At 41.3% G+C, this 72,089-nt stretch overlaps 1 protein-coding gene across 1 annotated transcript; it reads right to left on the bottom strand.

Moving 5' to 3' along the window:
- Positions 1-16,385: 16,385 nt before the first annotated feature.
- Positions 16,386-67,322, bottom strand: CXCL12 (C-X-C motif chemokine ligand 12). The gene is made up of 4 exons (XM_033943710.1): positions 67,201-67,322; positions 49,916-50,039; positions 33,224-33,310; positions 16,386-18,158 (listed from the first exon to the last, which is right to left on the bottom strand). The coding sequence occupies exons 1-4, from the start codon at positions 67,259-67,261 to the stop codon at positions 18,143-18,145; spliced, it is 288 nt and encodes a 95-aa protein (XP_033799601.1). The 5' UTR covers positions 67,262-67,322; the 3' UTR covers positions 16,386-18,142.
- Between the last annotated feature and the right edge of the window lie 4,767 nt (positions 67,323-72,089).

The raw sequence follows: 72,089 nt of genomic DNA, 5'->3' as shown, positions 1-72,089 counted from the left end.
TTGAACGCATGGTATTCCGCATGTTAACCGCCTACCGCATCTTGATAAAAGGAGCCCTATGAGTGGAGCGCATTAAACATCAGCTTTGGCACATATATTCAGTATTACTATCTATATATGCAGAAGTACCAAATGTTGTTGTGAGACTAAGCCACTTTCTTAGAAATGAAACTAAAGTACTAGAGATACATCATCTAGATAATTCTTGATTTCCATCTGGAAAAAAAGCTGCAGGTATTGACCAGAAAAGCAGTGGCCAAGGCCTACTACCAGAATTTAGCAATTCAGAGACAGACCTTGTTAAGCAACAGATTTCCTATCAGTAGTCCATATTTCCCAGCACTATTGACATCAGGGTGAAATCCCAAACATTCACCCTTTCCAGTAGAAGTTCACTATTTCTTGGAGGCTTTCCAAGAACTTCCACCAGTTCATTTGTTTCTTTGTTCTTACTCTCACAACAATAGAACAGGGTTAAATGGACAGTCCTGTTAGAGTTCTAACCATATGTAAATTAGCTTCCTGACCTCTCTCAGGCTCCTGTAATGTGGCTCTAACAAGGACTATTGGGATTTTCTTTTAATTATTGATAGCCTCCTAACACTCATTTAACCTTTATCCATTACCATCCTCCATCCCTGGTGTACCCAGGATTCCTTTCTATGGGCTTTCCAGGGCTACTAGGACCCTTTGTCTCTCCCCTCCTAATGGAATTGCAGCTCGGAGCTTTCTCTCTACCTTCCTAAATCCATGGAAGAAACCAGCCTGGATCTAAGTCTGATTCAAGTTATATTCCAACCCTAAGCAAAAAATAACCTAGTTTTCCATGATCATACTTAGGGTTACCATAAGGCTCGAGAAAAATGAGGATGGATTGAAACATCTGAGGTTTACTTTCATTTAAAGCAATGGATGTAAAACCTAGATATCTCAATCTGTTCTTGTTTTTCTGGAACCATATGGTGACCCTAGCTTCTACTCCTAATCAGAAACCCAGACCTCCCCTTTGTGGCTTCTTTCAAACATGACAGGTCCCTGCATCTGTCACCATATACAGATAGTGCAGTGATCTCAAACTCAAACCATTTGCAGGGCCACATTTTAGATTTGTAGGTACTTGGAGAGCCTCAGAAAAAATAGTTCATGTCTTATTAAAGAAATGATAATTTTACATGAGGTAAAACTTTTTTATCTATATATATAAAATCGGAGGTATGTATGTGTGTATGTATGTGTGTGTGTATGTGCCGCGATCACGCAAAAACGGCTTGACCGATTTGAACGAAACTTGGTATGCAGATCCCTCACTACCTGGGATGATATGTTCTGGGGGTCTCACGGCCCACCTGCACACGTGGGCGGAGCTACAAACAGAAAATCAGATTTCACCCATTCATGTCAATGGAAAAAATGTAAAAAGCTGCCATTCTCACAGTAATTAAAAAACGGCTTGACCGATTTGAACAAAACTTGGTATGCAGATCCCTCACTACCTGGGGTGATATGTTCTGGGGGTCTCGCGGCCCACAACTCTATGTTGCTTGCTCAAGGGTGGGTTCACCCAAGAATTTATATGTTCTTGCTCCAGGAGGTGAAACTAAAATTGTTGTTTATAATCACGTTTATAATCACGTTGTTTATAATCACGTAGTTGTATTGTATTCATTTTGTCAAATATTTCATATTTTATTTTGAATATTGTACTTTTTATTAAGCTGTAAAAAAATAATTTCATTCACCACTATAAAGTATCTTTATTTGAATCCATTTACAGTGTTATTGCTATAATTAAATACCCGTGCAACGCCGGGGCATCAGCTAGTATTTTATAAATCTTTCCTTTTGGCTAAGTCTTAATAATATTGTAATTTATAGCTAAAGAGACATATGATCAAGAAACTGTTTTATTTTACTTTTGTGATTATGGTAAACATACTGAGGGCCTCAAAATAGTACCTGGCGGGCCATATGTGGTCCCCGGGCCGCAAGTTTGAGACCACTGAGATAATGGATTATCATAGGGGTACTATCCATTTAGAGGTAGATATTCAGCCAACAGAGGTGAGCATTTTTTTTTTTTTAAGCCACCAGTGGTAGGCTGTGTCCAGGCATCGGCACTGACTATCCAGCTTTATGCAGATGTATAAAGATAGGACTATGTTTTATGCATATGAGTTGGACACTTTACTTACACTGGCTTTTATTAAACCATGGTAGAGCTTCTTACTGTGGGTAAATGCTCTGAAACTCATAGGGATTGAATGAGTGTCGGAGCATTGACCTTGCCAGCCCGCAATAAAAAAAACTCTACTATGGTTTAGTAAAAGGAGTCCTTAGGCAGTTAAGTGCTGAATATCCTTCTTCCATTTCTAACCCTGGACTGCACACAAAATAGCTAGTTTTCAGTTTAGTGGGCAGTGCAGATATTCAGTAGTTAGCCCTGCATAGATGATTTAAGCAGCCTGGAACCTCTCCTGGCCAATTAAACCATTATCAGCCCCTTAATTTATAAACTAATATATATCTAATTTATTCAGATAGCTACTGATAATAAATATTTTTATAAGGATTGTATTAGTTTGTTTACTAATTTTTTAAAAAAACCAATGCTATTCATTTTTATAAGTACAAAAGCAAGCAAATTAAATATTCATTGGCCACCAATGAACACATAATTAGTTTTGAATATTGGTCTGATAATAGGCACTCAATCGTGTAGAAACTATGGGTGAAATTCTATAAATTGCACTGAAAAATCATCACTGGAAAAAGTCAGCACTAAACAATTTTCCATAAAGGATGTGCCAGGTTGAGGAACCTTTATAAAATTGCGCTTAGAGTCAACTCCTGTGCCCAACATTGAATGCTAGTATTTACGCCAACTGAAAAGTGCTGTAAATGCCAGCACCCAGTTCATGCCATTTGGGTATGGAAATGGCACTATTCTGCAAAATCAAGGAACAAACACAAAGACGAAAACTTGCAGTGTTGATATGCAGGATGCCAAGTCTTTATTGGTTAACCATAAAAAATAAAATAAGGCCGGACCTGACACAGTCTGTGTTTTGAAGATTTGGCATCCTGTACATCATCACTGCAGTTTTCATCTTTGTTTTTGTTCCTTGACTTTGTTCACTGTAGTCCCGTTGGATTTCTCATTTTGCTACTATTCTACAAAATTGCATGTAAGTTTTTAGAATGTCCTGACCCCTCCACTGGCCATACCCCCTTTTGAGTTACATGTATAGCTCTGTTTTTCCACCACTCGGCTTGCTCTGCGGGTCCCACAAAAAGATGATACACTTTGCAATGTGATGATGGTTTTAGTCAATCACAGATCATACTCTCGAGCTTAGATGTAGGCTGGGGCAGGACAGACCTGATCGGCCAGAGGATGGGCAACTCTGGGGTTTCACCCACCCCACTCGAACTCCTCACTCTCCTTCTGATGAAAAAGATAGCTCAGTCTGAGGTATGAGTGAACCAAACTGAAACTTTATTTGAAGTTAATTCTGGAACAGTCTCCAAACTACTGTATTTAAACTCTCTCCATGAAAGGCAGACATTCTGGTTCCATTAATAATTGTCTTCCTGTCACCTCCAGCTCACTTTAGAGTCCAGTATTTACAGCTTACTCAACATGGGAGGCAGACACTTTGGTTCCATCAGATTTCCCCGTCACTTCCAGTCCCATTTTTGTTTATGCTATTTATACTGTCTTGTCAATTCCCTCACAAATAGCTTTGAGAGTCTCCCTCGGTCTTGGCTTTGGCGGGAAAAAGGAACCGAAAGCCAGGATCATACACCCGCCTTCTTTTTAATAACTGTCCCTCTTTGGAAAAAAGGCCTCCAGTTCCTCCCACAAAGCTCCTCAAGCCACGGTCAAGATTCAGTGACCACCTGAAAAATCCTCCAGCATTGCTTATACAGCAGAGTCATTTTAAGGGGGGGGGGGCTCTACATGCTATAGGATTTACACAGGTGCCTGGTCTTATAGAATAGCGCTCAGACAGATGCATGACCGAATCCCAATTATTTCCAATTAACTGAAATAATTGTTAAAATTAATTAAATGCTAGTTAATGAATCATTGGACAATTTATTTAGGCACGCATCTTCCATCCGTGCTGAACTTCAGCACCCAAATCTGGAAGTATGTGTTCATGGCACTATCCATCCTAAGATACAGTATGAGAGAATTGAAACAAGACATAAATGCTCCAGTTGATCCTGGCAAAGAGGACACTGTTGGTATGGAAAAGTGTTTTATTACAGAACCGCAGCCCAGAGTGCTAAATGCTCTGGCACTGCTCCGATGCTCATAGAATTCCCATCACGCAGCAGCGTCGGAGAAAGCTTAGTAAAAGAAGGCCTATGTAGAAAGATGAAATGCAGCAAGAATAGAATAGAATAGAATACCACAAAAGAATAGAATACCACACAAAGGCAAAACAAAGATACAACTTTATTTGGTGAATTATTTTTATTAAGAAACATATAAGTGTATAGATGTACAAAAAATGTATTCTGATAAACAAGTGCCAAATTTTGAAATATTACAAAAGCACAATGAATATGATACTTTAATATAAAGCTGCCTTTCAGATACTAGTTTTCACATTGTGTGGGAAATATTTTGCAGGAAAAACAAGGTACAAAAAACACCAGACTCAACGCATGTTTGTAAGACAACATGGAGGCAACTCTATAATTTGACGCCTTATTGTAGGTGTTCCAATGCCATGCACTGAGTGCTAAATCTATAACGGCATATCTGTGCCCCTAAACCTACAACAAGTTGGCACTGGCATGTCTTATCTTAGACACTAACGCTTATGCCAATGTCAATAGCTGATGTAAATGGTCGCCCTTAGTTGTTTCAAGTGACGCATATAACTGATAGTATTCTAGAACTTACTTGCATTACTTGGCGCCATGTCCATGGCCCATCCATGCTCGGCCCACATAAATGCTCACCTCGGAGCTATGTTCTATAGCACTTAGATCCGGATTCTCTATTGGGTGTCGATATCAGCAACCACCTAAAAAGTGGCCACCGATCACATGTCAATCATACAATGGCACCATATAGAAAATTGCACCATCATGAAAGATAGGCGCTGGAAATGTAGGCCAAGGTTTTCTGGTCCTAAATTTCTGGCACCTATCTTTGTCATGAATTGCACCTCTGTAAGTGCTTTAGGCCACCTAATGCCACCTCTGACACTAGCTACGCCCATAGTGGAGTTAGGCGGCCTAAAGCACCAAAGTAGGCGTGATTCTGGCACCAATTTTTTTTAGGCACCTTGAAATACAGTTAAATACATTGCTTGAATGGCATTTTTAACTGAATTTGGGCACCTACCAGTGGCTAAAAAATCAGTGTGCATAGAGAATCCGGGCCTTATTAAATAGCACCTAGTGTACTTATATGTGAAACTTGCAATTGACGGTGTAGAAATTGTGCGTAACTCAAGGCGCAAGCTTATAGAATTGTCCCCCACAAACTTAGTTAGAAAATACTCAGACCTGCATGACAATTCATTGTCTTTAAATCTGTCAGTAAGGTTACATTTTCCAAAAGAGAATTTGTATTATAAAATACCTGAATTGTGCTCATACTGTTGTAAATTCTTTGAAGATGTAGCCAGGTTTCTTATTTTAACTTTCCAAAACAAGTTTGGTTAAAAGTATGTATTATTATATGGCCCCATACAGTGGGGTAGTGAGGGTGGGAGGCGCCCAGGGTCGTGGCACTATCCATGCACCCTCCTCTCGCCCCATGCCACACTCGCGCCATACCTTCCCATCCTCGTACCTCTAAATCTTCGCCAGCGCCAGCAGATTCTCCTCCTGATGCTCGTGCTGACTTTCCCTCTGACATCACTTCCTGGACCTGCGACCTGGAAGTGATTTCAGAGACAGCCAGACCTGCACAAGCAACAGGCTAGAGTAGTTGCTTGTGCTGGCAAAGATTTTAAAGAGGTAAAGGGGGTGGGGAAGTGCCGGTGAATGTGACATGGGGGGTGGGGAGGTGCCGGTGCCCCCACCAAGATGGTACCCAGTGCGCCCCCTCTTACTCTGCCACTGGCCCTATAGTTCTTATCTTTCTATACCATGGAATTGACATGATTTAACCTGCCAGAAATAGCTCCTAGCTGGTTAAATTGCCTGTCTGGGGCTAGCCACTCATTTTCAGCAACACTTAACCAGTTAATGCCATTGAAAATAACCAGTTAGCACTGAACTCTAAACCAGCTATTTTGGGGGCATTCCGGGGGCGAGAGACTGGTTAAGAGCTGATATTCAGAACTTAACCGACCAGATTAACCTTTTAAACAGGACTGCATAAAAGTCAGCTAGGATACCACACAAACGCAAAACAAAGATGCAGCTTTATTTGGTAAGCTGTTTGTATTAAGAAACATAAGTGTATACACTTAGGGGGAAATTCTGTAAATGGAGTCTAAAAAAGATATACACCTATCTCTTGTCAATCACACTTAGGCGCCTATTACAGAATCACGTCTAACTTAAAACTTAGATGCCTTTAATGTAGGCCAGGGCTTTAAAGGCCTACATTATAGATATCTACATTCTTTAGAGAACTGCACCTAATGGTGCCCAAATCCTTCTCCACCCCTAAACATACCTGCCTTGGAGTTAGATGCCATTCAATAGGTGCCTATCTTTTGTAGGATTGTGCCTTAGAAGACAGATGCCTATCTCCCAATTAATTTTTTTTCCCAATTATAAGAATATAAGAATTGCTGCTTTTGGGTCAGATCAGTGGTCCATCGTGCCCAGCAGTCCGCTCACGCGGCGGCCCTTAGGTCAAAGACCAGTGCCCTATTTGAGTCTAGCCTTACTTGCGTAAGGTCTGTTCCAGTAGGAACTTATCCAACCTTGTCTTGAATCCCTGAAGAGTGCTTTCCCCTATAACAGCCTCTGGAAGAGCGTTCCAGATTTCTACCACTCTCTGGATGAAGAACTTCCTTACGTTTGTACAGAATCTTTTCCCTTCTAACTTTAGCGAGTGCCAAATTGCTAATTACCTCCCTCCCCCCATTTTACTAAGCTGCAGTAGAGGTTTCTACCACAGCCCAGAACGCTAAATGCTCCAACACGGCTTAGTAAAAGGGGGGTAAGTTAGGTGCCTCTTATAGAATTTGTCCCTTATATCACATTTAATCGGGTATGTGCTAGCTGACTCTGCAAATCTGGAATTTCAGTACTGGTGCCTGGATGTGGCCCAGGACTGAATTTCTGGGTTTACAACTGACCGGGGTTAGCAAAATGCTGACCACTGCTGGCTGAATACCAGGGCTTCTAAGTTTATGATTTATGAAAGATTTAAGCCCAAATTCTGCAACCAGACAGCTATTTCGGAGCCGCTCAACTAGATAGGCGCCTATCTAAATTGAATAATAAGCTCAATGAAGCTTTTTAATCAGCACTGATTGAAACATAGGCGCCTATCAAGAAAGCACAATTCTGTAACAAGGCACCTCTAAAAATTTAGGCGGCCTTCAAAAAAGGAGGCGCTATGCATGTTAGGCGTGGGCGTGGCTACATGTTAGGCGCCTTGTTGCAGAATCGCTGCTCTTAAGCGTGCTTAAGCGCTCAGCTAGGCGCCTAACTTTTAGTTGTGCCTAGAGCTGGCCTAGTTCTTGGGCGCCTCCAAAATAGGTTCCGCTCAGCGTGATTCATTAAACAGAACCCAATTTTACTTGAATCGCGCTGAACAGTGCCTAATTAGGCACCTAACTTTTAGGCGCTTCTTATAGAATTTGCCCTTTAATACTTACTAGTGACACATTGAGAGAGATTTAATGAATTGTAAAGTTCAACCTAAATGCACAGGAAAATTCCCAGAATATGGTTTTCCCTCTGTTTCACATATAAACAGTTAACATTTTGGAATCTGATTAAAAAACTTACAAAAGATGTATATATTCCCCCTAATGTCAAAAGTTATACATATTCTGAAATATACAGTACATATGTTTTGAAAAGAGATCGTCAGCTATATTAAAGAGACATCTGCTATACATATGCCTGCAACACATACATTTATATATGCATATGGGAAAATAGAATGAGTTGGTAATCTGTAACATCTCAGCACAACCGACATGAGTAATTACAGTTAAGGAAACACCGCTCGGGCTCACTGTTACCCTCTCATGTTTGAGTGTCCCTACTTATATGAGACTGCGCCTTAAGATTTGGGCTGACTCACAGTCTCCCTAACTTTTGAAATGTTTTTCCTCTCTTCGTTTTTCAATCTTTGGCTTCTATTTTTTGCACGTGGGATGCACGTGTGCAGTGAAACGGTGTTGATCACTGTTGCTTTATGTCTATCCATTCTTCTTTCTTTCCTTCCTTCCTATTCATTCGTCAGCTCACTTTCATTTATTTCTTTTATTTTAAAATATTTATATAGCGCTGACCTTCAGTTCTCAGCAGTTTGCGACCACAGAGGAAACAATGTCACATGTTTTGACATATATGCACTCTATGAGGTTAATTTTATAAGGGGGTGCCTAGTGTAAACACATTTTCAGGCATCTGTTTTAGATCAGTTTTATAAAGACAAGTAGGCATCCACTTGTCTTTACAAAATACCAGTGTTAAGTGGTAAAAATCATTCCTGTAGTGTAAGTGTAGACGCTGACATCTGCCCTGGATTGGATGTCAATGTCTGCCCCTATAATTTTAAGTGCATGAGTAGATTAGCATATTATATAATCGATATGCATTCATGCACACTCCACCCAAACTCCAAACCATACACAACTTAGCCAAATTTAAGGGAAATTTAAAGACCTACCTTTTCCAGGATGCATATGACTCCTAAATAGATCTCGATCATAGCCAGAGTTGCTCGATAATCCTGACTGCTTCTCCTCCCTATTGTGGTTTACCTTTTTTGTATTCTTTACTTTCAATGTGTAGTTCTCCCAACTTTCCTAATCTTTTTGTCAGTCAAGTGTTGTTAAGTGGACATTTGTCAATTCTGTTTCCCTCTTTTTAACATAATTTGTAAAACACTTAGAAATCTTGATTTGCGTTTAATCCAAAATGTTAACCAACTTCAAACTTGAACTACTGGTAAAATATGCACCATTAGGTCAAAGTATGTGCTTTTACACCACTCAGTATTTTATGAGAGGCAACAAGCACATGAAAATGACTTCCTACAATTGATAATAATGATAACAGTTTATATACCCCAGGACCGTGAAGTTCTATGCGGTTTACAATGATTAAAAGATGCTACAAATTGAGTAGAATTAACAAAGTTAAAAGCTAGTGATTAACAGCTCTAGAGATCAGTTTTTGTGGAATATTTCAGGAACAGCACAGAGAACTTGTCTCCCCACCCTCCAAAGAGTGCAGCTCTCAAATGGTAGAAGTTTAGAGGGAAAGCATCTGCCTAAGGATGAGAGGCTTTCATACTGCTGGAAGAATTACTCTATCTGTACTCTAACTAATAGTGATGCATTCATTTTTCCAGTGATCCTCCCCCACTAATTTCTTTCAGTACAAACAAATTTGGATTAGATGATTTGGACTGCAATTAATTGAAACTACTTGGTTTTGTAAAAGAGGTATGGGGGGAGGGGTGGTTCGCCCTGGGCGTGGTCTTCCTAAGGGTGCAGCACCCCTCCTCCTCGCCGTCCCTCCCTCTCCTCTCCGTACCATGCACACGCGCCCTTTGCTTTCTCTGTGCCTCTTTTATTTCCCCGGCATGCGGGCTGCAGAGGGCAAACCGACACCAACGTGAGTATGCTGCTCACACTAGAGAAGTTAAAAAGGCACGGGGAAAGGGAAGGAGGCGGGATGGGTGGGGAAGAGGGCGGAGGAGGGGCGCCACCGCTCACCCTTACCAAGCCACTGGTACAATCCGCTTACAGGAAACCAGCATTTTAAGGATTTTAGTATTTTGCTAAAACATTTTGGGCTGGATTCTGCAAACGGCGCCTACAAGGGCGGTCGCCTACAAAAATGCCATCAATCGCACGTCGGTCACACTATGGCACCAGTTGCAGAACCGCACCTACTGTTAAACATAGGCACTGGTAATATAGAGCAGGGTTTTGGCATGCATTGCATCTACAGAGTCGCCTGGCAGCGCCTAAGGTCATTTCCGGATAAAAACAACACCTTCTTTGACCTTGGGTGGTGGTAGGCACCTCTGTAGACACGATTGTGGGGCTCTTTTTGGACATGCCTGTGGGCGCCTACTTTTTTTTTTTCTTTACAACATTTTAATTGGTTTTGAATCATGTGGTCAATTACCATGCCGATTAAAGCCAATTAAACTAATCAAGGGTTCCTTTTACTAAACAGTAGTAGAGGTTTCTACCGTGGGCCACTGAGCTAAATGCTCCGACGTACATAGGGAATTCTATGAGCATCGGAACATTTAACTCACCAGCCCGCGTAGAAACATTGACTGCTATTTAGTAAAACCCAGCATAAGTTAGATAGCAGTAGGGCGTGCCAACCACCACTTAACTTATGGCACCGTTTATAGATTATGACCCTTTGTGCAGGCAAATGCCTTTTTAGAGTATGTAAAATCAAATGAATGCACACTAAATGAAACAAATCATAATAAACATGAAATTAAAAACAAAACATCAAAAACAATCTTTTTTTTTTCCCTGAACAGCCCAGGTCTAGGAACAAATGCTATGGAAAATCTATCCATAAATAACTGTTTTCATTTCTGGTTTGTACCCCCACTAGCAATAATAGTAAAATAGTCATCAGACATTTCACATTAGAGTCATACACGCTTCCATATAGCAGGTCCCTTCCATATAGAATGCTGGCAATTATTTCTATATGGGGGTCAATATTCAAAGTGATATAAATGGCAAGAACAGAGTCTTTTCCATTGAAATCACTTGTGTAGGGTTATCAACTGATATTCATTGCCATTTAACTACAGACCACAAAATTGAAAGTTGGCTATGCTAAGCAGTCAAGTGCTGAAAATCACACATAAGAGACAGCTGGCTGCATAAGCACAAAAAGATGTTTGATAACCTTCTGGCGACGCAAGCAGCAAAACTTAACCACTCCATCTCCAACCTGTTGACGGCAACGGGCGACTTCAAAACTTTTCGAAAAGAAATCAAAACCCTACTTTTCAAAAAATTTATCCAGATATCTTAACCCAACCCTTCCCCCTCCTCCTAGATAAATTCTCCCCCAAAACCTCCACTTAAATAATCTCTTCCTCCCCAAAACACCAACCAAGTATTCAGATCCCTGAAATGTAACGTAATCTTATTTGTACTCTAACTGTAATCTATTTGTCATATCACACAGTAACGTACAGTCAATTTAATATCCAATTTGCAAGTTCTTCCGGAATTAATCCAGGTACCTCTCCTCCCTTGTAACCAAAAAACAAACAAACCCAAAACTGTTGTAACTTCACTGGAAATGTCCAGTTAGCTCTTTTGTAATCCGCCTTGAACTGCAAGGTATAGGCAGAATAGAAGTCCCTAATGTAATGTAATAAACCTGGATTTTCAATTCCACTGCCCGGACATGGCTTGGCACGGAATATCCAGGAATAATGCTGGTGGCGGCTATAAAAACTCACTACCCTCAGTTGGATATCTATCCCATGATTTCTATGTTGATAGTTTTGTTTTCATGGATCTCATTCTGACTCATATATGTACAAACATTAGAAATTAGTCAGCAAAATCTAAAAAGAACCCCTTTAAATGTAATTGTAATTCTGGAAAATTTGAGAACAGTTCTAGATAACTCATATATGCCATTCATTTTAATTCCAATTTATATTGTTGCTTTAGTCAAAAGTAGATGTTAATATTAAGGTAAAAACAGGTATTCTCAATCCAATCCTCGAGACACATCCAGCCAGTCAAGTTTTCAGAATACCCACAATGAATATATGAGGGTATATAAAAAAGTAAAGGCAATATACATTTAACAGTTGTAATAGAAGTAACTGTGAGCAATTGAACATATCATTTTTCCAAATAGTCCCCATGCAAGACAACACATTTGTTGTATCGTTCAGCTAGCTTTTGCATTCCTGCAAAGAAGAAGTTTTTGGGCTGCTCCCAAAGCCAGGCAAGTACCACTTCCTTTACTTCATCATGCTTTGTCTTTTGCTCTCCGGTTGCAGTGACGCACTCATATCTCGCCATGTCTCGCCATGACAATTCTCTCCAGAATGCTTAGATCTTCTTCAAACCATCTTAGGAACTAGGCCACAACTTCCAAAAACTATTGCTTGTGCAGATCAGTAAGCTGTTTGGGAACCCATCGTGCACAGACTTTCCTGTATCCCAAGTCATCATGCATTATGGCAAACGCAGATCCATAGCTGATATCCAAATCTGAAGCCCATTGAGATACCGCTATCTGTTGGTCTTCTCTAATCAAGGCATCTGCCCTGTCAATGCGCTCTTGTGTGCACAGTGTTGATGAACCATCATAATGGCCTTTGTCTGTTATACATGTTCTAAATCTTTTTCCCACTCATAAACCTTTTGTTGAGTCATGGTACTATGTCCATACTGAGTCAATATCCAACGGTGAATTTCCACAGGTTTCACTCTCTCTGCATGTTGTTTTTCAATGGTGCAATCTTGCAATGGAGCATCTATGTTTCTGACCTCGTGGCTGCCACATGACTAAAGGCCAAGTGTTGCACTGTGCATGGATGAACTATCCAATAGAAAATGTTTGAGTACATATGTTGCATTTTGCTAGCTTTGTTCTGGTTATCGCATAATTTAATAATTGCCTTTAATTTTTTATTCACCCTCATATATGATAGAGATTTGCTTACAAATGAAACAGTGCATACAGATTTATTGCATGCACCATTCATTATTACAATTCTTGATATACTGCAACATATCCACTATTTAGTGTCTATGTGGTTTACAACCAAGTAATTTATTGGGTACTCTAAGGGGGGAATTATAGTAACAGCATCTAAACAGGTGCCGGAAGGTGTTCTACCACTGCCTAAGTTAATGGACAAACACCATTTAAAATGGCAAAAAAGCCCTGCAAAGTTAAAGCACCTACTGGCACCAGAATTTCACCTACATAGGAGCTTTATGGCACTTAATGCCACTATGGCCATGGCTAACACCAGAAGTGATGTTAGTCACCATAAAGCAGCTACTTAGGAGTGATTCATGACAAAGATAGGCACTGGAAATGTAGGCTTGGAAAACCCTATCTTTCCCGGAGGTTCAATTCACTATACAGCGCCATCACGTGATTGACACACGATTGTGGCCACTTTCTAGGCAGCCACCGATATCGGTGTCATATAGAGAATCCGAGCCTAAGTGTCTTTCCCTATCCTGGTGGGCTTACAATCTAGCACAACAGAGGAATCGTGAGGACAAGATGTCAATAATTCAGCCATGGATGTAAAATTCAAGATGCACTTTATTGATTGTAGCACTGTGAAGACTCAAAGACTCGACACTGATGTGTTTCGGCTTCTATACCTTTGTCAAGAGTCTCAGAGGTATATTACTCTATCACATGAATAGAGCATTCAACGCAGGTCAATGTAAGGGGCAAACAGATCAGTAACTGGTGTCCAAAGCAAAGCTGAGTTCTTACTCATGACCCTCAACCTTGCTTTGGACACCAGTTACTGCTCTGTTCACTCCTTAAATTGACCTGTGTTGAATGCCCTATTCATGTGACAGAGTAATAAGCCTTTGAGACTCTTGACAAAGGCATAGACGCCGGAACCTTGTCAGTATTGAGTCTTCGCAGTGCTACAATCAATAAAGTGTATCTTGAATTTTATACTAGTGGCTGAATTATTGACATCTTATCTTCACAACTCCTCTGTTGTGCTGTGCTCTTCTCATCGGTGAAGCCGCCTTGGGCTTTTTTTCTTCAGAAGCTTAAAATCTAGCAAGGAGGATTAAGTGATTTGCCCAGGGTTACAAGGAGCAGCAATGGGATTGAAGTTGTAACCTCAGGGTGCCGAGGCAGTAGCTTAAACACTAACTCTTCCACTCTATTATGGGAATCTTGAAAACCCAACTGGCAAAGTGAGTCCCGAGGACTAAGTTCAGAACACCTGTGGTAAGAGAAACACATGCAATTCAAAATTATATGTATTCACTAAAGGAATGTTAAGATAGTAAACATAAAACTGAATATCCATACTTTGGGGATTTTACTACATCTAATTTACAAAGCTTATATACAATGTGCAATGCAAGAAGTCAGGAGTTAGAACTTGGCAATGTTTCTAATGTTCCACAATTGTGCTTACAGTATCAAAAAACATACAAAGGTCATATTTGATTTACGTTTCAAATATTTTACAAGCATGTCTTTAAAAAGCAAATTTATTTCAAAGGTTAGTTCAAAAGTTTGGGCTCTACAGGAAATGGTTTCAGGAGTTATTTGAAAGATGAAAACGTTTATGTTTATGATGAATTCAGTATATAGCAAAATCTCATTTGTACTATGGAGAAAATCAGTTCAGTCACTGCCCTGCAGAAACCTTTATATGGGATTTAAACAAACATTGGAAAATGATTAAAGGGACTAATTGTGAGACGCTTCTCTTTTATTTGCCAGTAATTGAGTATGAACTCTCTCTCTCTAATGAAAATATACTGTAGAGCAGTGGTTCCCAAACCTGTCCTGGGGGACCCCCAGCCAGTCAGGTTTTCAAGATATCCCTAATGAATATGCATGAGAGAGATTTGCATACCTGTCACTTCCATTATATGCAAGTCTCTCTCATGCATATTCATTAGGGATATCTTGAAAACCTGACTGGCTGGGGGGTCCCCCAGGACAGGTTTGGGAACCACTGCTGTAGAGCAAGGCTGCCCAATTCCGGTCCTCGAGATCTACTGGCAGGCCAGGTTTTCAGGATACCCGCAATGAATATGCATGAGAGAGATTTGCATACCAAGAGGGCAGTGCAAGCAAATCTCTCTCATGCATATTCATTGTGGATATCCTGAAAACCTGACCTGCTAGTAGATCTCGAGAACTGGAATTGGGCAGCCCTACCCTAGAGTTTGCTTAAGTGTGTGTGTTTAAGTTCCAGAGATACTATAGATGTATATAAGACAGATATAGAAGAGAGAATCCTGCTGACTCCACCTATGTCAGTGGTCTCAAACTCAAACCCTTTGCAGGGCCACATTTTGGATATGTAGGTACTTGGAGGGCCGCAAAAAATAGTTAATGTCTTATTAGAGAAATGACAATTTTGCATGAGGTAAAACTCTTTATAGTTTATAAATCTTTCCTTTTGGCTGTCTTAATAATAATATAATTTATAGCTAAAGAGACATATGATCAAGAAACTGTTTTATTTTACTTTTATGATTATGATAAACATACCGAGGGCCTCAAAATAGTACCTGGCGGGCCGCATGTGGCCCCCGGGCCGCAAGTTTGAGACCACTGACCTATGTGTACACCTACCTATAAAATAAAGCTACATAAGATATGTGCTTAGGTGGAATTTTGGCATTTACTGTACATACATCCAAGCATATATGCTATTTTTCTAAAGAATTATGGGCCGGATTCTCTAAATGGCACTGTTAGCAGTGGTTGCTTAGAAAAGTGGTGCTGATTACATGTCAAGCAGGCGACGGTGCCATATAGAGAATCGTAGCCATGTCAAAAGAAGGTGACAGAAATGTACGTCAAGGTTTTACAGGTCTAGATTTCCAACACCTACTTTTAATGAGAATTGCATCATTGAGGCACCTATGTCAACCACACCTATTTAGATATAGGCACCAGTAGGCATCTCTATGGATGAGAGTTGACTGCCATCATTTCTTTTTATTTAGATTTTAAATGGTTTTAAACAATTACTGCATCATCACCAATTAAACTACTTAAGTTAGGTGGCAGGAAGGCACCTACCACCCCCTAACTTACTTTGAGAATTTGGGCCTATGTGTATAATCAGGGTGAACACATTAGTGTGTATTTTATAGACTTGCCCTTCACCTGACTATGGCTTCCCACATTTCTAGCAAGCAAACTGAAAATTTAATTTAATTTGAGAATCCCCTCATTCATCTTGCATTTAACAAACATCCAACAATCACTTCTTCAGCAAAATGATTTAGCTCAGTGCACAGGTAAAACTTTCTGTGCTTTTCATACTTGCGAGCAATAAAAAAATTGAGCAAGCATACATGAATATGTGATATAGTTACATCTGAATGGAAAGTGGTCTCAAATATAAAATTTCAACTTTCAATAGTTCTTCAAAAAGAATGTGGATATACAGTATTTTTGTTTCTCAACTAAAATGGATAAAAAGCAGCTGAGTGATTGGAGGTTTTTCAGCTTTGAGGGACTTTTTTTTATAGCTGTTTTACAATTCAATTAAGTCAGTATTGCTTTTTTTTTTTTTAAATAGAAAACACTTGACAAGTACTTAGTGTTTACAAATAGAAAAGTACATTTTCTCAAATGTATATGGAAGGTTCTCATATTACTCTTGGTGACTAAACAATCATACATATTTTCTATTTGCCAGCAACCAAGATCCTTACTCTCTTTAAGATGTCAAGATGGCTGTGTCCTTATTAAGCATGTGTGATTGTCTTGATGAGGTTCACAGCCTAATTTTTAAAGCCTACAAAACTTTGCAAGCTTGTTAATTTGACCTATGAATGTTGAGGGCGTTAGATAAAAGAAAAGGGACTCTTACTAGCAAAATCCATGGTGAATTTACAAGAATCTGTTGTCAGACCTCCCCCCCCTCCCCCATAATATCTGCCATGGATCTCATTGTGTTGCTCAAGACCAACAGAAAAAATAATCTGCAATATTTTTTTCCCACGGATCATGAAAAATCCTCAGACTTTCTCAGACTTGAAGTAGGATGATGGTTGCTAGGATTGAGTCTATACCCAGCTGCCAACAGAAGGCATGAACGCCATTAGCACTGGGACTAGCCATGAAAACATGACATGCGCTGTGATTGGATTTTGTACTTCAGAAACACATGAAGTAACAAATTTCTAGTAAAATAAATTTATTCAGAAACAACAATATCCTTTGTGTAAGCTTTAGAAGGATGTTATTGCTTGTAACATCACCAAGAAGTCCTTCATGTAACAAATCTTGCATTCTACATGCTTCCTATGGCTGCCTTTAATAGCCAGCCTGAGGTTTCTCCAGCAGTAAGTATCAGCAGGTTCACTTAGGGGTCCTTTTATCAAGCCACGCTAGCGGGGTTAGTTAGCGCGTCGGACATTTCATCACGCGCTAACCCCTGCAGCCGGCTAAACAACTAACGCCTGCCGCAGCTTGATAAAAGGACCCCTTAGTGCTTCAACGGAACCTCATTCTATTGTACTATTGGAGTATTTTCCACCATTTTTAGCAAGGCTATATGTACTACAATAGCACTGCTTTATTCTCTGTGCTTTTTCTTATCAAATCAAGTGATTTGTGAAGCTAACAGGAGTGATTTTCTGTGCTATTTTCATTTACACAATTCATAGGAGTATCATTCATTGAATATCTGATTTTTGTAAGTCTCTATACTCACTGGAAATCAAGTAATTTACAATGCCATGGGTATAAAGCAGGCACACATGTGTAATTTGCCTTGGTGCTCCACTTTCCAAAATAATGTTTAGTCTTGTTGGAATATTTTATCTGTACATGATGAGACATTACTGCAGCTCATGTAGGATTTTAGAACACAAACTATAAGTCAAGGCCCTAGCACTTCATGGCTCATACCTTCCTATCAAATGCTTCCTGGCACCAACAGTAGATGTCACTGTGCACCAGAAAGAGGGGTCATCATGGAAGACATTACAACGCATCAAAAAAAAAAAAAAAAAAAAAACCCTCACGGGTCTAAATTTACATTGACAACCAGTGCTATTTGGATAAACATCTTAGAAAAGGATTTTTAGAAAACTTCTCTTACTCTATAAAATAGTCCTGTGAAAGCAAGCCATTTTGTGCAATAAAAGAAAGCTTTTGAAAATGCATACACAGGTGTCTCGCGCTGCATGAAAACAGCGGAATGCATGCCCTAATACTCAATCTCTGCTTTCTGCTCCTTCAGCCAGCTTAGCACGCTTGTCTCTTAATTCTTGAACTTCCTGTTAATGAAGAACAAAGTGAAATTCCGTTAGGTTCCTTGTCTGGAGTTGTTAAAGCAGGTGCCTCCGTCGTCGCGGTTCTGGCACCATTTGCGGAGGCGCCGTCTCTTTTTTTTTATAATGAGATTTTAATTGCTTTTAAATGATGCAGTCAATTATATTGATTAAAGGCAATTGAACCAATTAAAAATGGCACTGTTAGGGTGCCCAACAAGAACCAACTAGCAGCGCCATTTATAGTATTTATTTATTTAATTTGTTTTCTACATAGAGCTCAGAACGGGCGACAGGTTAAACATACATAATATACAGTTAACAGGTTACGATTTGCACTGGACTTGCCAAAATTTAAGTACAATTTACCCCCTCTTTTACTAAGGTGCGCTAATCGAATTAGCGCATACTAAATGCTAATGCATCCATAGACTAACATGCACACGTTAGTATTTAGCATGCACTAAATCGATTAGCGCACGCTTATCGGTTAGCGCACCTTAGTAAAATAAGGCCTTAGTTTTTTATCCTAATTTGACACATACTAGGGTGTCTAATACTAAAATACAGTTTTATCAATTACAATTTTCCATATTTATCCGTACAGTGCAAGTTTTATTAATAACCAAGAACAGGCAAGATATCACATGATGGCAGAAGAATAGCTCGGTGTATACTGCTTCCCACTTTCAAAAAATTACAGTATTCCTCATTGTACACTTGATACTAAAATATTTTAAATCGTTAATTTATCATCTGAATCAAATGAATCCCAAGGATTCCCCTTTATTTCTGAACGTGAGATTCCTCTTTAAGAAGCAAGGGCTTGAACATTTGCCCTACATGTTATTTGCAAACGAAGAAATTAAATATGATGACAGCCTATGTCACTAACCCCCCTCCCCCCACCTTTTACAAAACCGTAGCGTGGTTTATAGCGCCAGCTGAGGCGGTAGCAGCTCCGACGCTCATAGAATTCCTATGAGCGTCAGAGCTGTTACCACCGTTGCTGTTACGGTTTTGTAAAAGGGTGGGGGAGGGGTAAAATATGAACAGAACTTATCAACAGTAGCACAAGACTAACTCAAATTTTCCCAAAGGCATAATAGTATTGTATTTGCAATTGTACAGTACATCTTCCATAAATAGATCTACATTTTAACTTTGTGTCTATTCAATACCAAAATACAAGTGCAGAAGGCAAATGTGTCCTTGAAATAAAATAAAGAGTGAGAAATAGCTATAGGAGTGTGTGGCACAGGGATTAGAACTACAGCCTCAGCATCATGAGGTTGTGAGTTCAAATCCTTTGCTGCTCCTGTGACCCTGGGCAAGTCAATTAATCTTCTCATTGGCCAAGGTACACTAGAAAGAGTTTGAGCCCACCGGGACAGATAGGGAAATATGATAAAGTACCTGAATGTGAACATAAGAATTGCCGCGAAACATGTTGGCCGACGCACAAAAACAGCCTTTAAGATAAGTTTGGATTAAATTGCTTACACGTCTAAGTAAAGTGGGATTGATTTGAATAAGGGCTCATGAGGAGGTGGGTATTTAAATCTCAATGCTATCAAAGTATTTGAGCATTGAGTATCACCGCCGTATGCTTATTTTGCGTTATGAATGAAAAGTTATCTATATATTGAATATTTTGTGGGGTAAAGTATTGTATGCCAAGACGTTTGAACTCAATTAATTTATGCAAACTTACTACTACTATTACTACTAATAATAATATCTAAAGCACTACTAGACATATATAGGGCTCCTTTTACTAAGCTGCGATAGCGTTTTTAGCGCACGCAAAATTTTAGCGCGCGCTAAACCAGCGCTACACGGCTAGAACTAATGCCAGTTCAATGCTGGCGTTAAGGTCTAGCACGTTAAGGTCTAGCTAAGCGCGCGCTAAAACTGCTATCGCAGCTTGGTAAAAGAAGCCCATAGTGCTGTACATCAAAACATAGAAGAGGCAACCCCTGCTCAAAAGAGCTTAAAGGGAACATGCCCAAAGTTGTGCAAGCTATTCTGGGTACCATATATAGAATCCAGGAGTAAGCCCATTTTTAGTATGGGCTTAAATTCAGGCATTTTCTATAATAAAAAAATTAATAAATAATATTTTTTTGGGGGGGGGCTGTGTGCCAATGTTTGGTTGTTTGTTCCTTTGCAATTGTTAATAAAGATAATTAAAAAAAAAAAAAAAAAAACAATTACCACAGGAGACTTTACCACCTAATCAGTTAGCTTGATGTAATGTCAGTGCACTAGCCCATGCCCATTCTCTGCCTCTCCAAAAAGTGCAAAAAAATAAATAGCGTATACTTAGCATGCACAGATGGCAAAAATGATGCAGAACGCTTTAGTGTGTCCTGAATTAGGCTATTTTTCCTGCATTCGGCACTTAACACAGCTTAGGAAATGGGCCTTTTAAAGAACAGTGCAGTCTAACACCAATTTGCAATAATTTTGTCACTAAGAAAATCAGATCCATCAAATTTTGCAGGGGCATAATTTTGGTCTGGTTCCCATCTCTTGATTTTTCCCCAGTTCTTAAATAGTATATTTTATATTTATAATAACTTGATGAAGTCAAACATTTCAGGGTTAAGAATGATTTGGAATGTCATTGTCACTGAAATTACAGGAAGAGAGTGAAACAAAGCAACTCTTTCTCCTCTCCCATGTCCCTGTTTATTCTAGGCCTGTCTCCCCTGTTTAGATGTTTAGAGAACTGATACGATGGTTAGTAAGCTTAGGCAGAGCAAGAACCTGCCAAATTTCTGTTTCCCATTTGGTACAACAGCTGCAATCCACATAAAGTTGCTATGAATGATTATGCACTAAAATCTTTTCCTGTATCTTATTCCATTTCCTAATGACTTTATTTACTAATAACTACGCATTTCCCAGTAAGAAACAGAAAAATAAGCATGCGGATCTAAAAGGCAAGATGGGGTTTTGAGGTGCGGGTTGTTTATTTGTGTGTGTCTGTGGGTTGTGGGTTTGTTTTTGTTTTTTTGCTTAAAACATATAGGGCTCCTTTAACTAAGCTGCAATAGCGGTTTTTAGCGCGCACAGAATTGCCGCACACAATAGACGCTAATGCCAGCATGGGAGCTGGCATTAGTTCTAGACGCATAGCGCGGGTTTAGTGCGCGCTAAAAACGCTATCGCAGCTTAATAAAAGGAGCCCATAAAGTAGCACATGTGGGCATAGACCAAAGATTCATTTAGCCCAGCATCCTATGCCTGACAGTGGTTAAGTGGTGAGGGCTGAAAAGACATATAGAACATGCATCCATTTCTCACACACTCTTCCAGGCTCAAGCAGTCCTGAATTAGGGGTGCACATTAAACCCAGGGTGAAATGTAAGAGACTCATCCAGAACCTGCTGACATCTGGGATAAATTTACTCTCATCTGGTAAACTTGAGCTAGATTTGTGTCGCTATAACTTGACCTGCACCAAGATCATCCCGGCTGTGATTTATCAATGGATTCCCCCAAAGGCAAAAAAAGTGGATGGAAAACTTAGATAAGCAATACCACCCGCTATTTTTCCTGTTTATCATGGTCTAGGATGGCGTTCTTTCTGTCCGTGTCATGATGTGTTTATTTCTGAATAATAAAATACAGTATTCAAAAAGGCCAGCTTGCCTTCTTATGAAAGCTGGGGGTGGGAGGGGGGGGCATTCACTAACGTGCTATGCAGGCAGTACGTGAATTTGGGCGGATGGTTACTACACACATGTGGTGTCCATTACCACGCTGGCATGACAGTGCATGCCAATTCATGCACTAACTATGGTAACTTGTAACCTGTATATCGGTATTAGACCCCTAGTATGTGTGTCAAGTTAGGATAAAAACTTATATCGTAAACTTGTACTGAAATTATGGCAAATCCAGTGAAAATCGTAACCTGTTAACTGTATACTATGTATGTTTAACCTGCAAACTGTTCGGAGCTCTTTTGGGACAGCGGAATAGAAAACAAATTAAATAAATAAATAATTATATAGCTTGTAATCAATGTTTCTTTGGCTACGGTTGGCTGCCTGTTGCGGCAAGAGAGCACCTTAAGGTCTGCAAAATTTTAGCAGGGGAGGATTCTTTATACAAGATGAGTCTAGTCACACTGTTACATGGAGCCAAGTATAGGACAATCAAGCCATTGTGACATCACTGATGAGGATGGCTATTAGGCATTGGTGGAATGAGGCATTATGATGTCACAATCTCAGCTCTGGAATGGAACTATTTGGGTTTCTGCCTGGATTGACCACTGTTGGAAGCAAGATTCTGAGCTAGATAGACCACTAGTTTCACCCAGTATGGCTATTCTTATACTCTTAATCCATAATCCGTTTTTACCATGCTTCCCAGGCATTACCATTTCAAGCACCCCTTTGACAAAAGTGCGGAAGAGCAGTGGTGTACCGAGGGTGAGAGGCCCCCAGGGGCAGTGGCGCCCCTCCCCCACCCTCTTATCTGCCCCCATCCCATCTGCTCCTTCCCCACCCCCTCCTACCGCACGCGCGCGTCCCTTCCCGCTCCCCATACCTCTTTAACGTTTCCCGACGCGAGCAGCAACCCCAACCTGCTGCTCGCGCCGGTGTCGGCTCTTACTCTGACGCCACTTCCTGGGCACGGGTCCAGGAATTGATGTCAGAGAAAGAGCCGGCCAGTGCGCTGAATGCGCTGCTCCGACGCTCATAGGAACTCTGACTGTCAGAGCAGTGCAAAGCATTCAACATGCTGGCTGGCACTAAAAATCTCTTCCGCGCTTTTATAAAAGGGGAGGGGGGGTTAAAATCGGTAAAAATGTATTTTCTTATCTATACAGTATCAGATGGTAGACATATGGAACATGCCTCTTTCACTGAGATCTTGCAGTTATTTACAGTTTAGAAAAAAAATACTTAAAATCATTTTTCCTTCAAAAATTTAATTTATCTGATTATGATTTTAATTGAAAATTTGGTTATGACTTGCTAGTTTCACTTGCTTCTTTCTAATTCCCAGATACATTAATCTGTTTTTTTGTCTATGGAAACCACCCTGTTAAGGTGGTGGCAGAATAGAAGACCTGGTATAACATAACAAAACATAATTCGGAATCTGAACGCCCCAGAACACATGAATATCTTGGAATCCGAACTATTTTTTAAAATTAAATTTTGCCCAGGAATCCGAACGCTGTTTTGGAATCTGAACGTACGGGAACTGCAAGCGTTGCTCAGTCCAAAGCTTCCCCTCTGACGCAGCTTCCTGTTTCCGCCTGAGGCTGTTCGCGTCAGAGGGAAGTTTTGGGCTGAGCACCGCTTGCAGTTGCCGTTACCGATCTTGCTGTTTATGCCAGTGGGGTCCTGATCTTGCTGTCTCTGCCGGTTGAGGTGTTAAATTTATTTGAAAATCTGAGTTTGTGGGACCAAGGAACGGATTAATCCAGTTTCTATTATTTTCAGTGGGAAAAATTGTCTTGGAACTCGAACGTTTTGGAACTCGAACGGGGTTCTGGAATGGATTAAGTTCAAATTCCGAGGTACCCCGGAGCTTATGAGAGTGGGGGTGGTGTAATGATATTGCACCTTGAATTTATTTAAAAAAATTTATAAACTGCTTTAATTCAAAGCAGTGTACAAACAACATACAAAATAACCAAATAAAATTACACATCAAACATGAATTTCAAACAAAATTCAAGGTATAAAACCTCTCTCCTAGAAACATTTAAATCAGTGGTCTCAAACTCAAATCCTTTGCAGGGCCACATTTTGGATTTGTAGGTTCTTGGAGGGCCGCAGGAAAAAAAGTTAGTGTCTTATTAAAGAAATGACAATTTTGCATGAGGTAAAACTCTTTATAGTTTATAAATCCCCCCCCCCCCAAAGGCCTGCATGTTCTCCCTTTCTTTGCAGCATCCTCCAGCTTCTCCCCTGGCCTCCCGGTCTTAGTTTCAGCTAATTACTATGCCTGCAGAGAGGATCGCCGGTGCTGTAACATTCCTTGCAGGCTGCCATCAGCCTCCGCATGTTCCCTCTGCCACGGTCCTGCTCCTCCTTTAACGTCAGGGGCAGGATCGCAGCAGAGGAACATGATGCTGAGGATCGCTATAGCACGGTGCAAAGAGCGGGCAGCACTAGTACAGATTGCGGGCCGCAAAATAGTACCTGGAGGGCTGCATGTGGCCCCCGGGCCACAAGTTTGAGACCACTGATATAAATGCAAGGCACAGGCAGATTGCTTGAGAGCTGCCTATCCCTCACAATTGAAAGTGTGATATCTTTGCACCCAGGGCTGATTCGAGGCCTTGAGTCACTAGCTCAAGGCCACGAAGGTCATGAGCACCGAAAGACTTCCTAACTTGCTCATCCTTCACAGTGGAAAGAGGGTGCTTTGATCTCACCGCTGTGCACTCCTCCTTTTTGCACTTAAACCTTGGGTAGTGCTGTGGTGAAGGATGAAGAACAACATGAAAGTGAGAGAACATGCTCTTGCCGCTGTCGGGAAGGGAGGTAGGGGAGAGGGGCAGGGAGGCACCGATGCAGATGGGAGGTTATAACATAAGCAGTTAGCTTAGTATGCCACAACTCTGTGAACCAGAACTAGTTGCCTCTCCCCTGACTGGCAGGAAGACTGACAGAGGACTCATGCATAGCTCAAGGCTGGAAATGTTTAATGGAAATGCTGCCTATTAGAAACATAGAAACATGAGTGCAGATAAAGGCCAAGTGACCATCCTATCTGTCCATCCGCAGCATCCACTATCTCCTCCTCTCCCTAAGAGATCCCATATGTGTCTGCCCCATGCTTTATTGAATTCAGACATAGTCCTCGGCCTGGAGACTATTCCATGCATCTACCACCCTTTCTGTAAAAAAAAAGTTCTTATTAGGGGCAAGAAGGTCAGTTAAAATGAAAATAGGCTACAACATGTCAGTCTTCGGTCCCATATTTATCTTTAAATGCAAGTAAAATGTCGTAAAGGTTGTTTTTGTTCGCATTTTAAATATTACCCCCCCCCCCTCTTTTTTATGAAGCCATGTTAAGGTTTTTTATCACCGGCCGTGGTGGTAAAAGCTCCAATGCTCATAGAATTCCTATGAGCGTTGGAGATTTTACCGCTGTGGCTGGCGCTAAAAAACCCTAACATGGCTTCATAAAAGGGGGAGGGGTAAGTAAATTATGGGAACTCATCATGTTGAAGACGGGTTTCATTCTGAAGTGAGTATTCTGAAGGTTCCTTTATATTTACACTTCCTCCTAGTTAGTGGTAAATATTACTGCAATTAGAATTTTTATATTTTCCCACCAGGAAGGCCATCTAATCTGCCCAGTAAGGTGGCTAAGATTGTACCTGCAGCTCCCCTATTCTGTGTTACTTGTTTTGAATTTTCTTCTCTTGTTGTGACAGTTTATTAGCAAAGTTAAACAACAACAGCAACAACCAAAGGCCCAAAGGACTTGAGAATCTTTCTAGCTTGCTTCATAAAATGAAGTAATATAATGGAAAACATGCATTGCCATGATTAACTACAAATAAACATATTCCCATTCTCTGTTATGAATGTTCCCGAGCAATCACGTCCTTCACTTGCAAGGACATGCTATTTGCCTCTCTTTGTTAAAAAACATGTGGTTCCGTTTGTGACCTCAGGAACTGATACTACTTTTGATGAGCTCACTGTGACCCAGATTATTGAATGTGAAAATTGAGAATTAACTTTGTTTATTTTGTTCCTGATAGAGATTGGATACTGACATCTTTTTATATAACAGAAGTGTTACATTTTTAAACTGTAAAATTTACTCATATATTGCTGGAGTGATACAGAAGAAGACAGCCATTTTGTGGGTTGACTTCTAGAGTTCAACAATTAGATGGCCTTTTCTGGTTGAATTTTCCTCTTGTATACGTGTGCTACAATTTGATTCCCAAAGGACCATCTTTTATGAGCCAGGTCATTTGAATACGTTCCTGACCTCTAGATTCACAGGTCCTTGCTTTTCCAATGATCTCTACCCCATGAAATATACAATATACGAATTAGACAGTAGTAGACTGTATGGGACAGATTCTGTAATTAGGTACCTAAAAAGATAGGCATCTAAAGTTAGACACCCATTACAGAATGCTGCCTAACTAACCCATCGCTAGCATTTTTAGCGCCGGCCACCATGGTAACAGCTCGGGCACTCATGTGGGAGTGTGTGGCGCAGTGGTTGGAGATACAACCTTAGCACCCTGAGGTTGTGGGTTCAAACCCCTCACTGCTCCTTGTGACCCTGTGCAAGTCATTTAATCCCCTCATTGCCCAGGTACATTAGATAAGAGTTTGAGCCTGCCAGTACAGATAAGGAAATATGAAAAAGTATCTGAATGTAAACCACTTAGGATATAAGTGGTATATAATAAATACATTAAAGGCCCCTAAGTACTTTAGAGAATCATGCCTAAGTCCTCCACCCCTAAGAAGATAGGCACCTATCACCCAATAAATATTTATTTTTTTCAATTATGAGCTTATGGTGGAATTCAGTGTGTCATATTTATAAAATGGAAAGAACATTAGCTATTCAGAAAGGGAATTTTAATAACTTTCAAGATGTGTGAGGGCCATTAACAAATTATTGCAATGAATAATTATCATTTTCCTGGTTTGTATAAATGAAGTAATGGGGGAGGGGTAATTTTTTGAATTTTCATTGTTTGATATGAAAGGAAAGGATAATCTTTATTATATGATTTATATATTATGATATATTGAAGGGTAGGGAGGGAATGGGATAAATTATATTGAATATGAATAATTATAGAATTTCAAGTGATGTTTTTATGTTAAAATGATGTTACTTTTTATTCCACTTGATATAAGTTATAAAAATGAATAAAGAATTAAATTTAAAAAAAAATTATGAGCTTATTAAAGCTCATAATTTAAGCCAATATAGTAATTAAGTTAGGTGCCTAACTTACCCCTCTTTTACAAACGCATAGTGCAAGTTTTAGCGCAGGCAACGGCGGTAACTGCTCTGATGCTCATAGAATTCTTATGAGCGTCGGAGCAGTTACCACTGCTGCCGGTGCAAAAACCCACACTATCCATTCATAAAAGAGGAGGTTAGGCCTATTTATTTAGGTACCTATTTGGCACCTATCTGTAGGTACCTTTTATAGAATTTCCCTCCATGTCAATCTAGCTTGTTTTTTCACTTGTAATAGAATTTCTTAGAATTGTGCCTTGGATCCCTTCTTTTGTGGATCGGGTGGATATGGGATTTTGATATTACGTACATTGATGTTCTTTTCACCTTCCTCCTTGTTGATTTTGTTTTTTTTATCTGCTCAATATGCATTTTGAGAAAATAAATAAACACATTTGCCTTTTGGTGTAGAATTATTGAAGCATGAGGGAAGTAGACTTTTTATTGCTAATTTGTAAGCACCGTAGAATATCACAATCACTACAAATCCATAAGAAGTAGAAAAATATAGTGTGATATATAAATGACTATTTTCAATTACTAAAGCTACATAAACAAGTGAATTTCTTTACAAGTGGACAGCAGTTTCGAATGAAAAACGCCGCTCAAGTAGTTAACATTCTTAAGATTTTGACACCGTTTTTATTTTTTATATACAATGGAAACATAGCAAGCAATGAATTGATTAAAAATAAAATACAAATTTACATGCTAGCATTTTAAGAGCAAACAATATAAAACATGTTAGACAAAGACCAAGCAACCTAAGGATAACAGACAGTAAGAATTTCATTATTTCCAGCACAGTGAACGAAAGCAGTTAAACATAAGCAGCACATGAGTTAGTGGGTGACGGGACTAAATCGCGCGAGACAACGGCGCGCCGACTACTGAGCGCAGACAACTGAGCGCAAGGTTGACGGCGTGCCGAAGAAAAGCACTATTTTAAAGGGCTCCGACGAGGGGTGTGGGGGGGAAACCCCACCCCCCACTTTACTTAACAGACATTGCACTGGTGTTGTGGGGGGGTTTGGGGGGTTGTAACCCCCCACATTATACTTAAAACTGAACTTTTTCCCTAAAAAACAGGCAAAAAGTTTGATTTCAAGTATAATGAGGGGGGTTACAACCCCCCCAAGCCCCCCACAACGCCAGCGCGATGTCTGTTAAGTAAAATAAGGGGGTTCCCCACCAACACCCCCCTGTCGGAACCCTTTAAAATAGTGCTTTTCTTCGGCGCGCCGTCAACCTTGCACTCAGTTGTCTGCGCTCAGTTGTCGGCGCGCCGTTGTCTCGCGCGATTTTGTCTATGAACCGAGTTAGTGGGCTCAGTCAGTATACAGAGAAAGGTTTTCTGCAAAACCTGAACTTCAAACGCCTCTTTAATATGAGTAAACAGTCCAGAGGTTTGCAAAATGACCCCAATAAAAAGGCTGACATGCACAGTTTGTTCACAAAAGCGGTTGCACGGGTTAAAACATGCAAACCTGTATACAAGTCACCCAAATTTGTGCAACCAAACTCGAGCAAGGATCCCAGATTGGACCTTGAAATAATTAATGGGCTGCAACGATCTCATTATTGAAGCTGAAAAGCATTTCATTGGCCCTAATTATAATTTGGTGCTGATTTGGATAGGTGTTATTTTGTAACAACGGATGCCTAAATTAGATCAAGTGCAACTCAAAAAAGATTTGAAGCCATGGGAGGCGTTCACAATAGATACACTGTAATCTATTTGTTATATCACACAGTAACGAACAGTCAATTTAATATCCAATTTGCAAGTTCTTCCGGAATCAATCCAGCTACCTCTCCTCCCTTGTAACCAAAAAAACAAACAAAAACAACAACCAAAACTGTTGAAACTTCACTGGAAATGTCCAGTTAGCTCTTTTGTAATCCCCCTTGAACTGCAAGGTATAGGCGGAATAGAAGTCCCTAATGTAATGTAATGTAATGTAATACACACAGTATTATAGAATAGCAGGGATCTGCACCCAGTTTGCATGCCAGGATATGCACCAGGTTTCAGCAGGCATAAGTTGTCACCCCCAAAGTTGAGTGCCGAATTTGATGCTCAGTGCTAAGAATACTCATCCCAAAAGAGCCCTTTACAGAATAGCAATGAGCGCTGAATTTTCAGTGTCATTTATAGAATCTGGCCCTATGTATGTAAATACCTAGAATACTAGCATTTGGCATGCATGTGTTCACATTCCTGCATAAATTCTAGCAGGGTACCTATACCACTATTCTGAAAATAGTCATTTAGGGCTCCTTTTATGAAGGTGCGCTTGGGCCTTAACACGCAGAATAGCGTGTGCTAAATTGCCGTGCGTGCTAGCCGCTACCGCCTCCTTTTGAGCAGGCGGTAGCTTTTCGGCTAGCGTGCTAATTATCATAGGGGGGCATACACAGGGGAGGAGAATGAATGCAACATGCGTGCCTCCCACTTACACAGGTAACAAAGAGTACTATAAGTTATGTGTCCCTGCTGTCTTTAGGCATGCTGTTTATGCAAGCGCTGTTGAACAGGGATGTGCCGATATTGGATTACACTAGTATTCTATAATGGAACCTAGGTGCCTAAGCTCAGACTGGAAGAATCTCTGGACAAATTTAAGACCAAACTAAAAACTTTCCTATTTAGTGATACATTTCTAACATGAGAACGGACAATACCGTATTTTCATGCATATAACGTGCGCGTTATACACAATTTTACAAACCGTGCATAACCTTGCGTGTTATACGCGTGAGCGCGTTGTACAAATTTTTTTTTTACATAGTTTCCCCCCGATGTCCGATTCACCCCCACCCCGAAGGACCACTCGCACGCACTCCCACCTGCACCCGCACCCCCACCCTGAAGGACCGCTCGCTCCCCCACAGCCCCCCGACCCCCCCCCCCATCATGTAGAAGCTCCTACCGGTGTCCTGCTGCTTCCTCTTGGCGGTCCCGGCCCTTCTGTGAGCCCTGCACCTACGCTGCTTCCTCTTCCGGCGGTCCCGCCCTTTCTCTGACATCAGAGAAAGGGCAGAACCGCCGGAAGAGGAAGCAGCGCAGGCGCAGGGCTCACAGAAGGGCTGTGACCGCCAAAAAGAAGCAGCAGGACACCGGTAGGAGCTTCTACATGATGGGGGGGGGGTCGGGAGGCTGTGGGGGTGCGAGCGGTCCTTCAGGGTGCGGGTGCGGATGGGAGTGTGTGCGTGCGGTCCTTCGGGGTGGGGGTGCGGGTGCGGGTTGGAGTGCGTGCGTTTGGTCCTTCGGGGTGGGGGTGCGGGTGCATGCGAGCGGTCCTTCGGGGTTGTGGTGCGAGCGGTCCTGTGGGGGGGTGAATCGGACGTCGGGGGGGGCATCAGGTTTTCAGGATGGGGACAGGACTTCAAGGGGGAGAGGAGAGTTGGGGCAGGCGAAAGGAGAGTCGGGGTGGCCTTAGGAGAGTCGGGGCGGGCAAAAGGAGAGTCGGGCGGTGACGGGAGAGTAGGGGCAGCATGCGCGGTATACGGGTGTGCGCGGTTTACAAAAATTTTTTTACATATATTTCGGTTTCCCGCGCGCTATACCTGTGTGCGCGTTTTACACGGGTGCGCGTAATCTACGTGAAAATACGGTATACAATATGCGCAGTAATGAACAAGAACCGCTTTTAAGAAGCGTCATCCCCCTCCTTTGTTTTCTCCCTGCCCTCTCACCTCCCTTTTTTATTCATTTTATCTCGATGTATTTTACACTTTCTTAACCCCTGATCCTTCTGTTTCTGTATGTTTCTGTATATTTTTTCTGTTTCTGTATATTTTTTTTAAGAATTGTTCCCCTTTTTCCTTTATTTTTTATTCTCTTTTAAATTTTTTGTATTGTAAACCGTCTAGGTACATGTTGATAGACGATATATCATATACAGAATAAACTTGGAAACTTGTTTCGGAATAGGCATCTATCATATGGCTGCAAAGCGCTTAAATGGGGATATCCGATTATAGAATTATTACCCGTTTTACTAAGCCGTGTTAAATGCCCCGACACTGCTCTGACACTCTTAGACTTTCTAGGAGCGTCAGAGCAACGTTTCAGCATTTAGTGCTCCAGGCGATGGCAGAAACCTCTACCGCAGCTTAGGGCTTCTATTACTAAGGTGCGCTATGCTTTTTAGCGCAGGCTAAATATTAGTGCGCACTAACCACGCGCTAAACGCTAACACATGCATATTAGTCTGTGGAAGCATTAGCAGCTAGCGCGCATAGATTTAGCATGCGCTAAACACGAGCTAAAACGCTTATTGCACCTTAGTAAAAGAGGGCCTAGGTGTGTCATACAAATGGTCAAGGCACTGAAGTGGCATCACTGGGCTCTGCAAACAGACACTTCGAAAAATGGCAAAGCAGAAGCACATGAAAATCAGGCCCCTCCTTTTATGAAGCCACGTATTAGCTCCGTCACCCATAGGAATTCTATGAGTGTTGGAGCTTTTGTCGCGGCGGCCAGCGATAAAAAAGCCTAACGCAGCTTTATAAAAGGGGGGTGTTAGATTTCACGGAAAGAACTGATTGTTGAAATTCAGATGCCCGTCACCAGACTCTTCCACCCTCTTTCAGCTTCATTGCTGCCCAATGCCTAGAGCAGAAGCAGAATAAAGCATTGCTAAGTGTTGATGTTATATATTTAAAAACTGAACAAAAAGGTCATATGTGAACAAAATTGCAGGCACAAACTGTATTGTTTTTAGTGTCCTAGTTGGAACTTATCCATTTTAATTAATTCCAGCTAGCGAGCAATTGAGTTAAAACCCCCCTGCATGGTTCTGATCTGAAAGCTATGTTTCCAATTTACTGACATTCTCTGCTCTTCTCCCATTAGCAATGACATGTCACATACCCTGTCTAAATAGAAACAGTAAGCGACTCATATTGACTGAAGTGAAACCCTGTGTCAGTGTCAATGAGAGGCATCTTCAAGACACAATGAGGCTGCTGTGTTTGGGGACTCCTTCTAAGATATTAACACAGCAGATGGAAACACAGAATGCTTACGTTATTACCATAGCGTATTCCTGATTATTTTTGTGGGTCTGATTTATCGGCTGCTGCCTACTGAACTTCAGCTGCCTGCAGTTCAGGGCTGTTACAGCGTGCGTCAGATGATGCAAAGGCATTTCCATCTGACTTTCAACAGTGTCCTGCACAATGATGCAGATTTGCCATTCTGTCTCATTGTACATTTCACTTCAAATCGTTTCGAAACACAAATAGAAAGCATTTCAGACATTGGGGGAGGGGGGTGCTGGTGGATTAAATGAGTACTGAGCTGAATGATTATAGCACTTAAGAGTGCAAATACCTCTAGGCCAGGGATCTCAAAGTCCCTCCTTGAGGGCCGCAATCCAGTCGGGTTTTCAGGATTTCCCCAATGAATATGCACTGAAAGCAGTGCATGCACATAGATCTCATGCATATTCATTGGGGAAATCCTGAAAAAACCCGACTGGATTGCGGCCCTCAAGGGTGGACTTTGAGACCCCTGCTCTAAGGACTGGCATGGGTAGATGCAAAATAAGTGGTAATACACTAACCCCCTCTTTTACTAAGGTGCGCTATGCTTTTTTAGCGCGTGATAAATATTATCGCACGCTAAACACGCGCTAAACGCTAGCACGTGCATGTTATCCTATGGACACATTAGAAGTTAGTGCACGCGTTGATTTAGCGCATGCTAAACACGCACTATAATGCTTAGCGCACCTTTGTAAAAGGAGCCCTAAGATTTTTTTCAAAAGGCTACATGAATAAGAAACTACATAATTTCACTGAAATACTATGACAGAAAGTTTTGAAGGGGTGTGGTTTCCTTCAACTAATAATATGCCTTTTTTACAACAAACCTTATTGCATTATGCTTATTGTATGATCAATAAGGCTCGGGGCTTTTTTTGCCCGTACAACGGGATCTGGAATCACAGTTTAACTTTCATCTCTTACATCACTGAGCACTTTGTCCATAAGGTGAAGGACACCCTTTAAACAAAAGCCCACTCATTTGCAGTGTGCTTTTTAGCTGTGCGTCCTGTGTTCTTTCTTACTTGTTCAAAGCCTTCTCCAGGTATTCCTGAATCCATTTTAACCTGGGATCAAGGCAAACTTGCTTATTGTTCTGCTTCAGTCTTGCACTGCCGGATGAAACACAAAACAGATCAAGTGTGAGTAATGATGCTTTCTTACCCAGGACAACCATGTTCACCTTCTATGCAGCATTTTACCATTCTGTGGATATTGTGAGGCTTAAATTTTTTCTTAGCAATAAATTCAAACAGAACATTTGCAATGACTTGTCTTGCACTTCCATTATACTACAGTACATATAATAAAAGAGGAAAGAATTTATGAGTTCACTTTAGAAAAGGCAAAACAAGTTCTAAACATTGTATAACACTATTTAACAAAATGTTTAACATACTGCAAATCACTTTTGATATTTTACTGTACTGCAGAGTGCAGATAAATCATTCCATAATGAGGGTAATTCTATAACTGGGCGCTTCTAATTAGGCACCCAGGCCCCGATTCTATAAATGGCGTCTAATTTCTAGGTGCCATTTGGCATGGATGTCAATCATCTGTTAGGCACCGTTAATAGAATCACACCTAGCACTGCCTAAGCACTCTTATACTCCGATAAGCAGTAAATTCTTAGGTGCTCTGCCATCTAGACCAGGATTTTCTTGGCCTAAATACTACTACTACTATTTATTACTTCTATAGCACTGAAAGGTATATGCAGCGCTGTACATTTGACATTTAATAGAGGGTCCCTGCTCAGAAGAGCTTACAATCTAACTTGGACAGACAGATATAACATACACGTAGAACCCAAGGTGAGAGGAGGTAGGAGTTGAAAGCAGTCTCGAAGAAGGGGGCTTTTAACTTGGACTTGAAGTCCAAATGAGATAAATGAGTGCACCTAAGGTAGGCACCTAGTGGCGCCTGTCATTCCATACCAAAACTCCGCTCCCGAATCTACCCCTAACCATGCCTACTTGCCAGAAGGTGCATCAGTGTAGACGCCTACCTCGAAGTGGCAGGTGCTTACCGAATTATGAGCCTACCAGGTAATTAAATTTTTTAAATCATTTTTAATTGTTTTTAATGATACTTTCATTTCTGAGGACTAAGACAATTAAAATACATTAAGGAGTCCTTTTACTAAGGTGCGCTAGCCGTTTTAGCATGCGCTAAATATTAGTGCGTGCTAAACGCTCACACGTCCACAGAATATAATGGACGCATTAGCGTTTAGCGCGTGCTAAAATAGCTAACACGCCTTAGTAAAAGGACCCCTAAGTTAGGTGCCTAGATCGGCAACTTTAGGTGTCTTTTATAGAATGGGGCCCCAGAGGTAGGAGCCTATTCTATACAGAAACATAGGTGCTCTCCCCTTTCCCTTATAGAATATTCTTGTAACTGCCTAAATTTGCATTTAAAAGATAGGCGCTAGCACTTATGCAAGCTTTATAGTTGGTGTAGATGTTATTGCTTAAATGCGAGATATATGCATAAGCCCTCCAGATTCTATATATAGCGCTAAAACTAGTGTGCAGAAATTCGGGTGCATGCCCAATTTGGGTGTTTATTTAATTGAGTAATGAGCCAATTAGCACCAATAACTGGCTGCTATCAGTTAATGGTGTTAATTTGCAACAATTTGTGTCTAAATTCTGTATTGATTTTCAAATTTTGACAGTGCAATACAAATATAGTAAACATGAGCATTATACATAATAACGCACTTAAAATACACAAAATTAATACATTACCAATCCTTTTCTCCCTCCCTTCCTCACATAACTATTACACTGTACATACATATATTATTACAATATTATAGATCTTTAGCAAACTCAAATATCTTCCCCTCCCCCTCCCCCACCCCCCTGGATGTGTAAAGAATCTATAAAAAGGGAGATACCTGACATTCATTGCAATTCAACATATGCAGTCAATGGGCTCCACACCTTATTGAATGTCATACTAGACCCCCAAACATTTGCAACAATTTGGATTTGCATGTGCATCTTGCTACCCACTATTCTATGACTATATGGACGCAAATCTTCTAGCACATAACTGAAAATGGGGTGTTGCCGCTGGAGGAGTATAGGCAGGTCAGGGGCAATCAGACTATTTATAGAATTCAGGGGAGCCATGCTTAATTAACATGTGAGGATTTACACTAGGTTTTAGTGGGTGTATATCTTTGTGCCCAAAAGTCAAGCCTAGGTCCCGGCCCCATGTGCTAGTCTATAAACAGTTCAAAGTGCTGTTTATAGAGTAGTACTCAAACAGACTACCAGCCTAAGAATATAATTCAGGACACACAGTCTCAAACAATCAAACCAAAAACTCTGAATTTATGCTCTTCAGACCTCACCCGGTGCCGCTGCATAAATCCAACTTGTATATGCAGTCTCACACACCCAACTCGTCATTGGTCACTCGTTCTTCAGTTATTCTTAACGTATTAATATTCTCCTCACACTTAAATTCAATTCATTGGATAGTAAAGATTCAAAATTCAATAATGAGCCATTTTTAAATTGGATAATGGCCAGGGGATATTTCTGCGACATAGTGCTCCTTTTACTAAGGTGCGCTAGCGTTTTTAGCGCACGCAGGAAATTACCCTGCGCTACGCTTCTAGAACTAACGCCAGCTCAATGCTGGCGTTAAGGTCTAGCGCGCGGGGCAATATAGCACACGCTATTCTGCGTGTTAAAGCCCCCTAGTAAAAGGAGCCCATATAGTCTCTTTTTTTTGCCGTAGCTTTATCAAGGCCTTCCCCTTAACCACCATTGCTCCATCACCATTGCTCCTGCGCATTACTCTGCTTATAGAGTTTACAGAAACGAGTCCCTAACAGTTTTCTATAAATTACACGCACGAGCCTCGCTCAAGCTCCACCCAAGTGTACAATCCCCTTGCAAATATGTGCTGTGCAAATTAAGCCAGAGTGGGGGAGGTGGCCCAGTGGTTAGAGCTGCAGCCTCAGCTGAGGTTGAGAGCTCAATCCCAGCCTTCTCCTTGTGACTCTGGGCAAGTCACTTAACAATCCATTGCTCCAGGTAGCAGAGTTAGGTTATGACCCTCCTGAGACAGTACCTGACTGTTTAATTGTTTTTTCATGAAGAGATTCACAAAAAGCAATCTACAGTTCATAGGTACTATTAAGTATTTTTCTTATCCACTACTACCACTAATCATTTTATAGCGCTATTAGACATATACAGTACTGATCTACTGGTCAATGAATTGTAAACAGCTTTGGTGGAATCTCTTCATAAAAAGGCAGTTAATAAATCTAAAATTAATAACGATTTTCCAAGTAATGATTAATCTCAATTTGGTTGTTATACACAGACGCACACATAAATGCCATTCTTCTAAACATTTATGCACATAATTAGCATATAAACGTTTGCGCCTATGTTATAAAATTACCCCCAACGGAAGCAATTCTATAAAGGGTGCCCAAAGCTAGGCGCCAAGTTGCATAGCATCTGGGTGCCCAGCTTCTTTTACTAAATCCTACATGTCAGGTATGCCCGCTTACACCATGTCAAAAGCAAATATGAATGCACATGCCTAAATGCTGCCCTTTTGGCATATTAATGCACAGTATTCTGTAAGTTACATGTGTAAATGTGGGACCCATCTGTGCCCACGTGTACCCCCCTTTTTCTAAGCCGTGGTAAGGTTTTTACCATGGCTCAGAGTGCTGAATGCTCCGACACTCATAGGCTAGTGGCCAGCCACCAAAAGAAGTTTCCTTCTGCATCAAAGGTGGCTCTTATGTCATAGACCATTCATTATATGTTGAGTGCACAAGGATTACAGTATACTGTTAAGCTTAGCAATAGTTTAAGTAAAATGTGTGTTTTTCATTTTTATATAAAGGAATAGCCTTGTGGTCAAACAAAATGTGTTAATTAATTTTTTTTTTTAAACCACCCTAATGCACAGGATGGCAATGCTGGGCACCTCTGCCCTGAATGCAAATGTCCTTCACTCCACCACCTCTCCCCCATCGAATTAAAAAGAAATGATGACTGTGGCTTCTGTGTCTAATTAACCTCCGCGTTTACTTAGCTGCGGTAGAGGTTTCTACTGCGGCCCGGAGAGCTAAATGCTCCAACGCTCACAGAATTCCTATGAGCATCAGAGCAGCATCGGAGAATTTACCACCCCAGGTCCCAGTAGAAACCTCTACTGTGGTTTAGTAAGAGAGGAGCTAACTGCAGTCAAAATGGCTGACATGACATGTGAGCTGCAGCATTTCCAGTGTTGACGTTTTTTTTCATGTTTATACTTGTAAAATGAATGTTTTCACTTTCATCCATGAGCACGTTGCTATATTTTAGGGTTTATAGACAACCCCGCGAAAGACAAAGGCGCGCGCCGACAACTGAGCGCAAGAAGGAGGCACGCGCCGAAGAAAATTACAGTTTTTAGGGGCTCTGATGGGGGGTTTTGTTGGGGAGCCCCCCCAGTTTACTTAATAGAGATCGCGCCGGCGTTGTGGGGGGTTTGGGGGGTTGTAACCCTCCACATTTTACTGTAAACTTAACTTTTTCCCTAAAAACAGGGAAAAAGTGAAGTTTTCAGTAAAATGTGGGGGGTTACAACCCCCCAAACCCCCCACAACACCCCCACAACGCGGCACAATCTCTATTAAGTAAAGTGGGGGGGTTCCCCCATGCCCCCCCCGTCGGAGTCCTAAAAACAGTAATTTTCTGTGGCGCACACCTCCATACTGCGCTCAATTGTCTGCGCGCGCCTTTGTCCCGGCGTGCTTTTGACCTGACACCATATTTTAGAAAAGGCTGTGTCAGAAAATCTTTTTCTAAAGTCCTATTTGAATGGAGCATATTCTGACCTGGATGTCTCAGTTTGGATGTCAAACTCTATATAGCAAACGCATTGAAAATACTGTTTATCGATAGCAATAGGATCATTCATACCACACTAACACAAAACACAAAACACTCACTGACATAAGAAATTATAAAACAACGGAGAAAAATAAACCTCAAGTGTGAGAGACCGGGACTACACAAGTACCCGAGTCTACTCACATCATCACTGGTTTATAAAAAAACTCCGTGTACACTTAAATCAATACTTTTTCAATCATACTCAATAATTTCTTAGGAGTTTTCAAAGAATTTTTTCAACGGTAATTCAGAGTAATGTGTAAAGACAGTTTCATGGCATGAACAAGATCCTAAACTAATCGTGAACAGCACGAGGGCTACAGCTCAGCTAGACAGGTGTGTGCAATTGTTAGGGCATGGAATTAGGAACAAAAAATGAGAACAAACAACAACTCATCTGAAAAATGGAGTGTATCCAACGATTCTCAGTCCTTTATCCCTGAGAATCGTTGGATACACTCCATTTTTCAGATGAGTTGTTGTTTGTTCTCATTTTTTGTTCCTAATTCCATGCCCTAACAATTGCACACACCTGTCTAGCTGAGCTGTAGCCCTCGTGCTGTTCACGATTAGTTTAGGATCTTGTTCATGCCATGAAACTGTCTTTACACATTACTCTGAATTACCGTTGAAAAAATTCTTTGAAAACTCCTAAGAAATTATTGAGTATGATTGAAAAAGTATTGATTTAAGTGTACACGGAGTTTTTTTATAAACCAGTGATGATGTGAGTAGACTCGGGTACTTGTGTAGTCCCGGTCTCTCACACTTGAGGTTTATTTTTCTCCGTTGTTTTATAATTTCTTATGTCAGTGAGTGTTTTGTGTTTTGTGTTAGTGTGGTATGAATGATCCTATTGCTATCGATAAACAGTATTTTCAATGCGTTTGCTATATAGAGTTTGATTTATACGATTGAATTCCCACATATATTTGGTTATATCAGTTTGGATGTCTACATTCTACATAAAATGGGGCTCTTCACATTAATACTAGATTGGTAAATAATGCCCAAATTTGGGCGTTGAAAAATTTACATGCTAAGGGCCATATTCTGTAAACAGCGCTGAAAGTTAATCGGTGCGGTAATTGACTGCACCATTTAAAACCAATTTTTTAAAAAACATTAAAAAAGAAAAGTAGGCGCTACTAAATGCCTCTGCGCTAGGTGCCATAATCGTGCCTAAGGTCAAAGTAGGAGTGTTTAGGGATGAAGATGACCTTAGGCGCGTCTCTCTGAAAAACCTAGACACCAGAAATGTCGGCCTTTAAAACCCTGACTTACATTTCTGGTGCCTATATTTTTCACAGCTGCGATTCTGTTAACGGCGCCTAAGCGTGATTGACTTGTGGCCGGCACCTTTATTGAGGCGCCAGCCGATGTGGGCGCCATTTGCAGAATCCAGGCCTGAGTGCTACTCTGGAAACAAACACTTTGGGCTCCTTTTACTAAGCTGCGCTAGCCGCTACCGCCTCCTCTTGAGCAGGCGGTAGTTTTTGGCCAGCGCAGGGGTTAGAATGTGATGAAAAGTCGTTCGTGTTAACCCCGCTAGCGCGGCTTAGTAAAAGAAGCCCTTTGAGTTGGATACTGTTTATAGAATACCATGTAGTGCCAGGATCCCTGCCCGATTTTGGGTTTGAGGATTTATACCAACTGAAACCTAGTGTAAATCCTACGCATAAGTTAGGTGTGGATCCCCCAAATTCTATAATACCATCTGCCTCTTTAGGGAATGCCCCTGACTGAACCATGCCCTTGGGAACACATCTTTATAGAATAATGCTTAATAAGATGCTCAGGTACATCTAAGTTGTTGCCGTTAAAGCCAAAAATTGATTGTCAGTGTCCACTTATTGGCACTAAGGGACAGATTCTATAAACGGGGCCTAAATTGTCAGGCGCCTTGAAAATAATAATAATAACTTTGTTCTTTTATACCGCCATAACCAAAAGTTCTAGGCGGTTTACACTAAAAAGAGCTGAACAATCAGCGAAATACAATAATACAGTAGAAAATACAAATATTTGTAAAATAGAATTTCAATAATAAAACTCACTGAGTAATAAACTTATCGAACAAAGTGGTCTTAATTAATTTCCGAAAACTGCAATAGGATAACAATCAATTGTGCCTAGTTGCCGTTTACAGAATCACAAAACATAGGCGCCGGTAATGTAGGCCAGAGTTTTACTGGCCTACATTGCAGGCTCCTTAGTTCTTTTCAGAATCATGCCTAATGGCGCCTATCTCTGTCTCTACCCGCAAACAGGCTCATTTAGGCGTTAGGTGCCATGCGATAGGCACCTACTGTTTATAGAATTGGGTAGGCACCTATCAGCCAATTATTTTTTTTTTTTTCAATTATGAACTTGTTAAAGCTTACTTAAGCAATTAACCCCCCTTTTACAAAACCGTGAAAGTGGTTTTTAGTGCCGGCCAGCGTACTTAATGCTCCGCGCTGCTCCAATTCTCATAGAGTTCCTATGAGCGTCAGGAGTAGCGCAGAGCATTCAGAACACCGGACGATGCTAAAAACTGCTTCCGTGGTGTTGTAAAAAGGGGGGGGGGGTAAAGTGGGTACCGATTTAGGCGCCTAGCGGCACCTAACATACGCAGGTTTTATAGAATCTGGTCCTAATTGGCTTCTTACTCAACTGCACACACAATTTTGAGCACCATTTATGGAATCGCCTGCTGGATGAAGCCATGAGGAAAGATGGAAAGGACATGGTTACTGGATTAAATATTTAAAGAGGTACAGGGGGAAAGGAAGCATGGGTGTGGCATGGGACAGGAAAACAGGAAAAGAGAGGGGAGGCAGAGAGGATGGTGTGGGAAGGGGGAGGGACCCCACTGCCCCAAGCACCTCCTACCCTCGCTACACCACTGTTCCTGTGCATATCTGGTTTTGTGAAATTTGGCACTTTCTGCAATGGTAGGCTGCTACCACACGGAAAGCTCCAAGGAATTCTACACGTAAAACAAAAAAAAAAATGTTTCTTTTTAAAACAAAGAAAGTTGTCCATATTTATAACTTTAAAATACTATCTGCCCCTTTTACCCCCTGGTTTACAAAACCTTGGTAGCAACTGCTGCGCAGAAAATGCTCCATTAAATCCCTATGGGTGTCAGAGCGATTACCACAGCAGCAGCCACTACCGTGGCTTTGTAAAAGTGTAGCAATCCTCCTGAAATTTTCTTTTTAACTTCCCCTAATTTTTTTTTTAAACTCTCCCTAATGAACTTCGCTGTGAACCTACCTATACTAAATTTAGAGCTTCTTTAAAAACCTATTTATTGGAATTGGCATGTCTTTCTTAGTTTTGTTTTTATCATATGGTTTTAGGGCATTGGATCATACAGTAACTATATGGATGCTTTGGGGGGTGGGGTTTCTTATCTATTCCTTTTTTTATACCAGTACTATAATAATTGGTGTTATTTTAATTTTTAATTGATGTACACCACACTGATGTTGTAAGAAAGAGCGGTATATAAATAATAATAAACATAAACAATTGTCCCAATTTTGTGACACGCCCCCCCTCTTTTACTAAGGTGCGCTATGCTAAACACACGCTAAATGCTAACACATGCATGTTATCCTATGGACGATAAAACACTTAGGGGTCCTTTTACATTATATTCTATGGGCGCCTTAGCATTTAGCGCACACTAATCATTAGCATGCGCTAAATCGGTTAGCACGCCTTAGTAAAAGGACTCCTTAGCGCACCTTTGTAAAACAAGGCCTTGGCCTCCCTACAAAAATTCATCTAGAACAAAAACCCTTGAATCTTAAATTTTGTAAACTATTGAAAACATGGGGGGGGGGTTTTCTCCAAATATTTCAGATCTTAAACTGTTCTTTCGTAGATTTGATTACACCGTAAATTTTGGTTCATATTAGTTTTTTTTATTTTTCATTTACTTTTTGGTGAACCATTCTGAGGTAATGGTTACGGATGTTAATGATTTTGCAGTTTGAGCATTTCCTTTTCTCTCTGGATGACCTAGGCAAAACTGACACCTTATAAGGGGCTGCTGCAAAGTTCTCAGCCCATCCAACAAAGTTGGAGCAGCCTCCATCGAGAGCTATACATTTAGGCTTCCTTTTACGAAACTGCAATAGCAGTTTCTAGCGCGGGGAGCCACGCTGAATGGCCCGCACTGCTTCCGATGCTCACTGAGCTCCTATGAGCGTCGGGAGCAGCGGGGGCAATTCAGCGCGGCTCCCCAGGCTAGAAACTGCTATTGCAGATTCGTAAAAGAGGGGGTTAGTCTAACAATGTTTCACTTTTTTTGTTCCTTATGAATGAAAAAAGTGGAAAATCACTGGACTAAGGGTAGAGCCCTCGATGGAGGCTGTTGGTTGGGCTGAGAACTTTTTGGCAGCCTCTCGTACATATGTTACTAATTACTATAACAATATTAATGTAGTTAAAATGGGATTCTAACCAAATTCATCTCAGAAAAACGCAGATCTAAGTTTGAATGGGCACCGATAGCTCGAAGCTAACCAGGTTGTAATATTAACCATCAACCTGGTAAATATTATTGAGGACATAACTGGTGTTTGTCCAATTTTCTGGGTATTTGTTCTAAACTGAAATATTGGAAGTTATCAAATTATTATTACTTAACAGAAAGGGTTTTTATATTCTCAATAAGTTTCAAATTACAGTGTCAAACTATGCCAAGTCCAACCACTTGAAACAGTTTTGGCCTACCACAGACTCCAGACTGCAAATACATTTCTATGTCTACTAAATTCGATAAAAGCTGTGAGGTCTGCATGATCTTGTTCTCTGTCGGCTCATTTCTAAAGTATGTTAGTGTGCATATGAACTCTAAACAAGTTTAAACAAGCAAAATGTTCAGCTCATGGTTATATCTATAAAATGGGAGCCTATATTTATTTACCCCCCCCCCACACACACACACACACACTTTTTACAAAACCGCAGAAGCGTTTTTAGCGCAGGCCAGTGTGCTGAATGCTCATCACTGCTCCTGATGCTCATAGGAGCAGTGCAGAACATTCTGCGCGCCAACTGGCGCTAAAAAACGCTTTCGCAGTTTTGTAAAAGTAGGGGGGTATTTAGTTGGTTTTATATCCCACCCTCCCTAAAGAGCTCAGAATAGGTTACAATTATATATTCATAATGTTACAATATACCATTACATAAAGTTATTCTTTGAACATTGCATAGGGTTACAGTTTATCCTGCATGGGGTATGATTTTAGAATCAAGTGGAGGATATAGTTAAGGTGTGCAGTATGAGGAGTCAGTCTAATAATACAGTCTAGACATATGAGTTTTGCAGGAGATTATCAAGCCTAGCATGTATGCGACACATAATTTGGCTTCCCTGCTGTTTGGTGTATGGGCATCATTTATACATAAATGTGTACAATTCTGGAGACTGCGCCTTCAAAAAGATAAAAGGGATGGAGTCGGTCCAGAGGAAGGCTACTATAATGGTGTGTGGTCTTCATAAGGCATATGGGGACAGACTTAAAGATCTCAATATGTATACTGAGGGGAGATATGATAGAGATGTTTAAATACCTACATGGCGTAAATGCACACGAGTTGGTTTTCTTTCATTTCAAAGGAAGCCTCTGGAAATAGAGGGCTTAGGATGAAGTTAAGAGGTGATGGACTGAGAGGAGGAGGGAGATGGAAAGAAGAAAAAGCATGGAAGCTCTGGAAGAATCCCTTTGGAAGAATCCCTTTAAGTCCTGACATTATTAAACCAGGTGAAGTGGGACAAGGGAAAACCATAAGCTCACAGAAACTGTTCTCTCTACAAAAACCTTTCTCTCCCCCTGCAACTAGTATCTTATCTCTGCAGCTGATGGAAACAGTAGATTAACTATAAAAAGATATTGCATACAATTTACCAGAAAACATGCAAGAATGAAGAAATACCCAGGTTTTAAGAAAAGTTAGCTACTGTGTCAGTGAAACTTGAGAGAAAATAACAGGTCCTGATGCTGCGGTCTGGCATCAGGCCCACCCAGCCAAATACCATGAAAAGATAAACAGACCATGGTCCGAAGATAGAATTCTCAAGAGATATCATCTACAGTGTCAGAGATATTTACGGTGGAGAGGGGGTCTTGTGCTCGGAAATACTAATATGGTGAGGAAACAGGCATTTCGGGGAACAGGTTAGGTCTTACGGTAAACAGAGTAAACATATAACGTGACGCAGGTCAACCAGCCAATAAAAGAATGTAACTAAGCAGTAATGCATAGGAAAGTAGCCAATAAAGATGTATCATGTGATGTAAACCAACGTGGTGTTGGCCACTAAGAAATGTATAAAAACCAGGCCTTTAGAAGGGAGAGGAGGGAGAACAGACATCGGAGGACCTCTGGGCCTAGAGGTCACCTTCTGTTACGCTATATACTAAATGATTTATTCCTGTAAGCTGTTATTGATTGGATAAATAAATATATACTTATTGAAACCAGTATATAGCGTTCGAGGTCTCATTACCGAGGTAGGCCTAGACAGCGGCCTATCTACCTCAGGACTCAGGAGTAATCTAAGGAAATACTTTTTTACAGAAAGGGTGATAGATGTTTGGAACAGTCTCCCAGTAGAGGTGGTGGAGATAGAGACTGTCTGATTTCAAGAAAGCCTGGGATAGGCATGTGGGATCTCTTAGAGAGGGGAAGAAATAATGGTTACTGTGGATGGGCAGACTGGATGGGCCATTTGCCATCATGTTTCTATGCTTCTATCAACATCTTCTAGCGTCAAACACTTTAGTCACGATCCATGAAGTATTCTACAGAAGCATATATGGAGAGATAGGGTAAGGGTAGTTTAAGGTTATGTGGATGGGGCTAGGCAGAGATATAGTTTTTTATAGCTTTCCTTATTACTGAGAACTGAACAAAGAAGGCAGCAATGTACAGGCATAAATTAAGTACAGACTATGGATAACTAGCAGAGGTTTTCATTCAACTCTAGACTGAACTACGGAGAGAGAGATATTGAAGTGGTAATCATTTGTAGTCAGAAACCACAAACCTTTTGATATACGTATTTCTGCTTTTCTTTTCATGGACTTTTATATTTTTATCTAACCTACAAATTATAAGGCTCACCAATCTACAGACAACACACTATAATATTCTACTGTAAACTTTCTATTTTGAATGAAGAAAAAAAGACCTCAGGTGCTCATGTAAATCAAACTCTAGACTGTCTCTCGGACTGTATTCCCTCTTTATGAGCCCTCAACGGTCTATAAAAAACCTTCCATATGTGTGATTTATTTCTTCTTCTGTTGTTACTACATTTATTATATTTCAATACTTCAAATAATGTCCCAAAAACATTACTTTAGAAACAAATCTTTGCACTTAGCTAAACGCTGGAGTCTTTGGCTCGACAGAAAAGTGATGATTCTTTTTGTTTAAATGTGGAATAATAGCATGGAGTAGGTTCCTGATGAAGCCAAGCAAAACAGAGAAGTTCTGTCAAGCTGAATACTCCATCGTTTAGCTAAGTGCAAAGATTTGTCTCTAAAAGAATGTTTTGGGGGACACTATGAGAAGTATTGAAATGTAATCAATGTAGTAACAACAATAAAGAAAGAAATCACATATGGAAGGTTTTTTAGAACAATGAGGGTCATAAAGAGGGAATATTTTTATATAAGTCATATAAGCCAGAAATTAGTTCTCTATCTTCACTAGCAGATTGTTGAGTTTAATCTTAGGGGTCCTTTTACAAAGGCGCGCTAAGCGTTTTAGTGCATGCTAAATCTACACGTGCACTAAACGCTAACATGTGCATATTAGTCTATGGACACATTAGCGTTTAGCGTGCGTAGATTTAGCACACGCTACAATGCTTAGCACGCCTTTGTAAAGTCCAATGTATGCAACTTGTCCAATGTATGCAACTGTGTATACCTAAGAAATGTTAGCTGGCTAGAGGATTACCCCAAATATATTTGGTATGTGAAGCTGTAGAAACACCAGATAAGCGTTACCCCCTACCATGAAAGGATCATTCTGGTGAACAGATGGCATTAGCCAATATTCAATATATACAATATCGGTAATAATTCTATATTCTGCTCTGTATATACTATAATGCACACAGTAGACAGGCAAGATTATGAGCAGGTTATGAACAGGCAACTCAGTGAGAGCTGCGTTTATTGATGGAATACATATTCTCAACAAGCAATGCAGATCATTGAGCAATATATCACAATAAAAGTATGAAGTGGACCTGACACAGTTTGTGTTTCAGCTACAAACGTCTTTCTCAGGGGTTCAAAAAAAACCAAAAGGAAAACCACAAATTTGATTATACATAAAATAAATCCAAATGTATGGTAATAAAGGTCCATAAGACTGATACTATGTGATAGGTACCAAAGTACATCAACCTCGCATGCCGGCTTCCCTTCTCGTTACATTATGAGGAGGAGGGAGGAGAAGGGAAGCCGGCTCACGCAGTGTTGGAGTGAACTAAACCCAGGCCGGGGGGGGGGGGGAAACTCTTAACACTTCACGCACCAGCTTCCCTTCTTATCTGAAACAGGAATGACATGACTTCCTCTTTTGGACGAAAAGGGAAGCCAGTGCACACAATGTTAGAGCCCCATGGCCTGTGATCAGTTCACTTGTGGGTGTTGGGCAAGAGGGCAGCAAGGGAATGGAAGGGAGGGAAGCTGACCTCACCTCACCAGGCAGTCGTGGGGGGGGGAGAAATGCTGCTGTACCTGATTGGGGGGGGGAGAAATGCTGTTGCACCCAATTGGGGAGAGCGAGGGAAGGAAGGAGAAGGAAGATCAGGGAAGGAAGAGGAGAAGAGAAATGCCAAGACATGGGAGGGAGGGGAACGAAAGGAGATACCAGACCATGGAAGGGAAGGGAAGGAGACAGATGCCAGGCCAGGGTCAAGGAAGGATGGAGGGACAAAAAGGAAGGAGAGAAAATGCCAGATAATGGAGGGGGAGGGAGAGATAGGAGAACAGAAAGATGCCAGGCATGGGGGGAGGGAATGGAAACTAAGGAGACAGATGCCAGACTAGAGGGAAAGGAAGGAAAGGAGATGCCAGAGCATGGAGGGGGCGGGAGGGATAGAAGGAAAAGAGAGAGATGCCACGCCATAGAGTTGAGTGGGAAGGAAAGAAGAAAAGGAGAAGAGAGAGATGCCAGAGCATAGGGGAAAGGGTGGAAACAGAAAAATGGAGAGGGAGTGAATCTGAAATGAATCATGTACAAAGGAGAGCAGGGGCACAGGACAGACAGTTTACTGAAGGGACAAAAAGAGGGAAGATATCATATGAAAGAGAGAGAGAGAGAGGGTGGTTACAGGATGGAAAGGGCAGAGAGAGCAGTGGATGGAAGGGGCAAAAGAAGGGGTGGACATTAGATGGAAGGGGTAAAGAGAGGGGTTCAGACGCTGAATGGAAATGTGGGGGAAAGGGGGACAGACGTTGAATATAAGGGGGTGAGAGAGGGGAGGAGATCCTGGAAGAAAGTGGGGAGGAGAAAGAAAAAGGGCACATGCTGGATTGGGGGAAGAGGATAGAGCTAGATACTGGAAGAGGTGAGGGAAAGAGGTGGCAAGACACAATGAAAGAGGGAAATTGAGGACTGAAGAGTAAGAAAGAATTTAGACAGAGGCAGAAAATAAATTGAGAAGAAAGACCAGGGGAGAACAGGAGCAAGGGAATGGCGAGAGAGATACCAGAGCAAGGGAAAGAGAGGAGACAGATATCAGACCTGTGAGGAGGTAAGAAGGAAGGAGACAGATAACAGATCTGAGAGGAGGAAAGGAGGAGAGAGATGCTAAAAGATGCTGGGAGGGAGAGATGGAAGGCTCACGCAGCAGCCCTCTGGTCAAAAACCAGCGCCCTAACTGAGACTAATCCTACCTGCATACATTCTGGTTCAGCAGGAACTTGTCTAACTTTGTCTTGAATCCCTTGAATCCTTGTTTTCCCCTATGACAGACCCCAGAAGAGCGTTCCAGTTTTCTACCACTGTGTGAAGAAGAACTTCCTTATGTTCGTATGGAATCTATCTCCTTTCAATTTTAGAGAGTGCCCTCTCATTTTCCCTACCTTGGAGAGGGTGAACAACCTGTCCTTATCTACTAAGTCTATTCCCTTCAGTACCTTGAATGTTTCGATCATGTCCCCTCTCAATCGCCTCTGCTCGAGGGAGAAAAGACCCAGTTTCTCTAATCTTTCACTGTACGGCAACTCCTCCAGCCCCTTAACCATCTTAGTTGCTCTTCTCTGGACCCTTTTGAGTAGTACCGTGTCCTTCTTCATGTACAGTGACCAGTGCTGGATGCAGTACTCCAGGTGAAGGTGCACCATGGTCCGGTACAGTGGCATGATAACCTTCTCAGATCTGTTCGTGATCATTCCAAGCATTCTGTTTGCCCTTTTCGCCGCCGCAGCACATTGCGCAGGCGGCTTCATCGACTTGTCGATCATAACTCCCAAGTCTATTTCCTGGGAGGTCTCTCCAATTACCGCCCCGGACATCCTGTATTCGTTTATGAGATTTTTGTTACTGACATACATCACTTTACACATATCCACGTTGAACCTCATCTGCCATGTCGATGCCCAGTAGATGGATGCCACATCAATGGGGGGAGGGAGAGATGGAAGTGAGAGGCAGAGGGTTTCTGAAAGAGGCATAGAAAGAGAGCAGATGCCATATGGAAGAGGCAGAGAGAGGGCAGACAGTGGATGGAAGGAAGAGCATGACGAGAAGATGAGGAAAGCAGAAATCAGACAAAAGGTAGAAAAAAAATTTCTATTTGTTTTATTTATTTATTTTTGCTTTAGGTTAAAGTATTATTGTACATGTGTTGATAATCGTTTATTAATAGAAAATGGAAATAAGGTGATCCTGTTTATTGGACTAATTTTAATACATTTTTTTTACTATTTCAGAGACCATAACTCCTTTTCTCAGGTCAGGACAGGGATACTGTAACAGCAGTATAGTTTACTGATCTGAAGAAAGAGGTTTAACCTCTGAAAGCTAATTGAGAAATGTATTAGGCTAATAAAATGATGAGCACTAAATTTTCTTCCCGCCACGTTCCATGCCTCCTACCCAAATGCAAAATATAAATTGGTGGGCTTCCCAAAGCCCTGCCAGCTGAAGATCTCTTCCTCTAGAAAGGAAGGGGGGGATTTGTTCAGAGATGTTTGGAGGTTGCATAGAAGAAAAACTGTACACTGGCACTGGTATGGTAATCCTTGTTGTTTTGAATTTTAAAATAAATGAAATAAAGTGGAAATAAAGAAGTAACTTACAAGTTATTCCACACCTTTTTTGACACTTTTCGTTTCATTTCATGTCATTGAAACAAAAAGTGTCAAGAAAAGTGTGGAATAACTTGTAAGTTTCATGGCTCCACATCATTCTCTTGTTTGGGCTGAGAACTTTTTAGAAGCCCCTTGTAAAACCTAGTGTAAGTTGGGCACAGATCCCTGAAAATCTGTAACACTGCATGCATACATACATCTTTTTAAAATGCCCTTGACCCACACATGCGCTTCCCATGGCAATACCCCATTTTAGGTTGTGCACTTTATATTTAGGGTACTCAGTCTTACAGAATAGTGCCCAATCTCTAATTGTTGCCAAATAGCATCGTTAATTGTTAGCATTTCAATTATTGATGTTATTTGGCTCTAGATTGCACCCAGTTTCACTTAATATAATGCCCTCATTGAAAGATTCTGTAATGTTGCACCTTCCCACACTTACACAATCTGAAGGGAGCAGGTGGCAGTGGAGACGATTTTCAGATGTTTGATGCTGTTTCTTGACACATTGATATTGCTTTCGACGAATCTGCAAGGGCATCGGTAACTCAAACTGACAGGTTTCTCTGGGGATAAAACAAAAAGAAACATAGGTAAGTGGGCCTGGAGCAGGCTGAGAGTGTTTTCAGGCTGGTCAGTTTAAAAACAAAGCCGATTGAAGAGCTCCGTAATAATCCCTCGAAAGGCAAACATATTCATTTGGCATTTCAATCTATTTTGTGTGCAAGAGACACAAGAATTGGACAGACATTTAATTCCAAGAAATTTTGAACAGCTTAGAATAAGGAGTCTCTCAATTGTTATGAAAAGCCCTGAGTAATTGCAAGACAAAGGTGCTGATAGTGAGGCCACTTAACTGCCAATGTTATTCCAGCCAAAGATTTTGACCTGGGGCAAAATAGAAAACTGCAGGTATTCCAACCCTAGATTACTGAAGGCCTGCCCTAAGAACCTTGTTTTCCAACTGTTGTCATTTGATCTGTGCCTATGGAGAAGAATTTTATCAAGTACACTTTAAAAGTTATTCCCCTAATTCTGGCACCTTGCGTGCCCAAATGCAGGCTTAGCACGCTCATGCAGTTTATAGAATAAGGTCAGTATCACGCAGAACTCATTTAATAACTGGCTGTTAATTGGAGTTAACAATCAATTATTGGTTTTAATCCATGTTAACTGGTGCTAATTAACACTAATTAACAGCCGCTCATGCAAGTGTCCTTAGTTGTTATTCTAGAAGCTGTGCATGCAAATTCTACCATGCAAAACTTATAGGCGCATGAGTGTAGGAGGGGCATGGGTTGGTCGGAGGCTTTTCTAGAAGTTAGGTGAGCAGGTCATAGAATTCTAGGAGTTATGCACCTATCTGCCAATAGTCAAGCATGAACACATACAACAGGCTTATTAGGGCATCTTAAGGTTTTATATCACCAGCCACTGCGCTATAAGCGCCAACGCTCACAAGAAATCTATGAGCGTCCAAGCTTTTACCGCAACAGCCAGTGATTAAAAAAAACTCCTAATGTGGCTTGATAAAAAGGGGCCTAAACTATGGATTTTAGCCAATATTCTATAATGGCAGTTCTAGAAGCCCAGAGCTGCCATTATAGAATTTATGCTTAGTTCACATAGGGGTCCCTTTACTAAGGTGCGCTAGCAGTTTTAGCGTCCATAGACTATAATGGGAGCATTAGCGCACATTAATATTTAGCATGCACTGAAACGGTGAGGACACCATAATCCCAGCGCACTTTTTCTTGAATCTACCCTTATATGTGGCCATTGTATAAAGTGTACAGTTCAAGCTTATTTCTTGAGGAACAAGTTTACGAAAAAGGAAGAAAGACAAAAGCCAAAATATTTATCAAATTAATTTATGGCCTGATTCATAAAGAACCCAGTTTACTAAAGATGCATTTGACTTATAACATCTTACAATTTGCTTTCATCTTCTGTCTCAGACATGAATTCCCCTTCCTACTTCTATTACCTTTCTACGTCTTCCTATCCTATTCAAAATCGTATTTCTTCCCTCTTACCTCCTGTAATCATTGTCAGTCCATAACGTCCATGTAAATATTGTCTTGTTTAATGACGAATGTTTGTATATCCCACATTTTAAAATTTTATTGTAAAACCGCTTAGACATCTGATAAGCGGGATAACAAATTTTAATAAAACTTGGAAACTTGAATGTGTGGTAAGATTCTACAGTTACCATGCCATTAAGGGTCAGATTCTGTAATGGGTGCCTAAAAAGATACATTCCTAAAATTAGGTGCCTATTGCATGGCAATGACACCTAGGTGCCCATTACAGAATTGTGCTTAGCGGCCCCTAACTTAAAACTTAGGCGCCTGTAATATAGGCCAGATTTTTAAAGGCCTACATTACAGACATTTAAGTCCTTTAGAGAATCGCACCTAGCGGCGCCTAAGGGCTCCTGTTATCAAGCCGCGCTAGAATTGCATCTGAGAGGATAGCCGCCTATCTCCCAATTTTTTTTATTTTATTTTTTTTAATTATGAGCTTGTTAAAGTTCCTAATTGAAGCCAATTTACTAATTAAGATAGGCACCTCTTATAGAATGTCTCCCTAATTGCCTAAATTAGTGCACAGTAAATATTAAACCTCTGTGTTAACTGTTGGGACGTTTTCCAGCAGTTTCCCATTCGGTTGATGCACAGAAACATTTTTAATGTGCTTTAACTGCACTGAAGATAATACCATACAGTTAGCTAAACCTATTCAGGCTGCATTAACTGCACCAGTACCACATTATCTGCCATTCTAACAGATAACATACAGAAATTATCTCAATGTTGACCATAATGTTGGTAAATAAATCCTAATAAATAAATAAATGGTGGTGAAACAAATGAGTGCCACTGGCATAGAGAGGGAGCAGGGGTAGGGGGCAGACCGCCCCAGGTGCTGTATTGGCAGGGGCACCGACACCTATCTTCCTCTTTACCCACTCACCTCTTTAAATCTTCACTGGCAGCCAGTAGCATCTCCTGCCTGCTGCTTGCACTGGCCTCAACTCTCCTTCTGACATCACTTCCTGGTCACGGGACCAGGAAATGACATCAGAGGAAGAGCTGAAGCCAGCACAAGCAGCAGTTAGGAGATGCTGCTTGCTGCCAGTGAAGATCTGAAGAGGTATGCAGGGGACATGCGCAGTAGGGAAGAGTACAGGCGGAGCGCACAACACTGCGATGCCCGGGCGCCTCCTTCCCTCACTATGCTGTTGATGAGCAGTAAGAGCTATTTTATAAAGGGTTCTCCGAGTGCGTTGCCATTTATACAAGATTACGTAGCGCTGGGATCCATGCCTAACTCTCAGGTGCAAGGATTTACAACAACTGAAGCCTGGTGTAAATCTACATTCCTAAATTAAGCTCAGATCTTCCGACTTCTATAATACTGCATGCATCTTTAGTGAACGCCCCAGACATGCCCATGATCCACTCGTCACACTCCCTGTTTTGATCCACGCATAACAATTTATATGTGCAGCTTTATAGACCAGCACTTAACAAGTTGTGCGTGTAAATTCTACTTGTTTGCCAATTAGTGTCAAATATTGGTTGTTAGCGCCCAATTATCAGTGTTAATAGGCTCATTACTCAATTAAATTGTGCACACAAACTGGGCATGTCCCCAAATTTGCATGGGCAATTTTATGCATCATATATAGAATCCAGGGGAATGTGCAGTCCCTACCCTTACACTGTCCTTTCTCCACCCTGTTCCAATTACTTGTATCCATAGAAATTACCATGTGTTAACTTCTAAGGCAGTGTATCGCAAACTGTGCGCCGCGGCAGATTCCAGGTGTGTCACAATAAGACGCCAGTAAGGAGGAGAGGCACAGACGCCGGCTGAATGCTTATAGGACATGCCTCTCATGGCGCTGACAAACTTCCTCCTCGCCGATGTGCCTCTTCCTCTTCCCGCACATCCCCTTCCTCCAGGATCGCACACCAAAATGATAGCTTCAGGGTCGCAACCTGAAGGCCTCTGCACATGCGTGGACATCGACTTGATGACATCACACGTGCACGTGATGTCAGTGCATCGATATCCACGCACGTCCAGGTGCCTTCCGGCTGGGGGCATTGAGTTCAGCATGCCGCCGGACGAAAAGTTTGAGGGACACTGTGCTAAGGCATGATGTTAATGCGGAATACATGTTAACTCTTATTCCACTGAGTGACAATTACTGCAAATATCTACTATGGGGGTCCTCCTTCTAAGACAGGGATCTCAAAGTCCCTCCTTGAGGGCCGCAATCCAGTCGGGTTTTCAGGATTTCCCCAATGAATATGCATTGAAAGCAGTACATGCACACAGATCTCATGCATATTCATTAGGGAAATCCTGAAAACCCGACTGGATTGCGGCCCTCAAGGAGGGACTTTGAGACCCCTGTTCTAAGACATGGTAAAAAAAATGGGGTTAGTGTGCCCTTACATGAGTTTTTTCCACATGCTAAGGCCATTTCTACAAAATTTGTGAAATTTTTCTTTTTTTTTTAATCTTTATTAATTTTGAAGCCAACAAAAAGTGCAGGACAATATACATACATTAATCACCAAAATAAGCACTTATATTCCATCAATACTAATACATAAAGAATAGCCCCCCCCCCCCCCTTTTTCCCTTCTATTACATGTAATCTAAGATCATAACAAAGCAAAGAGATGACCCTCTCCCCCCTCCCACCCTTCCCTGGATGTGTGTGTAAATCCACAGAGATTAATGATTAAAGGCAATTATAAGGATGTAATAAAAGACGTCAATGGGCCCCAAACCAATTTAAATAAATTGCTATGCCCCGACATATCAGCGTACATCTTTTTATACCTGTAGCTTAAGCATAAATTCGCCCACCAGAAAGGAAAATTAAGGCGATCATAATGCTTCCAATTACGAGTTACCAGCTGCATGGCTATCCCGGTCAAGGAAAAGTCAACATTTATATTGGTCCAGCGGTGGTTTAATTTGCAATAACATCCCACAGATGACTACATCGTAGGTTAATGGAATCGCTGCATCTAGTATAGTATTAATGGACTTTTCCCCCCCTACCTTTTGCTACTGACACTCTTTAGTGGACTTAGGTAATACATCTGTAACTAACTCTGGTGAATTACACTCCTTTTAATCAGGTCAGTGCCAAAATAAATCCAAGTAGGCTTGCACAGCAACCATATACCGGTAAGTTTGTTTTGTAAATATCCATGTCTCTGCATTTTAGTTTAATTTATTTTACTTGGGGCTTGTGAAGTTCTAACCTTGGCCAACAATAAAAGTGTATATTGTGATAAAGTGCAGGCTGCTGGATAAAATTATTCTCTTCAATAGTTTTTATCTTATTTTTCACTGATATATTAGAAAGTCTGTAGCAGTCTACTAAAGATTTTCTGAGTGATGGATTTATTGTGGCTTTTGGTGTTGGAATAAAATCAATGAAGAGGAGGGAGATGGGGAGGCAAGGAGTCATCCTTGTCTCATGGACAGAGCTCCCATTAACTCTTCAGCCTCTCCTTCAGTGTTTAGCCAGTCAAACAACCTGCCTCTTAATGCAATAAGTGCTTCTATTGTTACAGACAAGGACGGACGTTCATTCATTGCACACTTAGGAGGGGCCGCTGAAAAGTCCTCAGCCCAACCAAGAAGAGAATGATGTGGAGCCATGAAACTTACAAGTTATTCCACACTTTTCTTGACACTTTGTTTCAATGAGGCAAATGTATCTAGCAAATGGACACAAATATAGGGAAACTAAGCTATTGTGAGATCACTGATGAGGTTGGCTCTTAGGCACTGGTGGAATGAGGCTTTATGACATCACAATACAAAGGGCCGCTGAAACGTTCTCAGCCCAACCAAGAAGAGAATGATGTGGAGCCCTGAAACTTACAAGTTATTCCACACTTTTCTTGGCACTTTGTTTCAGTGAGGCAAATGCATCTAGAAATGGGCACGAGTATAGGCCATTGTGACATCACTGATGAGATTGGCTCTTAGGCACTGGTGGAATAAGGCATTATGACATCACTGAAACTTTCTCAGCCCAAACAAGAAGAGAATGATGTGGAGCCATGAAACTTTACAAGTTATTCCACACTTTTCTTGATACTTTTCATTTCATTTCATATCATTGAAAAGTGTCAAGGAAAGTGTGGGATGAGAACTTTTCAGCAGCTCCTGGTAGGAAAAAACACAGATGATATTTATTAGTATGCCCAAAACTGGAGGATTGATGATTTAATTTAGCTAAACATCTTCAAACCTACAGAATTTGAATCTCAGATGCATATATTAAATAATAATATACAGTGCATCTGATTTAACAATGCTACATACTGAAACACATCAATTTCATAGCTTTGGCCCACTTTTATCAAGTTGCATTGTTTTTTTTCCGCTGGCCATTGCGGTAAAAGCTCCAATCTACATAGAATTCCTATGAGCGTCCGAGCTTTTACCACAGCAGCCAGCGATAAAAATCCTCTAATGTGACTTGATAAGGAAGGGGTAAAACGCGGACCTCACGAACCTGACCGACCTTGCGGATCTAAACCCGTACGGCCTTAAAAATTTGAGGTCCGTGTCGGTCCGTGTCCGTGGCGCTTGTAGTTTCTGTCGCTGACAGACCTTGATGAGATTTTAGCGCTGCCGGATCCGTCTCAGCATAGGGAGGGAAAAGTGTTAGGATCCGTCAGCGCTAAAATCTCTTCAAGGTCTGTCAGAGCCAGAGACTAGTGCTGGAGTTTGGAGACTTTTTTTCAATAACGCACGTCCAAAACCTATGTCCTCGCTCTCTTGGCTTCTGCTCTGCCGCTCCAGCACTAGTCTCTGGCTCTGACAGACCTCGAAGAGATTTTATCGCTGACGGATCCTAACACTTTTCCCTCCCTATGCTGAGACGGATCCGTCAGCACTAAAATCTCATCAAGGTCTGTCAGCGACAGAAACTACAAGCGCCACGGACACGGACCAACACGGACCTCAGATTTTTAAGGCCGTACGGGTTTAGATCCGCGAGGTCCGTCAGGTCAGTGAGGTCCGCGTTTTACTCCTTCCCTGACTTGATAAAAGTGGGCCTTTTATAACTTGTTTCACTACCTTTTGTTCCTGGATTAAAGAAATTTAGCTGTTAACTTTTCCTTTCTGGAAACTAGTGAGCATTATTTCTGAAAGAGCATATTTCCAGCATACAAACCCAATTTTATGCAATCTGGATGAAAAAATAATCAATGTTGCTGCAAAACAGAAAGGTGACAAATTCACCAGTTGGCGGTGGGATTTCATCTCTAGCTGGCTAGATCTACAGTTTTCATAGTCTGGAATTCTGTGACGCTGACCTTGCAGAACAGAGAACATATTTACAGGTCAAGGATTAGGTGCATTAGGAAATGTTCTTTTTATTTGCAAATTAAAATCAGGTGAAGAGCCAGCAGGGAAGGAGGAGGAGAGAAGGAAGAGACAGACAGACAGACAGAGATTTAGCTCATAGAGAATCCTTGGGAGCTTTATTGATTTATGCCACATCTGTCCTAATACTGATCTAACTTTGTAACCCTTCTTCCATAACTCTTTTTGTAATCCGCTTTGAACCAAAAGGTAATGGCGGAATAGAAACCTGTAATGTAATGTAATGTAATACTAGGAAGAAACAACAAAAACCTCCAGATTAAAAAAATCATGGCTAGCATAACGTGACCATTTATTTTTTTTCCTCAAAACGGGACATCTTTATAAATATACTTAAGGGAATGATCCCATTGGGCCAGTCTCAAATAAAGGCACATACATGAAAAATCTCCGTGATATAAAATTGGTTAGAGAAACTTCAGTACTGGGGGGGGGGGGTTGCTCTAGGTAACAAAGGCAGTTTAGATTCAAACAGTTTTATTGATGCAAACATCATCCAAATACAACAAATACAACATCAAAGCACAACAATAATGCATCAAATATCTAATATAATAAAACCCTAAGCCGCGCATGCACACTCTCACCTGCGTGCTCCCATTTTCTGTGAGTTGTAGGGCACCGCAGGTAGGAGTGCGCATGCGCACTCAATCTCTCTCTCTTTCTCTCTTCCCCCCGAGGCGGATGTCGGCCGCCGCGGCTGTCGGCGGCTGCAGGCCGTGGCAGCTGTAGGCCGCGGTGACTGTCGGTGGCTGCAGGCCGAGCACGGAGCCACCAGCAGCGGGTGGCGGTCAGCCCGAGAAACCTCTGACCTACAGGCCGGGCCGAAGTTTAAAGTACTGAGTGTAGGAGGGGCAGGAGAAGCTAGACTGAGGGAAAAAATGATGATGCACAGGGAAATAGAGGGAGAGGGAATACTGCGGCTGCTGCACAGGGAGTAGGAAGAAAAACACAGGGACAGGGGTAGGGAGAGAGACAGAAAGACAGACAGACAAAGGGGGCCAGGGAGGGAGAGAGACAGAAAGAAAGACAGCGGGAGGAAGAGAGACAGAAAGAAAAAGACAGGGGTAGGGAGAGAAACAGAAAGAAAAACAGACATATATTCTAGCACCATCGGGAGGAAGGGAGATAGAAAGAAAAGAAGAAAGACACAGGGACAGGGAGAGACACAGAAAGACAGACAGAGAAAGGGGGCCAGGGAGAGAAACAGACAGAAAGAAAAACAGCGGGACAGAGAGAGAGACAGAAATAAAGACAGACAGACATATATTCTAGCACCCGTTAATGTAACGGGCTAAAATACTAGTAATAATATAATATACATAAAAAAAAATAAATTCCACTTTCAATAAACCCCCACTTTATCTATATATAACTATGTGTTTGAACCTTTCAATATCCTCTACCACCCTTCACCACAACCTCCCCTCCCCACCCAATGGTACTCTCTTCCCAATGAACTCTCTTCATTCAACTAAATAAAAGCCCAATTAAGAGACCCAACTTAAAATCGCACTACAGCCCTTAGGATGCAAATATTGCAAATATGAATCCCAAGTTTACGTAAACAACATCTTTCGCTTTCTTGTAATTCCAGCATCTCTAGCTTCCCAAATGGCAAGGCAGTTTAACCCAAGACAGTGTCTCAAATGTGGTAATGATGAAGCTCATGCCTAAACGAGTCCGCTCTGTACATCAGAAAGCCTCTTGAAATTGAATGCAAACCAAATGTCAAAATCCCAGTGAATGTATCCAAATGTTTATTAAGTGCTCCTTTTGAGGCAGATCCACTCAATCAATAATGTGCAAACAGTCCAAGTGCCAACCCCGCTTGAAAAATCATATAAAGTGACCACAAATTTTCAAAAAATCAAAATCAATGAAAAAGAAATAAAAAGCCAAACTTGTCTGAAACAAAGAAAAATCATAGCGACGGCCCGACAGAGCTCCGCTTCAATCCTTCAGGGGCAGAAACGGATTCATAGTTTTCATACGTACAAAAATGGTGTCTACGAATAAAGCCCTCCTCGTGCTTTGAATAGCACTCTCCCAAAAGTCCACAATGAAGGCGGCCTCACAAATCTCATGCTAACAACGCAGGTGTTTGTAGAGAAGTTGACAATGGCATCTGTTCAACGTTAAAATATATGTCCCACAGAAGCCCACATGTATTTGCAGCCAAGTAGAAGAAGGCAATTTTCAGCTAAGCGATTTTACTCAGGTAAATTACTTTGAACTTAGAACCCCTTTAATAAAGCCACGGTAGCAATTCCTGCACAGCAAACATAACATAACCTAGTCAGTTCCTATGGGCTGCGTTGCATTTGCCGCGTTGGAACTCTCAACTGTGGCTTTGTAAAAGGTGCCCTTAGTTCTCTGTATTATCTACCAACAGATAAAAATAAATATTCATACACCACTCCTCTGTTAATAGACAACACTTTTTTTAAAGTAGTGTGCTTACTCTGCGTTAGAGACTCTGCATTTATTCCTAATTGTCAAAGTCACCAGATATTGTACAATTCAAAATATTTCTCCCTCTCGCCGAGATTCTCGGAGATCTCCTGTGGGCTGCGTGCCAGTGCCAGACAGGGGGGTAAGTTTGGTGGGTGCCGGTTCGCGCGGGGGGGGGGGAGCAGTGCCGCTGGCCTCGGGTGGGGGGGAACGTATCAAAGCGATTTTCCATTATTTTCTATGGGGAAACTTGCTTTGATATACGAGTATTTTGGTTTACGAGCATGCTTCTGGAACAAATTCCACTGGTTCCACTATATTTAGAATGAGAAGCAATAAGCAGAGGTATTTTGTGACTTCTGTAATGGATAATATCAAATGATTGACATTTGCCATTTTTCAACCAGTTAGCCTTGCTTTAAAACATCTGTGCGACCAATTAAAGTCTAGTGTCAGGTTTGCTCTTTTGTAAAAACTGCCAAATTTTGAAACAAAAGCCTCCTCTTATGTTCAAAAAAAGCAAAAACATTGATGCAGACTTTTAATAAATTAGTTTCTATATATTGCATGTACATTTTTTAAAAAATGCTAACTGAACAGTCATACAGATTATTCTAGGCACACAGGGCAAAATTCTATAAGAAGCGCCCAAAAGTTAGGTGCCAAAGTAGGTACCACCGTACAGCGCGATTCAAGTAAAATTGGGTGCTGTTTAGTGAATCACCTATTTTGGAGGCACCCAATAAATAGGCCAGCTCTAGGCTAAAACTAGGGGGTCCTTTTACAAAGACGCGGTAGCAGTTTAACGCACGGAATGCTGCGTGTTAAACCGCATGCCGCGCTAGTACCTAATGCCTCCATTGACGAGGCATTAGGATTTTAGGCTGCCACGGGGGTTAGCGCGTGATGAAATGTCCGACGCGCTAACCCCCGTAGCGCGCCTTGATAAAAGGAGCCCTAAGGCCCCTTTTACAAAACTGCGATAGCAGTTTCTAGAGTGGGGAGCCACGCTGAATGGCCCGCGCTGCTCCCGGCACTCATTGAGTTCCTAGGAGCATTGGGAGCAGCGTGGGCCATTCAGTGAAGCTCCCCGCGCTAGAAACTGCTATCGCAGTTTCGTAAAAGAGGGGGTTAGGTGCCCCTATGAGCGAGTAGCGATTCTGTAACTAGGCGCCTAACACAATACCACGCTCACGCCTAGCATACATAGCGCCTATTTTTTTTGAAGGCTGCCTAAATTTTGAGAGGCGCTATGCATGTTTGGCGTGGGCGTGGCTTCATATTAGAAGCCTATGTTTCATATAGTGCTGATTAAAAAGCTTACTTGAGCTTGTTATTCAATTTAGATAGGCGCTTATCTAGTTGGGCACTTCCAAGATAGGTGCCTAACATTAGGCACCTGTTACAGAATTCGGGCCATAGTGGTCATTTTTCAATGGAGTGATTTGTTGTTTGATCTTCTGTCGTACAGTACAACCAGGGCAGGATTAACCAATAGGCCAAGTAGGCACGTGCCTAGGGCCCGAAATGGTCAGGGGGGCCTGATGAAGGAGGGCATCAACATTGTTTTTTCCAAACGGCGATGGGCCCCTCCAGCATCGATCGGCAACGCGGGCCCCACCCCAATCGGCAACGCAGCCCTCCCCCATCGACGGAAAGTAAGACAAGCAAGCAACGCGGGTAAGAAAGGCAGTGGGAACTGTAATTATGCAAGCGGTGTTGCTTGCCCAAAGCTTCCCTCTTACGCAGCTTCCTGTTTCTGCCTGGGCGCATAGTGGGGTGAGGCAGGGCGGGGCAGGGGGCCCAGTATACTTGTGTGCCTAGGGGCCCTCAACGAATTAATCCTGCCCTGAGTACAACACCACTTAATATAACATTATTCAGAATTCCAAAGTTCTTTTGTTTTTTTTGGGGGGGGGGTTTGGGGGGGGAGATAAGGGTGGCATAAAATAGTATAGAATTTCCATTTGAAATACACTGGATATACAATATAAACAGAGAAAAAAGTGAGAGAGACAAAATTATACTTTCTCTGTATTTCCTTATATGGTATTTGCTTATAAGCTTAACCAGATATAAAATATGAATACCAGGGACTGCTGAAAAGTTCTCAGCCCAACCAAGAAGCTGATATAACATATTGGCCCTATTTTACTAAGGTGTGCTAACCAATTAGCGTGTGCTAATCGATTTAATGCACACTAAACGCTAACGCGTGCATGTTAGGATATGGACGTTTTAGCGTTCAGCGCGTGCTAATTTGATTAGCATGCGCTAATTGGTTAGTTCACCTTAGTAAAAGAGGGGGGATTGTCTTCAGTGTATAGTCCAGTATTCTATATTACAGTATATGCATATCCTGAGATGCCCTATTCATGTGGCTCCATGAAACTTACAAGTTATTCCACACTTTTCTCGACACTTATGTTTCAATGATATGAAATAGAATGAAAAGTGTCAGGGAAAGTGTGGAATGACTTGTAAGTTTCATGGAGCGACATCATTCTTTTCTTGGTTAGGCTGAGAACGTTTCAGCGGCCCCTCGTATTGCCCTATGAGACAATGCTTTATCTTTTTTCTTTTGTTTTTAGATTATTATAATTATTATTATTCTGGCGAAGGAATCTACAACTGAGGGCTCCTTTTACTAAGGTGCGCTAGGGCTTTAACGCGTGGGATAGCGTGCACTACATTGCCCCCCGCGCTAGACCTTAACGCCAGCGTTGAGCTGGCGTTAGTTCTAGAAGCATAGCGGGCGATAATTTCCTGCGTGCGCTAAAAACGCTAGTGCACCTTAGGGCTCCTTTTTATCAAGGTGCGCTACGGGGGTTAGCGCGTCGGACATTTCATCATGCGCTAACCCCCGCGGCACACCAAAAAACCAATACCTCGTCAATGGAGGCGTTAGCGACTAGCGCGGCAGGCGATTGAACGCGCGGTATTCCGTGTGTTAACCACCTACCGCAGCTTGATAAAAGGAGCCCTGAATTCTAAAACTTTAAATTACATTTTTTAAATATTTGTCCACAGAGGCGGTTTCTGAGAATATACAGTTCCTAGTTTATGATTATTTATGATTATCTCTATATACCTCTAAGGCAGTGAGGTTTTTGAATATATTTTGTGTGGTGAAGTGAAATATTTCTTCTCTCTACATTTTTTTCAGTGTTTCACATCAGCATGCAGCCATTTACATGCACAGCATGTGAATTTCATTAAATGATGAGCACTCTCAGAGTAATTAATCTGTATGAGTATTGTATTGTGTAGCTATTGTGTTCCTTTGAAATAGACGCAGTGTCTTGGTGGAAGCTCTGTTTTAAGTTAAATAGCTTGTGCTGCTCTGTCAATTCTTAATGCACGTATTAACAGATGCATTCCCGTTTCATGCTAATGGCATTTTTGGAAAGTAGAGTCCTATAATAAAAGCGTTCTGTTCCACTGAGAGACTTCAGGAAATGATCACAAAATGCCCCTTTTTCCAAAGCATTTTCTATATGCACACAATGTCACAAAGCCTATGGAACATAGGGTCATCACCTATGAATAAAAGCACTAGCAAGGATTTATTATTATGGGGGTTTGACTATACTGTGTATAAATAGGGCATCTCAGGACTACTGCTGTTAATTATTTCTATAGCGCTACCAGACGCACGCAGCACAGACTAGAGAATGATACGGGGACAATTTTTTCCCCATCTCCGTGGGAACTCATTTTCCTGTCCCTGCCACTCACCTACAAGCTCTGTCCTCATCTGCACAAGCCTCACATACTTAAAAAATCATAAATGTTCGAGGCTTGTTCGGTTAAGGCAGAGCTTACAGGAATGGGGCAGGGACAGCGCCAAAACTCACGGGGACGGAACGGGTAAATTGAGTTCCTGCGGGGACGGGGACAAATTTGGCCCCGTGTCATTCTCTAGCACAGAGTCACAGAGAAGAAGAAAACAGTCCCTGCTTGAAAGAGCTTACAATCTAAACAGGCAAGACAGACAAACATGATGTCATGGATACAGTTAAGGAGAACAGTTAATCTGCTGGCTGGGTTGGGGGCAGAGAGGAGTACAGGACAATGAAGCCATTGTGACATCACTGATGAGGTTGACTCTTATTGGTGGACTGAGGCATTATGACATCACAATCTCAGCTCTGTTTCCCAAAGGCTGAAACTCTTCACTCTACTAATATTAATTATTTCTATAACGCTACCAGAAGCATGCAGCGCTGTACAGAGTCACAAAGAGTAAGAAAACAGTCCCTGTTCGAAAGAGCTTATAATCTAAATAGGCAAGACAGACAAACATGATGTCATGGATACAGTTAAGGGGAACAGTTAATCAGCAGGCTGGGTTGGAGGGGAGAGGAGTAGGGTTAAGGATTGAAGGCTATATCAAAAAGATGGGTTTTCAGTCTGCTTTTAAACAAGGGAAGGGGCTTCATGGACAAACTCAGCTAATTTATTCCAGGCATAGGGGGCAGCTAGATGAAAGGAACAAAGTCTGGAATTGCAGTGGAGGAGAAGGGTATAGATAAGAGTGACTTATCTGAGGAACGGAGTTCTCTGGGAGGTGTATAAGGAGAGAGACGTGAGGAGAGATATTGAAGGGAAGCAGAATGAACACACATGTAGGTCGGCAATATGATCTTGAACTGTATGCAATGGCAGATAGGGAGTCAGTGAGGCGACTTAAGGAGAGGGGGTGACATGAGCGTAGTGAGGTTGGCAGATGAGTCGTGCAACAGAGTTTTGCACAGATTGCAAGGGGGAGAAGCGACACTGTGGTACACTGCATATACTGTGGTACTGTATAGAATACTGCACTATATACACTGAAGATAGTATGTTATATCAGCTATAGAGGATTATGTACCAGATAGAGAATCTGGCTAGGAAATGGAAAGTGAAACAATGCCCTGCTTTGCCCACACCATTTGTTGGCTTTGTGGTTTCTGCTCACATTTTTATATGGTGTCACCACTAGTGCAGTTTGGTCAGACCTTGTTTATGAGTTTCCCATGAGTTCTGTGTTTCTGCTCTGAGGCCGTAACAACTTGCTGCTCACAAGATGGGGAGGGGGGGGGTTGAAAAGTGCTCAGCCCAACCAACCAACTTCCTACATAGCCGAAAAAAATGTTCTCTTATTTTGTTAAGTCCCAATTTGCAGAAACGAAATTCTATGGGGTTTTTTTTACATTGTTTTAGATCATTGATCAAACCATATCCACCTCCTCAGTTGGGCTGAGAACTTTTCAGCACCCCCACCCAGCCATACTGATGCTTTGGGGCTCCTTTTACTAAGGTGCACTAGCATTTTTAGTGCACGCACAAGATTAGCATGTGCTAGCTGAACAATTACCGTCTGCTTAAAAGGAGGTGGTAGCGGCTAGCGCACGCGGCCATTTTAGCGTGTGCTATCCTGCGCGTTAAGGCCTCAATGCACCGTTGAAAAATGAGCCCTTCGTACAACTTAGCCATCTGTCGACCTAAAGTTGCTATTTTCGGACTTCCGTTTGATAAGGGGATTTCAACACTTCCAGACAATATTCCAACATATTTTTTGTAAAAGACATTATTGCAGAAGGTATACCCATACCAAAATACAGTAATTTGTCTCTTTTATCACATTACCTGCTCTTTTTAGGTGACACTAATAGTGACACTGAGGCGTGAATTATACATTTATTACCAGAAGAGCAAAATTGTAACCCAACGTATCGGCCTCCTACGATTTGTAAACCACAGAAGATTAATTCCTAGATGGTTGGTATACACAATATTAAATGAAATAAGAATTGCACAGTATCTGACCTGAGCCGGAAAAGCCATAAAGTGCATCTCTAAATGAGAGTCAAATTTTTGGATTATTCACCTTATTCTCCATTTGTAACCCGCCTAGATTTGGAGATAGTGCGGGGTATATATGCTATAAATAAAATCTGCATGGAAGGCTAGTTTTGTATTTCTCTTGTCCTTTGTCATGGAAATGTCGAGCGCAACCACCAACAGAAATTAGAAGACGCTTACGGCTCAAACAAACCAGTCCCCCCCTCACTCTTTTTACTCCAGGGGCTAGAGGAAAGGAGACACCCAGGTTTCAGCTGCCAGACGATGCTGGAGATTAAAGTTTAAGGTGACACCCATTAAAATGCAGGAGAATCTTTTCATTCAGCAACAAAGGGAGAAAATCGCTATTCTTGATCCAGTACAGAAAGAGGGTTTACAGGTGTCGTGAACCTGCAGTCTCAGAACAGACGAACATCTCTGAGGGAGGTTTGGTGTATTTCTATGCAATCTGCAACTCACACACCTGCATCAAGAAAACCTGGTGTAAAACAGCTTTTTAAAAAAAAAAAAAAAAAAAGTAATTATCATATGCATATTTATTCTTTTCTTCAGGCTCTGGAAGAGGCAGAAAAAGTGCTAAGTATTGCGACTATCAGACTCCTACTATCAGACCAGGACAAGAGCGGGAGAATGGATAAAATGCTTTAGTTTAAAGAAAGATGAGGTTTTGTGAAGAAAAAAAAAGCAAATTGCCAACAGTTCTTATCCCTCTTGAACCAAAATACACCCCCCACCCCCGACACACACACACTTATTAACCCATCTTTTAAATAGAACTTTGTAGTTCACTAGATTCAACACGTTTGAACTTTGCACAGATTGCTGACAAGGTTAGTATCTGAAGGTTTCATTAAAAAAAAAAAAAAGAAGAAAATATCGGCCTTAACCTTCCAGCTGCAACTCACGCAGCTTTTGGCAGAAGTAGCTTAAGTTTTAAACTTGTCTCTAGAAATGGGGGTCATTCACAAATGCCTATACATACTGTATATTGCAACCCGCCACCATACATTTAAAGCAGGGGTGTCAAAGTCCCTCCTCGAATGGCCAGAATCCAGTTGGCTTTTCAGGATTTCCCCAATGAATATGCATGATATCTATTAGCATACAATGAAAGCAGTGCATGCAAATAGATCTCATGCATATTCATTGGGGGAAATCCTGAAAATCCGACTGGATTCTGGCCCTGAGGAGGGACTTTGACTCCCCTGATTTAGAGCAATACCAGGAGAGAACGTGCATGGCAGGTCTGGCTATCCTTATATATATATTTTTTCCATATTACACGTCTGAAGCCGAGTTGTGAATTGAATTACATGCTAGGTTTAGGAAAGCAATAAAGTGCCCGGGGCTCCGCTGGTTTTAATTATCAATATATTCATTTCAGATTGTGCTCTCCGGCGAGCTCTGTTCAATGGAGCTGGCGCGTTCGTTTTTTTAAAAGCTTGGCTACGGTGCTACTTTTGGTACATCGCGCGTCCTTTTCGCAGAAATTTACGCCCACACCAAGTGCATTTTTATAACACACGCAACTCCAAATTTCAAAGAGCGTCGACGGATTGTTCTATAAACACGCAGGCAGTAATACCCTAAAGTTTTTGCACATCAGAAACCAAGAACAAGTCTTTACAGTAATACCCTGAAGTTTTTGCACAACGACTGTTTTTTTTTTTTACTTTTCAACAACAACAACAACAACAAAACCGATTACATAAACATGTATAGATTATTTCTATGGCTGTAACTTCAATATAATTACTTTAAAAAACGGTGGTATTGAGCTTGCTTGTTCTCTCGTGCAACGCAGTGAAAATTAACAACGCGCGCTCCTTTCCCCATTCGCTACAGCAAGCCTACTTGGCTCCACGGAAAGTCCATTTGCTAAAGTCACGGTGCTGCACTGATACGTCAGGAGGACAGCGTGCAATTTCTTCTTACTCTCTTTTACAAGCAACGTGGTGAAGAATCATGAGCTCGCGCACTTACCCTCGGAGAAAACGACCGACAGAAGCATAACTGTGAGCAGAGCGATCGCTTTCACAGCCATGCTGGGTGGTGGGTTTAAGCGCGACCGTGCACTCGCCGAGGCGTCCGGGACTGTCTCTGAGCTTTCACTGAACTGTGCAGTGTTAAAGCTTCCTCCCTCCATCAGGGAGGGCAGGGAGGGGGGGGGGGGAGTAGCTAGGGATGATTTATCACTCGTGGCATGTTATTACATCCTTCCTCTATTAAAATGGTTGGAAGTATATTAGCAACAATTCTCTTGCCGGAATTTTTGTGTGTGTCTAGAATAGGTATATTATCTAGCTAATAGTCAAAAATATTCCAGCTGCAGAATAGAAAAACAAAACAAAACACCCCCTAACTTAATTTGTTCAGTTGTTCTTAAGCTGTTTGAGAAAGAGAGTTGGATGCTTTCAAAACACATCTGTTCCTTTTTAGACGCTGCTCATTCCCCTGTGTTGGGTTTTCATATTGACCAGAGCGTTTTTTTGCATCTAGAAATCAGTTCTGGAGAGACGATCAGACACACACAAAAAAAAGACCCCGAAACTCTTCCCTGTCTTTTAATGGTCAGTGTCTCTGTTGAACTTGGGATGCAGCACCAGGCAGGGCTCTTCTCAGCTCACTGGACTGTCTAAGTGAAGATGCAAAGGCTGCCAAAACTTAGAGAAGAGCTATAGGGGAATCTGTAGCCATTTCGATGGCAATAGTCTACAATGAGTTTCATGGATATGCAAGATTTCTAGGGAACTAGTGGGAAAAACCCCTATAAAATCCAGATGTTCAGATTTCTAATTTTATAAAGCCCCTAAATAAAATTTAAAAAATGTGTGTGTCTATCTAGCTATATGATACACATTATTATTATTTTTTTTAATTCTTTATTGATTTTTAAATAACAGTGCACTATAATGAATTATCAAGAGCAAATCAGAAAAAAGCACTTTACACATACAAACATTTTAAAACAAATCATTTTCTCCCCCCCCCCTTCCCTTAACTAGCAATAATTAGAAATATATATTTATAACTATAGTTTCCATAAACTATATACCATACATAATATTGCTATCTTCCCTCCCACCCTGGATGTGCAACGAAGTAATCTAATAAGAAAAAGTACATATCAGCTAATGTGACCCTATATATGTAGTCAATGGACTTCACACCTTATTGAATGCATTACTATGTCCTAAACATTCAGCGTTCATTCTCTCATACTTATAAATTGAACATAAGTTTATCCACCAAAATGTGTAATTAAGTCTATCGCAATTCATCCAGTTATGTGTAACCATTCCTGTCATTATTATTATTAAAATGCCGCTTTCTGTGGAACAACTAAAAACAGTATTATATAGAGGTACAGTTACTTTTGAACGGGGGAGGGGTTGTAATGAAGAAATCTGAGCGTCTGGAGTCCGTTGTCCCCCCCCCCCAACAAGTTATATATGCAGGTGTGTGAGTCATTATTAGAAAAACCTTCACCTATATTGAAATATCTATTCAAAAACGACTCATCAATTTGGCGTGAGAAATATTTAAAACATCAAATCCAAAATGAGTTCATAAATGAAGAATACTTCCCAAAGGATCTAGCCATTTATTAAATGTTTTTGATAAATATTCCATAAGCACTTTGGGGCTTAATATTTTAACGCCATGTGAAACATTTTCTTAAGACAAATGTAGGCTCATGACTTTGGGATCTATGATTACAAATCCTAACTGATAGAGGGGTGAAAGGGGGGAGGGGGCTTACTGGTTTCCGAGAAAGCATTCTAGCATTTCTTATGGACCATTAGAAACTTAGGTACTGCTGCATCTCTATCTGTATGTGTGTGGTTCACTATGAAACAATAGAAAACCTATTAGACAAATACAGTACCAAGAATTATTAGATATTCTACTGTATCAACTGATATATAATATGCAGACTCATGAAATAATATATACAATAAGTAGCACTATTAGTTATGGGGGTTTTTATCGTTGTATTATTATTTTTAAGGGGCTCATCAAACTAATCTAATAAATCTGCAAATTAAAAGCATTTATTGAAGGAACTAAGTAAGTGCAAATAGTACAAGCTAACCATAGCTTGAAAAGCAGCACTTCCCACTATAAAATGATTTTAATATGCAGAGATTTCTCTCAAAAAAGCGCACTGAGGAATAGCTGGAGTCATCTCCTAAATACCTTGTTCGAACCTGGTTGAAGAAGCTGGGGGGGGTGGGGGGGTTCAGATTTTTTTTTTGTCTAATTCTGCATTGTAATTTAAGCAATGTCTTTGTTTTGCAAATTGTTTAAGGTTAGCTCCTAATTTCATTAATGAAAAGGAACATTAAGACCTGCTGAGCAGCATAATTTTTACAACGCCACTATCGATGGATAATGTATGGTAAATTGCAATTTACTTAACTGTGCTTTAAATATGTCAAACGCCAAACCTAGGAGTCCTTTTCTCTGCCATTCATTCTCTAAATCAATACAGAAACTTTTAAAGTTGGCTCATTGGAAAGATTCAACTGCTATCATCATACTGTGAGGAATCATTGACCGTCAACCCCAGATTTCTAGTCTTCATCCCCTTAGTACGTTACACGCTTGTATTAGAACTGTGCTGTACGTCTTTTTGAATTCAATAAGAGATGTGGTCTCAGAATCCAAATATTAACTATTGTTATATCTTACAGAACAAAACTCTGACTACATGCTGCATTTCTCAATGCAAATTATTATAATGCATTTTATTTGTCCCAAAAGTTACCAGCATTGAGAACTTGAGAAGCCAGTAGAGCGCATTATGCCGGTTAACTGCGAATCTATCGCCCTCTACCTGTCCCCGTCAGCACTGCATTGACGATCAGCAGTACAGGAATGTTGGACAAACAAAAGCAGTTTGAGATAATGCTTTTAAAATGTTTCCAAACACAATAAATCAAATGAGGCTCCGTTTTCCCATTTTTTCTTTAACCCTTCTCTAACAAAAGCAATATTTCAAGCATTTTTTTAATAACCTAAGGAGAAACGGAATACTACTGGGTTACATTTCATTGCACTGTTTATTGAGAGCTGGAGTTAAAAGATAGAGATGAAGATGAAAACTGTCATTTATTATTTGGGACAAACTGCACTAGTTTGCTAGCTTTTTAATTTTATACTATTCCACTGCAAAGTATGGGTACACTTCACACTTTTCACACTTGGATTTAAATTATATCCTCTATAATGAAACCCTAAGCGTGCATGCGCACTTAGGGTTTACTGATCGCTGCCGCCGTTCTGTGTACCTCCGTGCCGAATTCCATTTTGGAACATAGAGGCAGGGAACACGCCAGCGACTCTCCCCTCCCGCCCTCACCCACCAACCTCTGCCGACGGCGCTGCTCCTCTTCAAAGCAGTCTACTGAGAATTGAGGCCGGCTTTAGCGAAACTCGCAGGCCGCTCTGCACCTCAGTAGCACGTTCCTTCTGACGTACATAATCACGTCAGCGGGAACGTGCTACCGAGGTGCAGAGAGGCCTGCGAGGTTCACTATAGCCGGCCGCGATCCTCAGTAGGCTGCTTTAAAGAAGAGGAGACAAAAATAGAACCCTAAATCGAGGAGGTACACAAACAAGCTATTTGTTAGCTTATTTGTTAAAGAAGAGGAGGGCAGATGCAAACGACAAGAAAGCCGCATTCTGGGCAAGGGGAGCAGGTAAGGGGTGCTGCTGGACAGGGGGAGCAGGGAAGAGGTGCTACTAGACAGGGGGAGCAGGGAAGAGGGACAGGGGAGCAGGTAAGGAGTGCTGCTGGACAGGAGAGCAGGGAAGAGGTGCTGCTGGACAGGGCGAACAGGGAAGAGGGACAGGAGGAGCAGGTAAGGAGTGCTGCTGGACAGGAGAGCAGGTAAGGAGTGCTGCTGGACAGGGGGAGCAGGGAAGAGGTGCTGCTGGACAGAGAGAGCAGGGAAGAAGGACAGGGGAGCAGGTAAGGAGTGCTGCTGGACAGGGGGAGCAGGGAAGAGGTGATGGTGGATAGCCGAGGAAAGAGAGAGACAGAAAGAAAGAAAGAAAGCGGCCAAGGAGAGAGAGAGAGAAATAAAGAAAGACACACACACATCTATTCTAGCACCCGTTAATGTGCTTAAAGACTAGTATATATATTTTAAAAATTGGATAAAAAATCACACTCGGATTAGTGTTTAATGATGTTTGCGGAGAGACCTGGCAGTGCGCTGTAGGGTGCACATACATTCTGGACAACCCCCTAGACACTAATGGAGATTCCCACAGACTGACTAGCAACCCGAATAAAATAATAATTTATTCATTTGTTTATATAGAATTTGGTGTGCCCAAGGTGAGGAGTGTGAAAAAAAATTATTTGAGATATTGGAGCAGGTCTTTTTGATACCAATACCGTATAAATAGATGCACCTTGTCACAAATGACCAGTGTTGCTAATATTTTTCTGTCATATTTCTTCACACCATGATAACCTTTAGCAAAAACCATGTTTCTATTAGTTAAAGAACTAGATCCAAAGTGACATTTTTTTTTAATCTGTAAAACACATTTTATTAAGCAGGAGTGTTAAAAACAAACAATGCAATGCCAAACAATGCAGTGTTATTTTCTATTGTATGCTCAAAACAACGATATTCCAAAATGCTTTACTATCAGCGTGGGAAATGCAACCCATTATAAATAAAAACCAAGGTAGAAGAGGCAGCATAGGGAAGTTAATTGGGTATCAGACTGTGCATAAAAGTTTAATTAGGGTAATGCGAAAATCAAAGGCAGAAGAGATAAGGCACATGTTCAAATGGAACTGTAAAATGGTGCTAAAATTCATTCACACAAGGGAGAGGAAAGAAGACATT

This window comes from Geotrypetes seraphini, chromosome 4 (genome assembly GCF_902459505.1).
Source record: "Geotrypetes seraphini chromosome 4, aGeoSer1.1, whole genome shotgun sequence".
NCBI lineage: Eukaryota > Metazoa > Chordata > Amphibia > Gymnophiona > Dermophiidae > Geotrypetes > Geotrypetes seraphini.
Note: the sequence above shows the minus strand (reverse complement) of the source record. Positions and strands in the feature narration are given on the sequence as shown.

Bases quoted from the DNA above. Each gene is read 5' to 3' on its own strand.
- CXCL12 (XM_033943710.1), bottom strand. From the start codon at position 67,261: ATGGCTGTGAAAGCGATCGCTCTGCTCACAGTTATGCTTCTGTCGGTC. The intron at 50,040-67,200 runs GTAAGTGCGCGA...TTTTATCCCCAG, and splicing joins GTCGGTCGTTTTCTCCGAGG to AGAAACCTGTCAGTTTGAGT. The intron at 33,311-49,915 runs GTAAGTGTGGGA...TTCATCCGGCAG, and splicing joins ACCTGCTCCCTTCAGATTGT to TGCAAGACTGAAGCAGAACA.